Genomic DNA, 72,089 nt, shown 5'->3' on the forward strand with positions numbered 1-72,089 from the left:
GTATGCACAGTTTGGTGGCCCTTTACGTTCCAAATCACTCTCCAGAATGGCTGGATCAGTTCACAACTCCACCAGCAGGGTATTAGCATCCCAAATTTCCCACATTCTCTCCAATATTTATCATTTTCCTTTTTTTGTTATATTAGCCAATCTGATAGATATGAAGTGGTAAATCAACGTTCTTTTAATTTGCATCTCTCTAATCAAAAGTGATTTTGAGCACTGCTTCATATGCCTATAAATAGCTTTGATTTCTTCATCTGAAAACTACCTGTTCATACCCTTTGACCATTCATCAATTGGGGAATAGCTTGTATTCTCATAAATTTGACTCAATTCTCCAGTTATTTGATAAATGAGGCCTTTATCACAGACATTTACTGTAAAGCTTGTTTCCCATCTTTTTGATTTCCTTCTAATCTTGGTTGAATTGGTTTTGTTTGTGCAAAAGCTTTTTAATTTGATATAATCAAAATTATTTTACATTTTGTAATGCTTGTAATCTATCTCTTGTTTGTTCATGAACCTGTAACTCTTTATGTTCTGGAAGAATTTGCAAGCTATGCCACTTAGTGCATATATATTTAGCATTGCTATTACTTCATTGTCTCTGGTACCTTTAGCAAGATGTAGGTTCCTTCCTTATCTCTTTTAATTAGGTCTACTTTTGCTTTTGCTTTGTATGAGATCAGAATTGCTACCCTTAATTTTATTTATTTTGTTTTGTTTTTCCACTTAATGATATTTTATTTTTTCCAATTATGTGTAAAGATAGTTTTTAACATTCACTTTTATAACATTTTAAGTTTCAATTTTTTATCCCTCCTTCCCCTCTCCCCTCCCCAAGACAGCAAGCAATCTGATATAGGCTAGACATGTATAATCATATTAAACATGTTTCTACATTATTCATGTTGTGAAAGAATAATCAGAACAAAAGAGGAAAAACCACAAGTAAGAAAAAAAGAGAAAATAGTATGAATCAACTAGCATTCAGATTCCATAGTTCTTTTTCTGTATGTGGATAGCATTTTCCACCATGAGTCTTTTGGAATTGTCTTAGATCATTGTATTGCTGAGAAGAGTTAAGTCTATCAAAGTTGGTTATTGCGCAATGTTGCTGTTACTATGTACAATGTTTTCCTGATTCTGTTCACTTCACCCAGAATCAGTTCATGTAAGTCTTTTCAGGTTTTTATGAAATCTGCCTGCTCATCATTTCTTTTAGCACAATAGTACTCCATTAAATTCATATACCACAACCTGTTCAACAATTTCCCAATTGATGGGCATCCCTTCAATTTCCACTTCTTTGCCACAACAAAAAGAGCTGCTATAGACATTTGGGTCCTTCCCCCTTTTTTATGATCTCTTTGGGATAGAGATCTCATAGTGCTATTGCTGGATCAAAGGGTATGCACAGTTTTATAGCCCTTTGGGCATGGTTCCAATTTGCTCTCCAGAATGGTTGAATCAGTTCACAACTACACAAACAATGCATTCATGTAACAATTTTCCCACATCTTCTTCAACATTTATTATTGTCCTTCTTTTGTGATATTAGCCAATCTGATAGTGTTGAAGTGGCACCTCAGAGTTGTTTTAATTTGCATTTATCTAATCAATAGTGGTTTAGAGCATTTTTTCATGTGACTATAGATCGCTTTAATTTCTTCCTCTGAAAACTTCCTGTTCATATCATTTGACCATTTATCAATTGAGGAATGACTTGTTTTTTATACATTTGACTATTATACATTTGTTTTATAAATGAGGGCTTCATCAGAGACACTAGCAGTAAATATTATTTCCCAGCTTTCTGATTTCCTTCTAATCTTGGTTGCATTGGTTTTGTTTATGCAAAAACTTTTTTTTAATTTAATGTAATTAAAATTATCCATTTTGTATTTCATAATGTTCTCTATCTCTTGTTTTGGTCATAAATTCTTCCCTTCTCCATAGATCTGACAGATAAACTATTCCTTGCTCTCCTAATTTGCTTATGCTATCACCCTTTATTTCTAAATCATGTACCCATTTTGACCTCATATTTGTATACAATGTAAGTTCTGCTCTTCCAGGATTTGTTTTGGGGCTCTATTTTATGGTTATTTGGAGATAGACATGGTAAGAGTTGATTGTTTTTAATCCAAGTGTAAGATTTCATATTTCTTGCTACTGAATTCCATTTTAGCATTTTGAGATTTTTGTGTCCTAACTCTACAAATCAGGGTGTTAGCTATACTTTATCAATTGCTTTGCTAAAACCTAGGGGAAAATGTTTCTACAGTATTAGTCTGACTCCTACTATTTCAAAATAATACTGTTAACTTACTTTAAATCAGTCCTTCTATATGGTCACAAAACCCACTCTAATGCTTTTCAGTCAATTACCCACAACCAGCTTAACTCAATTTACCATTAATTCTATCCTGATAATTCTATTCAACATAACTGGGTCACTTTATTCCCTAGTATCATCTCAAGTAATGGTGAAAGTAAATGAATAAGAAAACAAAAGAATACAAATCTATATAGGTTTATATAGATGAATAGATTTAAGTTTTATGGGCTATATTCTGACTGCCTCTGAATGAAGCATTCATTTATAATAATTTTTTTTATGAAGTTAACTGCCTTTTCCTAATAGTTTTCCCCAAAATTGTTTTCATTGAACCCAAGACTGACATTGGCTTGGTTGGGGTAGTATTCTACTAATGTTACATCATGCTATATTATGGGGCATACCCATACCCAGCAGCACTATGGGTAACTTCCTTTTAGGCACTAACAATTGAGATAGACATTCAAAAGGCTCTGATGCATACACACACACACACACACACACACACACACACACACACACACAGCTTTTCTTCTTTTTAAATATTTATTTATTTATTTTTAGTTTTCAACATTCATTTTTATAAGATTTTGAGTTTTAAATTTTCTCCCCCTCCTTCCTCTCTCCCCTCCCCAAGATGGTGTGCAACCTGATATAGGTCATACATGTACAATGATATTAAACATATTTCCACTTTAATCATGTTGTAAAGAAGAATTAGAACCAAAGGGAAAATCTATGAGAAAGAAAAAAAAAGGAAAAATCCTATTGTTTGATCTTCATTTCAACTCCATAGTTATTTCTCTGGATGTGGATAGCATTTTACATTGTGAGTATTTTGGAATTGTCTTATATCATTGCATTGCTGAGAAGAGCTAAATCTATCAAAGTTGGTAATCACACAATGTTGCTGTTACTGTGTACAATGTTTTCATGGTTCTGTTCACTTCACTCAGCATCAATTCATGCAAATCTTTCCAGGTTTTTCTGAAGTCCACCTGCTCATCATTTCTTATGGAACAATAGTATTCCATTGCATTCATACACTACAACTTGTTCAGCCATTCTTCAATTGTTAGGCATCCCCTAAATTTCCAATTTGTTGCCACCATAAAAAGAGCTGCTAAAATATTTTTGTACATGATGCACTTTTTTTTTAAACCATAGGTATTGATGGAGTTGGATTTGGAGTTAGGAAAATCTTGGCTCTACTCCAACTTCTGATATTTGCTAGTTTTGTGAGCATGGATCAGTTATTGAATTTCTCTGAGCATCAGTTCCTCCATCTGTAAAATGTTCACAATAATCTCAAAAGTACTTACCTCAAAAGCTTATGTATGTATATAAAATATGTACCAAAAACAAATTAAAATTTTTAAGCCTTATATGAATACCATATGAATAATTGGGAGAAGTAATTGGTCCCTATAATGCATACTATACTTAATTATTATTTTAAAATGTAAGAAGATTTTTTAAGAGGAGGATAGGTTATTCACTATGTCCACAAGAAAATGAATTCTGTAGATATTTGTGCTAGGTATAATAAGTAGCAGCAATTTGTTTCTTATTCATAAACATCACTGTAGAATCTCATACAGCAATTTACTTTATATACCTCCATTACACTGATTTTGCATCAAGGTGAATTATAATGATGAGCATATGTGTCTTATACCTGAATGGGCTGTGAATTCCATGATGACAATGATCATGTTATATATGTTTTATATATATATTCTTATATTCTTGTATACCCGGTCACTGCTACAATGCTTTGCATACTTAGAGGTTTGATAAATATCTGTTGAATTCAACTTCTTGATGAGCAAGGCCAAAAAACAATCAAACAAAAAACAAACAAAAAAAAAAAACCTACTGAAATGGACAACAGAGTGTGATAGAATCCCCACACCCAGAGATTTTCAAGGAGGGAATAGACTATTGATCCTGATTATTTAACTTGTTTTTTGTCTTATAGCACAGAATTCAATGAGTTAATCCTTCCTGGTCTCTTCACTCCTATATTCTATTACCTATACATTTCTGTAACTTACAAAAACTTCAAAAGAAATCAACAAGAGGCCATTGATTTTGTATACGTATGAATGAACAAACTGTAGGAATTGAAAGGCAGAAGGTAGCATTTCTAAAAGATTTAAATATTATTATGAATTTCTTGGATATTAACACTTGTTTTGCATAACATAGATCCTTTGTATTGAATTTACTCATTTCATATTTTATGAAAGTGGGTTTTATAATGTTATAAATTGTACATTATTGCTCCAACAGATTTGAAAGGGAAAAAATCCTTAGAAATATCTACTTGATATTGGTTAAGTATACACTTGGTAATTTTCTGTTTATACCTACAAGATATTATTCCCAGTTTCATATGCATATTTGTATAAACTAACGGTACATGTTTATTATGTAGGTTTTAAAATGTAAAAAGGCCATTAAAGTCCGTGGAGTAAATATATAGTTGCTTTGCATATTATTTATATAGGAAATTTGAAGAGCTTTTTGCTGCTGTCGAGTCTGTCAGGTAAATTTATTTTCAAATGCTATAAGTAATAGTTACAAGAGATTATGCTATATAGTGGTCATGAAAACATGTACAATTTCCTGGTAAGATCAATCAAGTAAATAAGCCATGGGGGTGTGTTCCTGCCCTGATCTGTCCCTAGAACTCTGCAGTGATAATGATACTTGGAGACATTCATCTACCTGAAGACCTACTTCATCATTTTATATAAATATATTTGTATGTATACAAAAAGTATGTAATATAGAAACATTATATTACCCTTTTCCTCTCAGAAAATGGAATTATGTATCATATTTTAAAATCATGAACAGTCATTAAAATATAAAAATGCTTGACAAAGAATAATGTCATAGTTTCGTATACTCAAAACAATTTAGCACTGATATAACATGGAATTTGTGTGGATAAGTAACATCACCAGATTTATTTTTGGCAGTACATCAACTAAGATATATTAAAATTATCCCCTCAAATGAAGTTGAATCAGACAACTATATTTTGCAATGATAGTATTTCAGAACCATCTTCACTTTATTACCTACTACTTCCTGGAATGTCCAAATTCCTCTTAGATCATCCTGAAAGAATGGAAATACTGGAATAATATCAGTAACATTCTATAATATGGCACTCTTGGTATTCTTGTATAGATTGTTCCTGGCCATAGGTCTATTTTGTGTTCAGTAACAGTGCTTCCCTAACAGTGCCTCCTTTCAAAATTATGGGATCCTGATGTTGACTGCCTACCTGGGACCTTTCAATGTGGTAGCTCATTGGGCAGCTTTTCGTCTGCCACTGCTCGTTGCTCAAGGGATTTGCTTTGGTTTCTAATTCCCATTAACAGTTCCGCATCTCATCACACCTTCTCTCAGTATCCAGCTTGGCTGATAAACTGACCTAAACTATTGTGATTATAGCCACAGATAGCTTCTTACACTAAATCTAACAGTTTGTTTTTGAAGGAACTTTCTGAATACACAAAAGAATAATTGTAATGATGAAATTTCAGGCATGGTGACAATATCAGAGAGAGAAATATAGAAACTAGGCAAAGTTTTTTGACTCCTTCATTAAGCTACAGTAGTCAATCAATCAAATATTTATCAAACGTTTACTGTGTGCCAAGCACAGTGATAATAGCATAGATGATTGTCTAATTTGGGCCCAGTGAAAAGGTTAAATCCTAACCCAAACTCCCAGTAAATCATAGACTCACAGAATTTTCAACTTGAAATGAAACTTATAAACATTCATTCAAACTTCCTAAGTTTACTGATTATATGGATAGAAATATGTATTTCCCACTCATTTCAAATTAGCTTGTGAATTCATTGACAATTAGAATTTGCGTTTTCAACATTCATGTGAATACCCAAAGACTGTACAATGGGTTATAAGTATCAAAAAAAAAAACCTATTCCATGATACAATGGAAATATTAGCATAGCAGTGAGTAAATAAGAGTTATTTCCCAGTGTTGCCTTAAAATTACATATGCTTAACACATAAACCCTAAAGATATATTAAAATTAAAGAATATATGATTTCATCATTTTGGGTCCAACTTCATTGATGCAGAATGAATTACTTCTATACCATAGTAGTATGGTAGGTGGTTTATAAATAAGTACAGTAAAAAAAAAAATTACCTGCTTGCCAACCTTTTTCACAATGAGCCAGTCTTAGCTTATTTGGCCTTGTCCTCAGGCAAATGTTCAAAGCTGGGTACATACGTGAAGTCTTTCCAGCTTTGTAGGACCTGTCAGATCTCCTGGGACCATGTTCTACTGACATTTTATTTTTTTAAATTTTTAAACTTTTAAATGATACTATGAAACATCAAGACTACTGTCATTTTATTAAAGAAAATAGTCATATCAAAGAGATGTATCACAATAGGACTTTTATAGGAGAAAAAGGTTTAAGCAAGAACCAAACCAAATGTCATAAAGAAATTTAATTTTTTGAATCCCCAAGCAATTACTTTCCTATAAACCTAAAACTAGTAACTTTAAAGTATAAAAATACCATAATGTTTTTTTAATTTCATTATTACTTCCCTGCCTGAATTTAACCATTTGTGTCACTAAACTATTTAAGAAATAAGTCTTGCCCATTTTAAAATATTGCTATAAACTCTAGAATTCCAAAGGAACCATACTGCATAGTCAGACCTTAATAATTATTTCTTCAATTGAATTAAATGTTTGTTGCAAAATCATAGCCAGGATTATAGCAGCCTTATATATATATACATGTATATACATATATACTTATATACATATATATATACACACACACACATATATGTGTATATGTATATATATATATATATGTTATAGGGTAGTGGATGGAGTGGATGGCTTTGGAATTAGGAAGATGTGAGTTCAAATCCATTCTCTGTCATATACTGACTATGACATGACACGTTTTCATTGAGATCTCCATTTCAACAGACAACTTTCTGAGACTATAATTTGAAAAAAAAAATGACTGATTTGGGTTGGTAGGAGTTTTCTCAGTGAGGAGTGCCCAACATAGGAGGGAAAAGGAGTACATAATAGAAGAAGAGAGGAGAAGAGACAGGAGGAGGGGAGAAGAAAGGAGAGGAGAGAAGATAAGAGGAAAAGAGAGGGGTAGTCCCTGTATAAATCTAAGTCAGTCACTTCAACTCTCTGGATTTCAGTTTCCTCATCTATATGATTAGGAAATTTGACTTCAAGTGAATCTCAATATCAATTTCACCTCTGAAATTATGTATCTATAAGCTGCATCAACTCTTATAACCACTATGGCAAATATAAAAGAAAACTGTAAATTTCAATGTATATTCATCATTTTATTGTACCCTTAAATATGAGTACAATAATTTCAGCTTCATTGTCAAAAAAGGAATGTTTCTAGATTTTTATTTTGTGATGTAGGTGGTACTATTTTGAGATGTATTTGTATTCTAAAATGAAACAAGAAAACTATTTTAAGTGAAATTCTAGATAACCTGTGTTTAAAAGTATCACTTTAACCTCTGTTTTCCACTTAAATTGGGACTACAATCATGCCGTAGATGCACAAAGTTCAGTAAAATACAGTTTTTAAAGTACCAAATTTTTGTGGTTGAAATTTTATTTGGATATTTTGCATGAGTTATATATTATTTAAAATTTGATATCATAAAAGTTAAAGTTTAATATCATAATATATATAGCATATCATAAAATAATATCATAAAAGTTAAACCCATATTCTCCAAATTCTATTTTCTCTCTTTTCTAAAAAAAAAAGTTTCAATTCCATTCATATTTTTTCATGGATTCTAAATAAGAAGAATCACATTTTATCTCCTTTGTCTTTTGCAATCTGTGTTTTCAACTTAAGCAAGGAGAAAGCATTGAGCAGAAAGCCCTAATTTTTTTTTAATAGTAAATGTTGGAAAAGGACAACTGGACATCTAGCTGTTTTCTTTTTAAATAAAATCTTAATAGAGCACAGTCAATTCTCAGTTACCTTCAAGTTGATTAATTATCTTAAAAAATATTTCATTCAATTTTGACAGCATCTACTCAGTTTAAGCACTTGCTTTGTTGATGTCTCAAACACTCACTGTTGGGAACAGCTAATCTGCTTATATGTTGACAGGTCAACTTCCTCCTCTTACTTTAAGTGCTATGAAGCCCTTTGAAATTCAAACACTTAACTGTGTTGCCTGTGCCAGGGAAAGCTTCTAAAAAGGCAACTTTTTTTTAACAACTAAGAGTATTCCTACTATAAGAGATGATAAATATTTAACAACCAGCTCTCTGAAAAAAATGTACTTGTGACATACATGTAAGTTTAATCTGCATTTTTAATGTTTTCTACATTAATTTCTTAAGTCTAGACAATGAAATCAAACAATAAATCAATCCCTTACTTGTAAGATTTGTTAGTTTACAAAGGTATAAAAGCTCACATTGGAAATTTAGCAATGGCCTCCAGGGTTCCCATATGTTCTGAGCACCCCCTCAACTTCTAGGATATTGTAAGTTAATAGGATCATACAATTATACAGGGATTTAGAATTGAAAAACATCTTGGTGATCATCCTTTATTTTGCAGATGAGCAAATTGAGGTCCAGAAAGGTTAGGTTATTTGCCTAATTTGATGCAGGTAGTAGTTGATGGAGGATTCCTTTAATTGTACCACACTGCTAGAAGGGTCAGGATAGGATAAACTAATAGCTTCTTAGAAACTCCTTAACCAGGTTTGCCTAATATGGCTTCACAGGAAGTGAATTTCCAGAATATCAAAAACAAAACCGTTTCTGAGTTAAATATCAATGACTTTTGGTTAATAAGTCATTTTGTTTTTGTCACTCCTCACTATGCATTATTATTACTAATAAGTGATATGCTATCTTATATATAGCACATAGGTAAGTGTGTATGTATAAGTGTACACACACACATATGTGGAGGCATATAAATGTATAATATAGCTATCTGCATCTGTTTTAAATTAAAGTAGGAAATAAAGAGCAATAAGGGAGAAGTAGATTGAGAGCTGAACTCAGAGCCAGAAAGACCTGGGTTTAAAGCCTACCTTTGAAACATGCTGGCAGGAGTCAAAATGGCAGAGAAAAGACAGGAAGTTGTCTGAGCTCTCCCCAGTTTCCTTCAAAAACAATGTTAAATCAAGCTTCTAAATGGATTCTGTAGTGATGGAACCCACAAAAAAGATGCAGTGAAACAATTTTCCAGCCCAAGATAACTTAGAAGGACTTCAGGAAAGGTCTTTACCCTTGGGTAAAAGGGTAGTGCAGTCTAATGCAGATGGTGTCCAGAGAAGCCAGCAGAAGGCTCTTAGCCATAGCACAGATCAGTAACCGAGGCCCTGAGGTCCTGGCTCAGCAGGCCACTGGCACAGCAAGCCAGCTGTGAGGCCTCTAGCCCCAGCACTGAAGGCAAACTGCCAGCCCAGGGACCCCAGGCAAAACAGGTGTAACTAGGAAGGGCCACCCCAGTTCAGTGGGCAAGCAGCCAGACCAGAGGCCCAGTGCAGAAAGTCAGTGACCAGGCCCCTGGCCTCCAGTGAAAGAAGTTTGGGAAAGTGCCGGCAGTACCCCAGGAGCAGAGCTCAACTTTAAACATCCCAAAATAGACTAGAAAATGACTGAAAAAAAAAAACAGAAAAAAGCCTTGACTAAGAAAACTACTATGGCAACAAGGAAGATTAAAAAAAAAAAACTCACAAGAGAACAACAATGTCAAAATGCCTACATGCAAAGGCTCAAAGGGGAATATGAATTGGTCTCAAGGCCAAAAAGTCCTCTTGGAAGAGCTCAAAAAGGATTTTAAAACTCAAATAAGAGAAGTAAAAGAAAAATTGGGAAAATAAATAAGAGTTATGCAAGAGAGAGTCAACAGCTTAGAAAAGGAAGGACAAAAATTAACTAAAGAAAACAATTCCTTAAAAAAATAGAATTGACCAAATGAAAAAAAAATCCACTGAAGAAAACAACTCCATGAAAAGTAGAATTGGGGACAGCTAGGTGGCACAGTGGATAGAGCACTGGCCCTGGAGTCAGGAGGACCTGAGTTCAAATTCGGCTTCCACACTTAACACTTACTAGCTGTGTGACCTTGGGCAAGTCACTTAACCCCATTGCCTAGCCCCCCCCCCAAAAAAAGTAGAATTGACTAAATGGAAAAGGAGGTACAAAAACTAAGAAAAAAAAATAATTCCTTAAAAATTAGAATTGGGCAAGTGGAAGCTAATGACTTTGCGTGACACCAAGAATTAATCAAACAAAATCAAAAGAATGAAAAAAATGGAAGAAAATGTAAAATATCTCATTAGAAAAACAATTGACCTAGAATATAGATGCAGGAGAGATAATTTAAGAATTATTGGACTACTTGAAAGCCAGTTTTTAAAAAAAAGAGCCAGAAAATATACTGGCTATGTGACCCCCAAAAAAGTTATTTAAACTCTCTAACTGACCCCAAACAACTCTCTAAGACTATTTTCAAAGTAGTTTCAAGTATGTACTGAGAGAAGAAGTTTCTTTGCCTAGGAATCACCCATATTTACGAAAGCACAGATATGCAGTGGGGAGAGGAAACAACAACAACATGCATCTCATCATTATAAAGTGTGGCATAATGGAAAGAAGTCTGGATTTAGAATCAGAATACCTGAGTTTGAAATCCAACTTCTGTACTTACGACCTGTGTGACTTAGATAAATCATTTAACCATTTGGACTTATATTTTCTTGTCTAGATTTATCCAGTTTCCTTGCTTAAATTGACTCTCTCACAGATATATTACTATGGATAGTTGGTGATTTGAAAGTGTTTAAATTCATTACCCAGAAAATACCAAGCTTTTCAATAGCTTTTTTTTTTTAATTTTGAAATGGAGATGCCAGAAGGAGGAAATGTGTCCTTACCTGTGTTCATGTTTTTTTGGTCAAACCCAGCTGGGAATTTGGGACAGCATGCTTGTCTTTTTGCTGTTAAAATTATGAAATAGTGAAAGCAAAACAAACAGTGAAAGAAAAGTTCTAATCACACCAAAGAAAGAATAGAAGGTAACCAACTAGAAAAGCTGAGAATTGACCAGGAAGCTGGAGGTACAGTAATTATTGGGTATAAAGTTTAGCCAACAAGTAATTTCTCTCCAACTCCCCATTTTCTGAAGTGCTACCTGCAAAAGTTCTTATCTAATTTTAGCTCTCCTGTGAGCTAAGACTAGTGGTTAGCTAGGAATGCTCTTCACTTTTCATTTGTCTAAAAATTTCCAAACTGATTGCAACAAAGGATTTTCTTATTTCTAAATGTGATGCAGTGGATAGAGCATCGACCCTAAAGTCAGGAGGACCTGAGTTCAAATCTGGCTTCAGACCAAACACTTGACACTTACTAGCTGTGTGACCCTGGGCAAATCACTTAACCCCTATTGCCTAAAAAACAAACAAACAAAAAAAAAAACTCAAAAAAATGTGACTCAATGAAATTATAGTAGAGCTAAATACTCAAGAAATAAAAAACTGTTCACATTGGCCCTGTGGAAATGCCATATCTTGGAAATGTTGCCTGGAATGTCATCTTTTTAATCCTGCACCTCATAGAATCCTTCTCTTCCTTCAAAACATAACGCAAGCCTCACCTGCTACATGGAACCTTTGCTGATCCATTCAGCCTCCAGTGAGTGCCCTTGCTTCTTACCTTAATGGACCTATCTTGTTGTCAAATACTTTGAATTTTTTTGTTTACAAATTTGACTTTTCTGTTTACTCTTATTGATTCACTAGTCTTCACCACCCCACCACACTCCACATCTGAGTGTAAGCCCCTCGGGAGTGGGTTTTGCATTCATCATATTTGTGTTTCTAGTGTGCAGCATATTGTCTGGAACATACAGGTAATAAATATTGATGGATAGATTGAATGGTCTCACATTGTTGAAATTTTGAAGGGAATGCCTTTTCTCCCAACTTATTCCATTCACAAGACAAATCCCAAGAGATAATATATATGAAAACACTTTGTAGACTCTGAAGCACTATATCAATGTAAAAAGTATCACTATAATTATTGTGACAAATTGGATGATAGTTTCAAAGCACCTTCCTTCAGTCTATACAAGAAATTTGCACTCACCTTATTAACATGTTAAAGATCTGTGTTTATGTATGCAGATTGAGGCCATTAGGCAGGCAATAACTCAATTTGTGAATGTAAATTATTATTTGAATATTCAGATCCAGGTGTTGAACCAGCACTATACTATCTGAATAGCTGTTAGCCCAGAACTCAGTTTTAGTTTAGAAGGGAAGAGAATTAGAGAATTGATGTTAAGTGGAATTGATGTTTGTTTGGTTCTATGAATATTTTGGTGAAATACATTGAGCACATGCCATGTTCACCATACTAAAAAAAAAAAGGGATCCCTAAAAAAAAATCATTTTGCATTCTGAGTCTTTTACCTCTCTATCATATTTTATCATTAGTCTTCTAGAATCCTGGTTGGTCATTATGCTGATATTGAATATGTTAATAATGAATACACACATACATACATATACATATATTCATATATACATATATACATATACATACATATGTTTGTGGGTGTATGTATTTGTACCATAACCTACTCATCTTTTACCCAATATGGTAATATTATTGCCCCAGACTCCCATTCTGTCATCTTAAAAATAAATATTTTTTGTACATCATGAGAGTTTGTTTTGCTAATGACTAACCATTACCTGAATCTACCCTCCTTCTATTTCTCCTTTCCTTCCTATTTCCCTGTTGAGTAAAATTTATTTCTACATCCAACTCTGTGTGTATATTAATCTTTCTTTTTACCTGTTCAGATGATAGTCTAGTTCAAGTGTCAACTGCTCCCCCACATCTCTTCTGCTTATTTATATGGTTGTTTATGTGTGCATCCAGATTATATAAGATAATTTTCCCTAAACTTCCTTTCCCTCCCCTTTTGTCCCCGCCTCCAGCATTCCTCTTCTCTTCTCCTTTCATTCTGTTTTTAAGATCAACAAGACATTACAGAACCATTCCCATGCATTATCTAATTAGACTCCCTTTATGAATCCTGATTCAGGGCTTAGAGTAGACTCATGTAACTTCTCCCCAAATTTTAAAAGTAAGCACTATACCCTTATTTATTCCTTTATGAAGTAATAAATGCACGCATGTTTTTCTTTTTATGTTTCTCTTCTCTCCTGTGTTTCAACTTGAAAGTTTTCCCACAGTCTGATCTTTTCATTAGGAATGTCCTCTGTTTCATTAAAGGTCCATTCCCCCATCCCCTGCCCCATATCCTATTCAGTTATGCTGTGTAAGTTATTCTTGGTTGTAAGCCTATATCTTTTGTTTTGTGGAATATTAATATACTAAGTTCTTCACTCCTGAGTGGTGGCTGCTAAATCATGTGTCATCCTGATTGTGGCTCCTTGGTACTTAAATTCTTTCTGGCTGCTTGCTGTATTTTTTTCTTTAATCTGGAATGTCTAGATTTTGGCTATGATGCTCCTGGGAATTTTCATTTGGGTGTTCATTTCAGGAGGTAACTAGTAGATTCTTTTTACTTCTAATTTGTCCTCTTGTCCTAAGAGATCTGCCCAGTTTTGTTTTTAAGATTTTTTGAAATATGATGTCATATTGGTCATGACATTAAGATAGCTCATTAATCCATAATTTATTTTTCCTTGGTCTGTTTTCCAAGGAGTTTTGGGTTTTTTATTTTTATGACAAACTACATTTTCTTCTTTTTTTTCTAGCCCTTTGACTTTAATATCTCTTGTCTCATGGAGTCATTGGCTTCTATTTGGTCCATGCAAATTTTCAGGGAGTTTGTTGTTTAGCCAAGCTTTGTACCTCTGCTACCAAGATATTAATTCCCTTCCAATTCTTTTTTCCATATTTTTCATTTCTTTTATATTTTCCCCTCAAGCATAAACTCTTATTTCATCTCTTCCAGGAATTCAAGTAGTTTGTACTCAAGCAATATTTTTTCTCTGAGGCTTTGCTTTTAAATGTTTTGAGTCATTGACATCTTCTGAGTTTGGGTCTTGAGTGTCCCTGCCACTGTGATACTCTTTATGGTATGGTTCTTTTTTTCGCATTTGTCCTCCTTACTCATTGATTTTGGACTTGATATTAGGGCTAGGCTCTGTGACATTTCTGAAAGGATGTTTTGGGCTAGCTCTGTTCATGCTTCTTGGGAGTTTTGAATGTTATGTTATTCTAGGATCTCAAGGGCATGTCAGGGACATGCAATATTTCAGCGCTTCCAACGTGGTCTAAAGCAAGGCAAATTTTTCCCTTCCTTCAGTCTGATCACTGCATGTTCTGAGTCTACTTTTGGGTCTATGCTAGAGTAGACTGATACTGCACTCAGTCTCTATTAGCTAGCTTGAAAGTTATGTTGGTTTAGAATGGTAGACTTGTAGCTTTCCCTTTGGTCTGGCATCCCTGCCCTATTAATTCTTCTCCAGGCTGGGCAAGATGTTTTAAGTAACATTATGTTCTATCTTGGGGTCTGAACCAAATGGCTGATGCTTCCAGCTTATGAATTTCCTTCTTTTTCCAGACACTGCTCAATGCCTCACTACCAAGGAATGTTACCCCCCCGTGCAGATCCCGTTCTCAGTCTGCCCTGGATTTGGATAGTGGACAGCAAAGGTGTCAATTCACACCTGTCCCCATCACAATATCCCAATGTGGATCTGGGATCTCTTGTTCCCTCATATAGATCATCTCTCTCAGCCCTGGAGTGCTCCCCACACAAAGCTGAATCCTATGCCCAGTGTCCACAGATCTCTGTATCTTTCTATGCTGAGCTAAGCTGGAAAAATGATTCATTGTAACTTTTTGTGGATTTTCCCCCATCAGAGTTCAGTCTAGTGAATTTTCTAAATCTGTTTAGAGGAGTTTTTATAGGGAAGTTCACCATATTGTTTCCTATCAATCCACTTTCTTTCTTTTTTGTGGCATGTTGGAACTCTTAGGTTTTTAACCTTAGTTTTTTTACTCAAATTCTTTTAAAATAAAAATTGAGCTAAATTCCACAGAAGAACCAAGTGTTTAGTGCATTGCCTTAAATATAGCAAACTTTTTATAAATTACCTTCCACACTATGCTACTTATTCTCCAGAATTTGTTACCATGACTCAGCTAAATGATCATACTTAAATTTCCCTCTACCATCTATACCCTCTTTTTCTATTGTGAGTTCCTTCTGGATCCTCATTTTGGGGACAAGTCCTGGTTGACTATCATTCAATCTCTTCTAGGCTCTGCTTCTTAATCTTGTGACTTCAGCACCATGACTCAGAGTAGGTTCTACCTCTACACTTACCCCAATTAGAATGTAAGTTCCCTGCTTGTATTTACAATTCTTAGCACATAATATTTTTCCTAACAAATGGTTGTTATATGTATGCCTGAATATGAGTAATCCAGTATTTTAGTAACTAACAAGGGTCAGAAAAGGCAGGTGGGGAAATTCTCCTTGAACATGTTTTAAAAGTATTTAGCTTTCCAATTTAATGCTAATGCTCTAATGATTACATTTATTCTCAACAGAATTTGACTCAGACTTTTGAATTTAGAAAAATTTGGAAGGAGACCTGCGAAGTCTCAAGTTTAGAGCTCAATGTTAGAATCATTTCCCAAAATGAAACTGTTTAAAAACGTCTAGTGTTGTAATTTTTAATCTCCATTATATCATTGGATTTCTATTTGCTCTACAAAGTGGATTATAGCAACCATGGGGTCTATAAATTGGAGCATATTAATGTTCCACTTTAAAAAGGGGTACACTTACAGATATAGGTCAAACTAATTCTGATCAAAAGTTCCATACCATTCAAAGTGAGGGTGTATTTATGGAAAGTATATTTATGGAGGAAGCCTGGCACTCAAGTGCCACCTGCCACCACAAAGGGACCATAAAGCTTATAGTTTGACTTGGAGGAAAAAAAGGACTAACAGAGCCAGGATTGCAGGGAGTGAGACAGGGCCAAAATCTTGTAGGAGTTTATGTTCTGGGAACCCCTCTCTAGACAGGAAAAGTCTTAGAGGACCTGCCAAGCAGGAACTGTCCAAATAGAACCAGATGTAGTGTCCTGAATCTGAATTGAGCTTATATTTGCTTCAGGACATATAGAGTCAGAACGATGCAGCACAGAAATTGTGCAACACCATTTGGTGTGGTGTTTAGTTGTCCCTTAGGGCACAAAATATGAGAGTCTATTTAAAATACTGAAATAGAGGGAATGTCAGAATTAAATGCCAGAGTTAGATGCCAGTGAATGTCAGAGTTAAAGGATTGATACAAAAAGAATGGACCAGGGGTTCTTAAACCGGGATTTGTGAACTACAGAAAGCTAGATAACACATATATAGAGAGACAGATATAGAGAGATAACTGAATTTTAATCTAATTGGTTTCCTTTATTATCCTCCATGTTTCATCTTGTGCATTTAAAAATATTATTTTGAGAAAGGGCACATAAGCTTCACCAAATAGCCAAAAGAGTCGATGATTTCAAAAAATAATAATAATAATTAAAAATCTCTTTTCCAGACCCAAACTGTAGAAACTCTTTCACCCCTACAAGTAGTCCCAGTAATTAAAATCAAAGCTATTTTTATGCAAGCAAGTATAGCAAATATAGCAAAATGTGGCACTAAAATTCTCATGTGGAGTTTTTCAGTGATAGTGAATGATTGACTACACTGACAGGTCACTTTATTTTCTCTGAATTTGTCACAAGTTTTTGTCAATTTCCACAGAAAAGGTTGTAAGCTGTCTTCATAATCATATCTGGCATCCTGGGTTAGGAATATGCAATCTTTCCTTTCAGGGTCCATAAAATTCTGGGAGCACAGACATTCTCATGTCCTGAAAGTCACATGTAAATTAGCAAGTCATTGAAGTTCAGATCACACTGGATTTATAGTAGTCAAGCCATAAGAAAACAAAGGTGACCTGATTTAAGAAAATCCTGCATATAATCATCCATATTGAAAAAAAAACTTCATGAATCTGGGGTGCTAGTGTATTATGAAATGGTTCTTTTCTATTTGCATTACAAAGTGAAACAGATGGATGGTACTGGAACTGAATTCACAAGATCTGAGTTTGATTCTTGCCTTAAAAACTTACTACTTGTAGCACTGAGTCTGGAAAAGTCACTTACACTCTCTTTGCCTCAGTTTCTTCCTTTAAAATGTGGACAATAAGCACCTGCCTCCCAGAGTTTTTTTGTGAGGATCAACTAAGATAATATATGTAAGGTGTTTAAACCTTAAAGTGCTATAGAAATCCTAGTTATTATTATTCTAGCTATTAGTCTTTAATTAAAAGGAAAAAAGGGGGGCTTCCTTTTTAGGTAATATCTAAAATCTCTTATAGTTCTCAAACCTATGTGAGTGGGAGGGAGCTTGGGGTAGGATGGAGACTGGACTTCTGATTTAATTAGCATAGCAAATTATTGATGAAGAAAATCCTTTTGTGAATTCAGATTCATTTTCTGACTTCCCACTATCTTTGTGAAGTTGGCTGGTGCATGGACAGATTAAATGTCTAGCCCAGGTACACCAAGTTAGTATTAGTCAAAGTCCAGAATAGTACTCAGGTTATCCTAATTCTGATGCCAGCTCTCTGCTTCCTTGCTCCTCAACTACTCAGTCTGCATCTCTATTGATATGAAATAGAGACTCCATAGAGGATATGACAGGTCTAGAATGGAGAAGGATGAATTCAGTCTGTTTCACATTTGGGAAACTATACAGTTTTCAGTATTCTCATTCTACTTGCTGTCTGAAAAGCTAATTTCTTCAATTCCAGAGTCTCCTGATGATACTATGTAAGGGTTAACCATAAGATACCAAAAACTAAGAAGAATCAAAGTCATTCCAGTACATAATGTAAAGATAACTATGAGTATTTAGAGCCATCTGAGTATCTCAGTGTCTAAAAAAGTAATTAATCTTTATTGAATTATTTTCTTTTTATTTCCTACAACCCAGGGTTGATCAGAATCAGACAGATGAAATCTCCTGAAGGTGGAGCACAGTGGTACAATTTACCTCACCTTTCCCTCCACCCTCAGCTTATGCCTGGAAGCCATGCTTATTTCATGCAATTCAAGGTCCAATTAGCTTACTGGGTTGACATATTACACTGCTGACCCATGCAGAACTTGCCAACCACCAACCTAGAGCTTGTTCATACAAACTGCTATTTAGTCTAAAACTTCCATAGTTTAATTTTTGAACCCAAGCATATGAAACTTTATATTTATTCCTATTGCATTTATCTTATTCAATTTAGTACAAGGTTCTAGAGTCTGTCAAGATTATTTTGGGGCCAGTCTGTCTCACACACCATGTTCCTATGTGTCAGTTAGCTCACCCTTTCACTTTTGAAAAACATGAGTCATAAAGGCTTGGCCTCTCCACAGGAAAAGTGAGTCTCTGAAGCTTGAGAGAAAAGAAAAAAAATGCCATGGGAAGATCTTATTTTTGTCCCACACAAGGAAAAAAAGATGGATGAAGATGTTAAAAGGCATTTATTCTTTTTTCTGCCTCTCAGAAGAGAGAAAAGGGAAGACTCCAGTGTGTTTATATGTTGATGCTTTTCTTTAAAACACAACCTAGAACAGGCCTGCACAACTTGCAACCCACAGGATACTTGCAGCATGCCAAAGGCTTTCCTCTACATGTAAAGGTTGTTTTCCTCTACATTTTTCATAGGCGGCCCTTTGGCATGCCTGCAAGGGCCCCAGGACGGCAAGCTGTTCAGGCCTGACCTAGGGTGTTAATCTTTGCCCATCAGCCCCTAAGGGCTGTGAGATATAGGGATCATTGGGCCTTAGGATTCTAGAGTGCAACAACAGTACTAAAAAGAGCTCATGGAGTGATTGCTTTTTGCCTTCCTTGGCTTCGAGTTTCCTTTTCTCCCTTTACAAATTCTTCCTACCACCCCTACAAAGGATACATAATTTCCAGGAAGCCCCCACCCCAATCCATAGGAGGATCTTCTTCTTCTGTACTTCTGAAGGGTTTGCTTATCTGCAGCCCTCATCATTCTGAAGGAGATCCCTAGGGAGAGATTCTAGGATCACAACATCTTAGATTTAGAGATGAAAAATCCTTAGAAGCTCTGTGGTCCAACATTTCCATCCTCTCCATGAATGAGGAAACCAAGTCCCAGAGAGGCCAAGTGACTTTCCTTGCATCACACAGAAAGCATCAGAAGCAGAATTGAACCTAGAGCCTCCATACTCTAAAGTCAGCAGTTATAAAGAAGTTTAAAGTTTACAAATTGCTTTCCATATAATATCTCATTTGATCCTCACAATAACCTGGAGAGATAGGTGCTATTATATTGCCCTTTTTTAAAAATGAGGACAATAAATCTGAGGGAGGTTAAATGACTTCTCTAGGGTCAAATAGCTAAGTGTCTGAGATTGTATTTGATGGAGAACAATTTGGAAGCAGGTCCAAAACTATGCATACCATTTGACCCACCAATACCACTATTAAGTTCATTTCTTAAAAGATCAAATAAAAGGGGAAAGGACCTATTCCTCTTTCCAAAGAACTTTAACATCAATTGAGAGACATGAGAGACACTGGCATAGGATTGCCCAGCATGGTGTGCCTGTATCAAAGAAGGAATTGTACTTTCAAAGAGTTAAAAAAAAGGAAAGGACTTTTATATACAAAAATATCTATAGTAGCTCTTTTTGTAGTGGCAAAGAATTAGAAATTGAGGGGATGCCCATCAATAGAGGAATGGCTAAACAAGTTGTATATGATTGTGAGATTGTGATGGAATACTATTGTGCTATAAGAAATGATGAGCAGGGGGGCAGCTAGGGGGAACAGTGGATAGAGCATCAGCCCTAGAATCAGGGTGTGAGTTCAAATCCAGCCTCAAACACATAACACTCACTAGCTATGTGACCCTGGGCAAGTCATTTAACCCCAATTACCCTCACAAAAAAAGAAAAAGATAGAACTTAACAAAAAAAGGAAATGATGAGCAGGATGGTTTCAGAAAAATCTGGGAAGACTTAAATGAATTAAAGTGAAATGAAGTGAGCAGATGCAGGAGAATAGTAACATCGATATTATAATGATTATTAGCTGTGAAAAACTCAGATACTCTTATCAAGACAATGATCCAAGATAATTGCAAAGGACCCACGATGAAAAATGTTATCCACTTCCAGAAAGAGAACTGATGAACTGAGTGCAAATTGAAACATATTTTTTTTCACTTTATTTTTCTTGCTTTTTTTGTAACATGGCTAATATGGAAATGTTTTACATGACTTCATATGTATAATTGATTTTTAGGATTCTTAATGGATTTTGAAAGGGAGGGAGGGACAGAATTTGGAACTCAAAAGTGTTTTTTTTTAATTAATGTTAAAATTAAAAAAATAATGAAAGAGACTGGATTTGAATTCAGGTTTTCATGACTCCAATATCAAAAATCTATTTATTCAACCATCTTTGTGGCCCATACCATACTTCCTCTAAAAAATGAGTGAAATGTGGGCAGAGGAAGTGAAAGAGCACTAGTCATATCAATCCATCCAAGCCAATAAAGAGTGTATTGTTATCCTCATTTTATAGATGAAAATGAGAAGAACAATGGTGAACTGGAAAGAGTATGGATTTGGAGGATCTAGGCCTCAGTCTTCTCTGCTGTAAGGCAAATGGAAAATGACCTAGAGTAGATTGGCTACATATTGTCAAATTTGTTATATCAAAACTACTTACCCCTTGCTAGTTAATTTTTATTCAATATTTAAGTTTGTTTCTATTTCTTCCAATTGTATTTTATATTTGAATTCACGTTGTTCCTGGTTATATCATGGCATAGATACTCTGACATATTTTATATATTTTCTAATTGTTTCAAACAGAATTTATCTTTCCATAACTTCCTCTTACATTTTGTTGGTAACATATAAGGATATTTATGATCAACATAAATTTCTATTATGTCTTATAAATTTGCTATATTTGTTATTTTAATTATTTTTAATTGCCGGCTGCTTCTCATTACACTTTAGCTCCCACCTATTCTGCCATGTTTTCATTTAAGGCTTCTGTAGTATTTTGTTAGGTTTTTATGTATTCTTGAATTAGAAGCATTTATAGCTAATTCTTTTTATTTGATTTTTTCTTTAATTTGGCCTATTTTAGTTCCTAATACATTGCCATTTTGCCCTACTCCTTATTTCAGTGAAGAATGAACTACCTTTCTTCCCAAACAATTAAAGGAAGTTAATGGATGCCTTGACCCCAAAGTCCTGCATATCACTTAAATGAGAGGAGTTGATCCCATAGGAAATTCTGAAACCTCAGAATCCCAATGATGACAATAGAGACTGGAGAAAGATTCAGTCTTCAACTCTGTCCATGTAACTTTCTATTATAAGGGACTTTGCATACATAAATTCCAGATTCTTCTCTGGAGGTTTTAATCCATTCTTAGAGATGCTGTAGAGTTCAGTTAGGTTCAAACTCCCTAAAGCTTCTCAAAGAGAGGTCAATCAATCAACAAGCATTTATTACCATCTATGTGTTAAGCGCTTTGCAAAGCGTTGGGGTTCCAAAGACAAAAATGAAACAGTCTCTGACTTTTACAAAAGACCACACGCATGTGTGTGTGTGTGTGTGTGTGTGTTGAGGAGAGAGGACCCTAGTGACTGGAGAGGGTTGAAGGAAGTTTTCTTATAAGAGGGGGTGTTGAACATAGTTTTGAAGGAAATGAGATTCCAAGAGGCAAATATGAGAAAGAAATACATGCTAAACATGATGGATAACCAGTGAAAAAGCAAGGAGAAAGGATAGGACTCGTCACATTTGAGGACTAGAAAGAAAGCCAGTTTGTCCAGAGTATAGTGTTCATGAAGGAGAATAATATACAATAAAGTTGGAAATACATGGAGAAACTAGGTCAGGAAAAATTTAAAAAGTCAAACAGAAGAGCATATATATGATCCTAGAAGTAATAGGGTGTCATTAGCACTTGTTTTATAGGTGATATGATCAAATCCATGTCTTAAGAATCACTTTGTTAGATAAGAAGAAGATGGATTGGAGTGCCTGCCACTTGCTACAGGGAGACCAGTTAGTATATCAGCAAAGGTCCAGACAAGAAGTGAGTGAAGGAAAAGGAGAGCCAAGATGGTAGATTAATCGCAGGGTTTTGTTGAGTTTTCCCAAATTCCCCTCTAGACAACTTTTGTAAATACCTCAAAATGAATTCTAAAGCAGCAGAACCAACAAAAGGACAGGGTGAAACAATTTTCCAGTCTAAGACAACTTAGAAGGTCAGCAAAAAAAGTGCGCAATATGCCCAGGCAAGCCAGCAGCATGCCTTGGAGCATAGTGAATCAACAGCACAGATGAATAAGTAGCATCAACTTCTGGAGTTCTCAACCCACAGAGTGTAAGGGAGTCAAACAAGTAGTCAGAAGAAAATTACAGGGGACCTTGTGCTATCACTGGGAGCAGGAGTCTGTTGCATTGCCCAAATGCATTTCCAGGCTGCAGTCCCAGAGGAAGGAGAAGCACTGGCACTTTAGAGCATGCAATTGCATGGAAGAGGAGATCCTGGTGGAAAAGAGTGCTTGCGATCATTAACAGACCATAGCACAGGACAGGAAAGCAGTGACCACCCTGCTCCTTAGATCATACTACCTTAGAAGAACTGAAAACTTACAGACACCCAGAACTAACTCTGAAAAGGGCAGCACAAAACAACCTGAAGCTTGGAACAGTGTACCAACCACCCCAGGATTAAAGCCCAACTTTAACATGAAGTTAAAAGTCAAAAAATAGACTGGAAGAAGAAATAAACAACAACAAATAACCTCACCATAAAAAGTTAATATGATGACAAGGAAGATCAAAATAAAAGCTCAGAAAAAGTTGACAAAGTTTAAACAGCTACATGTAACACCTAAAAGAAAAACATGCATTGATCTCAAGCCCCAAAAGAATTCCTAGAAAAATCTTTAAAAAAAAATTTAAAGAATCAAATAAGAGACAGAGGAAAATTGGCAAAAAAAAAAAAAAAGAGAATGATACAAGAAAATAATGAAAAAAGAATCAACAGTTTGACAAAGGAAGCACAAAAAATGCTGAAGAAAATAACACCTTAAGAAACAGACTAATCCAAATGATGAAAAGGCACAAAAATTCACTGAAGAGAAAATCTCTTTAGAAAGCAGAATTGAAACTACTTGAAACAATAAACAATTTTAGCAAAGTTGAAAGCTATAAAGTAATAGAAAGAGAAATTCCATTTAAAGTTGCTATAGAGACATTATAAAATATTTAGGAGTCCACCTACCAAAACAAGCCCAGGAACTATATGAACACAACTACAAAACACTTTTCACATAAATAAAGTTAGATCTAAATAATTGCAAAAACAGTTGCTCATGGGTAGGCTGAGTTAATATAATAAAAATGATAATTCTACCTAAGCTAATTTACTTATTCAGTGCCAAAACTACCAAAAGTTATTTTGTAGAACTAGAAAATATAATAACAAGATTAATTTGGAATAACAAAAGGTCCAGAATATCAAGGGAACTAATGTAAAGAAATGCAGGGGAAGGTGGCCTAGCCGTCCCAGATCTTAAAATGTATTATAAAGCTGCAATCATCAAAACTACTTGGTACTGGCTAAGAAACAGAGTAGTGTATCAGTGGAATAGGTTAAGAATGCAAGACACAGAAGTCAATGACTGTACTAATCTGCTGTTTGATAAACCTAAAGACCCAACTTCTGAGATAAGAACTCACCATTTGACAAAAACTGCTGGGAAAAGGGTAAAAGAGTATGGAAGAAACTAGGCATAGACCAAAATCTCACACCATATACCAAAATAAAGGCAAAATGGGTTCATAATTTAGATATAAAGGCTGATACTATAAGCAAACTGGGAGAGCACAGAGTAGTTTACCTGTCAGATTTATGGAAAACAGAATGTATGACCACACAGGAGATAGATAATATTATGAAATGTAAAATGGATAATTTTGATTACATTGAATTGAAAAGTTTTGGCACAAACAAAGCCAATGCAACTAAGATTAGGAAGAAAGCAGAAAACCGGGAAAGAATTTTTCACAAAGTGTCTCTGATAAGTCATTCATTTCTAAAACATATAGAGAACTAAGTCAAATTTATAAGAATACAATTGATAAATGGTCAAAGGATATGGATAGGTAGTTCTCAGATGAAGAAATTAAAGCCATCAACAGTCATATGAATTAGAGAATTATAATCATATGATTAGAGAAATGCAAATCAAAACAACACTGAGGTACCACATCACACCCATCAGATTGGCTAACATGGCAAAACAGGTAAATGATAAATGTTGGAGAAAACGTGGGAAAATTGGAACACTAATGCATTGTTAATGGAGTTGTGAAATGATCCAACCATTTTGGAGAGCAATTTGAAACTATGCCCAAAGGGCTATAAAATTGTGCATACCATTTGACCCAGTAATAGTAGCACTTCTAAGGCTATATCCCAAACAGATCATACAAATGGAAAAGGACCCACATGTACAAAAATACTTATTTAAAAATAAATATTTAAATATTAAAATAATTAATAATTAAACAATTATAATTATTATTTATTTATAATTTTATTATATATACATATTATTTAATTATAATAATAATTAAATAAAAATAATATAATCAATTGTGGAATGGCTGAACAAGTTGTGGTATATGAATGTGATGGCATACTATTGTGCTATAAGAAATGATGAGCAGGTAGACTTCAGAAAAACCTGGAAAGACTTGAATGGACTGATGCTGAGTAAAGTGAGCAGAACCAGGAGAATGTTGCACACTGAAATAGCCATGATATGCTATGACTAACTTTGATAGACTCAGCCCTTTTCAGCAATGCAAGGATCAAAGATATCTCCAAAAGTTTAATGGTGGAAAATGCTATCCACATCCAAAGAAAGAACTATGGAGTTTGAATGCAGATTGAAGCATACTATTTGCTATTTTTTTCTTCTGTTTTGTTTTGTTTCCTTTTTCTTGTGGTTTTTCCTATTTGTACTAATTCATCTTTACAACATGACTAATGTGAAAATATGCTTAATAGGAATGTATATGTAAAGCCTATATCAGGTTGGGCACAGGCTTGGGGAGGAAGGTAAAGAGAGGGGGAGAAAAATTTTAAACTTAAAAGCTTATGGAAGTGATTGTTGATAAATCAAAATAAATTAATAAAAAAATTAAAAATAAACACAAAAAAAACAGAATTGGCTGATTTAAAAAAGAGGTAGAAAAATTTACTGAAGAAAAGAGCTCCTCCAAAAATAGAATTGGCCAAATAGAAAAGGAAATTTGAGAGCTCACTAAAGAAAATAATTCCTTAAAAAATTAGAATTGGGGAGGCAGCTAGGTGGTGCAGTGGATAGAGCACTGGCCCTGGATTCAGGAGAACCTGAGTTCAAATCTGGCCTCAGACACATAACACTTACTAGTTGTGTGACCCTGGGCAAGTCACTTAACCCCTCCGCCTAGCAAAAAAAAAATAGAATTGGGCAAGTAGAAGCAAATGACTCCATAAGATATCAAGAAATAATTAAACAAAATCAAAAGAATGAAAATATAGAAGAAAATATGAAATGTCTCATAGAAAAAACAACAGACCTGGAAAAGATTGCAAAGAGATTATTTAAGAATTATTGGACTACCTGAAGGCCGTTATTTAAAAAAAGGAGCCTAGACATAACCTTTCAGGAAATTATCAAAGAAATCTTCCCTGATGCTCCCACACCAGAGGGTAAAATAGAAACTGAAAGAACCCACTGATCACCTCCTAAAAGAGATCCCAAAATTAAAACCTCCAAAAATATTATAGCCAAATTCCAGAGCCCCCATGTGAAGGAGAAAATATTGCAAGCAGCCAGAAGGAAACAAGTCAAATATCATGCCTTCTGGATAACACAAGATTTAGCAGCTTCTACATTAAAGGATCAGAGGGCTTGGAATGTAATATCCCAGAAGGCAAAGGACCTAGGTTTACAACCAAGAATCACCTACCCAGAAAAAATGAGTATAATCCTTCAGGATGGGAAAAGTATATTTAATTAGGTTGAGGACTGTCAAGCATTCCTGATGAAAAGACAAGGGTTGAATAGAAAAATTGACATTCAAACATGAGACTTAAGAGAAGCATAAAAAAGGTCAACAGGAAAGAAAATTTTTAATGGATTCAGTAAGGATAAACTGTTTACATTCCTACATGGGAAGACATTTATAACTCCTAAGAACTTTGTAATTATAAGGGTGATTAGAAGGAGTTTGCATAGACAGAAGGCATGGATTGACTATGATGAATGTTATCTAAAAATAAAATTAAGGGGTGAGAAAGAAGAATACACTGGGAGAAAAAGGAAAGGGAGAGTAGAATGGGATAAATTATCTCACATAAAAGATGTTTAAAAGAGCTTTTACAATGGAGTGGAAGATGGGGGGGATAGTGACTGACAATGCTTGAACCTTACTATCATCAAAATTGGCTCAAATAGTGAATAACTAACACAATAAATTGGGTATAAAAATCTAACATATCCTACAGAAAAATAGGAGAGTTAGGTGATAAGAGAAGCAGGGGGTGATAGAAGGCAAGGCAAATTTTGGGACACAGTAGTCAGAAGCAAAATACTTTTGAGGAAGGACGAGTATAAAGAAGAGAGAAGGATAAACAGGACAAAAATATGATGGCGGGAAACACAGCATTTATAAATTTGAAAGAAAATTTTTAAAACAAGTTCCTTTGATAAAGGCCTCATTTCTCACATATTTAGAGAACTAAGTTAAATTTATAAGAATATGTCATTCCCCAATTGATAAATAGTCAAAATATATGAACAAGCAATGTTTAGATGAAAAAAAATCAAAGCTATATATAGACATGAAAAAAATGCTCTAAATCACTATTACAAAAACACAAATTAAAACCACTTGGAGGTACCACCTCACCCCTATCAGATTGGCTAATATGAAAGAAAAGGAAAACTACAAATCATGGAGGAGATGTGGGGAAATTGGGACATTAAAACATTGTTGGTGGAATTGAAAGCTGATCCAACCCTTCTGGAGTCAACTTGGAATTATGCCCAAAGGACTATAAAACTGTGAATACCTTTTCATTCAACAATACCACAAGTATAGAGAGATTGACTATAACCTGAGGCATATAGGCAATGGCTTCAGCATTGGTTGATGGTTTGTTGAGAATACTCTGGAAGTGTTCATTCCACCTCTCCAGGATCATGTCCTTGTCACTGATCAGTGTAGCTCCATCAGTGCTGAGGAGTTGAGATGTACCAAAGGTCTTTGGCCCATAAATAGTCTTTATGGCATCATAGAAGCACTTTGGATTGTAGTTCTCAGCATAAAATTGAATCTTACCACCTTCTAACTGAGCTAAGAAGCCTGCATCTCTCTAAGATTCACTTGCACTTTACTTTGGATGGAGTTAAATGCTGCCGTCTTGGAGATGGTTGAGTTTGTCCCGCTGGAAAAAAACTTTGTTGAGTTCTCATTTCTTGTTTAAGCAACTTCTGAATTCCCTGATCATTTTTGTCAAATCAGTCCTGATGTTTATGAGTGTTCTGGCTGAGATGAACAAATGTCATGTTGTACACCAAATGTCTGAAACCTGCCCACTTCTTTGCTGCTCCATTTTTGCTAACTGTTTGCTGACTCAGCTTTCTCTCTAGGTCAGCAGTGAAATGTACACACATGGAGAAATGCTCTAAACTGTTGACATTAAGTTTCCTGACCATCTTCTTGCCTTGGGGCCACTGCTTTTGCTGAATGTGAATGTTTAGCTTGGAGATGATGAGTCTATGATCAGCCCAGCACCCTGCATCAACATCACTTTTGTCATGTTCACATCCTTCCTGTCTCTTTATAATAATATAGCCTATTAAATGCCAGTGCTTGTTATGAGGGTGCATCCACAATGTTTTGTTGCAGTTAGGTAATCAGAAGAGAATTTTGGTGATGTTGTGGATAAGTCCACTTACCTTAGCAGTATACTTCCCAGAGATGTCCACGTAGATGATGAGATTAATGCACTCATTGTCAGACTTACCTCAGCATTTGGGAGGCTCTAAAAGAAAGTGTGAGAGAAGAAAGGAGTTAGGCTGCATACCAGATTAAAAGTTTACAGAGTCATTGTGCAGACTTCACTGCTGTATGCCTCTGAAATGTGCACAGTCTATCAGTGCCATGCCAGAAAATTGAACCACGTCCTCTTGAATTGTCTTAGGAAGGTTCTAAAGATTACATGGCATGATAAGGTACCAGAAGCTGAGGTCCTCTCCTGAATGAACCTCCAAGCATTCAGAGAACACAACTCTGATGAGCTGGCCACATAGCCTGAATGTCAAATGCCTGCTTACCTAAAAGACTGTTTTACAGAGAATTTGAACAAGGTGAGTGTGCATAGTGGTCAGAAGAAGCAGCACAAGGAAACTCAAGTTCTCTGAGAAGAACTTTAGTATTGAGTGAGAGACGTAGGAGATGCTGGCACAGGAGCATCCAGCATGGCATGCCCCTATCAAAGAAGGCTCTGTACTCCATAAGCAAAGCAGAATCACAGTAGCACAAAGGAAATGTGAGCTGTACAGTTCCCAAAACTTCTCCCTTCCCAATGTTCATATGGACCATCTGTGCCTTACCTGTTGTAGAGCTTTCCAAACTCATATTAGACTGACTAGCCAGAGCTTAACACACTGTACCCTGACCCCAACATTATGTTATCACTGGTCGTCTTCAAAAAGGAAGGATACAAAACAATGACCACTACCAGGTCTTTATCTCAATCAGATTTTTTTTTAAAAAAGGAAAAGAAACTATATGTACAAAAATATCTATAGCAGCTCTTTTTCTGGTGGCAAAGAATTGGAAATCGAGAGGATGTCCATCAATTGGGAAATGACTGAACAAGTTGTGGTATATGATTGTGATAGAATACTGTGGTACTGTAAGAAATGATGAGCAGGATGCCTTCCAAATTAGCTGTGCCACTCTGAACAAGTTATTTAACTTTTCTCAGATTCAGCTTCGTCATCTGTAAAATCAGAATAATAATAGTATTTAATGAGATAAAATATGTAAAGCACCATGCAACCTTAAAGCATTCTATAAATGATAACAATTGCCTTTGTTGTCGTTTTTATTAAAGGTCAAGTTAGCCCAAACCTACAACTTCTCAGCTATGCCATACATATAACCCAGGTTTCCATGTGTTCACATGGGAACTGAATCAAACCTTTGAGACTCCCTACTACAAATCTCAACTCTGAGAACAGCTGTACCATGTCGGAGCTTCTTTAAGGGCAGTAAAGCAAACAAGAAGAATCTAGGAATAAAGGCTATGCTCTACATCTAGGCAAGGCACATTGATTATCCATAGTTGGCACCCCATGAACATAATGGTAGCTACCCTAGGGAGTTTAATGTGCCCTGAGAAGCAGATGAGTTGTTCCTACCCTTTCTTGGGAATATGTGATTGTTCCATTTCTTTCTACTCATTCCTAGAGTAGTTCTAAAAGAGTCTGAAAACAACTAAGGGTTAAAGGAAAGCCCTGAATGTCAAATTGAGAAGTGACAAGAATTTCCATTTTCTTGACATGCTCCTTGGAGAACAGTGAGTGCTATTAGGTTGGGTTTGACAGCATTGATAGCTTGTCAATTTGATTAATAGAGCACAGTGGTTCCCAATTTTTTTTCACTGCCAGGGACCCCTTTGACATCTGACTGAATTTTGCACCCGGCTTCCATTTCACCCACCCCCACAATTTACCCTCCCCATTCCACAGCTTTGGAAAGGGGATAGTTTAATCATTGCCAGTTTGGGCAGATGCCAATTTTTATTTCCCTTCTACAGTGCTTTACATACAGCCAGCATTTCTTTTTGTGAAATCTCCTTTCCTTTTCTTTTCTGACAAGTGACTGCCAGTCCCTGTTTCTTTTGATGTAAAATATTCCTTCCAAACCCTTTGCCTTGCTCTAGACTCTAGTGCTTTTTCCTGACCTGATTCCAATTTGGATTTGGGCCCTGGGGAGTCCCAGGAGGATGAAAGAACATTAGAACTGGGATGACTGGGTGACTCTTCAGTTTCAATCTCAACCAACCTCCTAAAGGCAAGAAGGAAGAAAGGGACTAGCCTTGTCAGACAGTTTCCTGTTCTTCAACATTTCAAGAGAAAAAGCTTCAAAAGCCTTCCTGAGTGCACTTCTGAAATAACATGTTTGTACACATAGGTTGTATCTCTGCATGGCACCAGAACAGTTAGTTAAAAAGGGAAAGAATTCATTCAAACTGGCAATTTGGTATCATATAGAACAAAGGGAAAGAATCTTTGATGGAATTTAGACATCTTTTTTTTAAATGAATATGTAGCACAACCATTGCATTTATTAACAATAGGCAATTCGCTAACACCTAACAATGGTATAAGCATAACCATGCACAAATTAGTGAATTGATTTAGCGTAAGTAGTCGCAAATATATGATATGCAGAGAGAAAAGTTACAGTAAGAGTAGAGAATAATTTTCTTAAGCTGTTATAGTATAATAGTTGAAATTTCTATGGATTCATGGTTTATATAGTTTCGCTTCTAAACCTCAAGGTTTACATAGCACTTTATGTGCTTCATTTTATTTAATCCTTACAACATCCTTGTGAAGTAGGGATTTCAGGGATTCAGAATTTCTATTTGATAGATGAGGAAACAGACCAAAAGATATTAAATGACTTGTCAATATTCACAGTCATTCTCTTTTGGTGGGTGGGAGGAAGATGGGATTTGAATTCAGGTCTCTCCTGTGACTCCAAGTCAAGAGTACCTTCCACTACAATATGTTGCCTCTTAACATGATTAGTACATCAGCTTAAGGGATCTTTCTCAATCCCTGTAAAGTATTTTGTGGCTGAGCATTATGGGATTTCATTGACTAACTTTATAAGACCAGAGATCCATTATGACTTCCCTTTAAGCACAATAAAATTGGAATAACTGACTAAGAACCATCTGTATGGTGATGTTGTGTTTTAACAAAATTCATTACTACATGGATTTAAGTATTGCCTTGTCAAATTATGTCCCCAGAGAAGAAAAACAATAGATCATATGGGATAAAATGATAGTTCTTAACTTATAAAGTAGATGACAGTCATTCTTCTTTTCTTTGCTGATTGACTTCCCACACCATCATTCAGCTGAAATAGTTGTTCAAAATTGTCAACGATCTTTTAATTGCTGCATCCCTTTTTTAATGCACACACTCCTTTTCCTCTCTGCAATATTTTGTTTAAATTGATCACCCTCTCCTCCAAGACACTCTATCCTCACTTACTTCTGTGACAAAATTGACTGCTAGTTTGACTCCGACATATCAAACTCACATTCCTCAGACTTCTTTGCTGATTCATCATCCATCACCTGCTTCCTTAGTGTGGAAGATCTTCTCAGGTTTGTCTTGAACCCTCTTCTCTTTTCTTCTCCTTATATACTCTCATTCAGAGAATTCATCAACTTTCATAAATTCAAATATCATTTCTAAGTTAATGAATCTCATATCCAAAAATCCAACCCTAATTACTCCCCTAAACTCTACTTAATCTATCTTAAGAATATCTCATTTTAGATATTCTGTAAGCATCTCAAACTCAGCATATTCAAAACATTATCTTCCTTGCTAACTGTTCCCTTCCTCCAAAAACTCTTCTTTTTTTCTATTGAAGACACCAGCTTGCTTCCAATAACACAGGTTTATAATCCTCAAGATATCATTCTTGATTCTTTCCTCTCATGATTCCTGATATATTAAGTGCCAAGTTATGTCCATTTTACTTTCATATTTTTTTCCACATCTGTTTTCTTCTCTTGACTCATACAACTACTACCCCAGTTTAGGTCCTCATTCACTTGAACTATTATATTAGCTTCTAAAATGTTCTTTTTGCCTTTGATAAATTTTCCGCACAGTCAAAATGTCTAAAGAACAGGTCTGATTATGTCAACGCCTTGGTCAAAAACATTTGTTTTCAACCAATTGTATAGGATAAGCCACAAATAACTTCATTTACATTGACATTTAGGTATCTCTGCTATCTGTCTCTGAACTTCTTTTTGGTCATCTATTTATAAACTTCATATCCTAGCCTAAGTGGAATGACTGCTATTCCTCTTACTATTCCATTTCCTGCTTCCATGCTTTGATATAAGTCATTGTACATTCATAAAATACTATGTTTCTAGTATTCCCATTTTTCAGAATTGGTGCCTTTATGTCACCATGAAGCCTTCACTGGTTCCAGAAGTTGTCAGTACTCTCCCTCTCCTCAATTTCATTTGTAAAATATTCATTAAAGGACCTCAATGGCAATATCTCTGACAGGTGGCTAACCAGACCTCTGGTGATGATTAACTTGTCTCCATTGTTATCTCATTTCACTTTGGGATGGTTCTAATTGTTAGAAATTTTTTTCTTTATATCTAGTTGAAATATACGTCCTTGAAAATTCCACCTGTTACCTCTAAATCTTCCTCTGGCTAAAAGGAAAACAAATATAATCACCTTTCCATGAGATGACCTTAAACAATTTAAGAGAGAGAGAGAGGGAGAGAGAGGGAGAGAGCCTATACTCCCTATATGCAATTTTGCACCTTGATGGCCAACTGGATATTCCATTTCTTCAAGATTGGGTCTCTAATTTGTTCTAGTTAGTATTTTCATATCCATGGGTCCTATTGCTTATCCCCAGTTGTTATTATAGTCTTTGCTAATTACTGCCAAATCTCACTGATGTAGAACATTTGCCTATATAGATTTTTATTTTTTCATTTGCCTGTCTGTCACCAAATTCCTTGGATATTACATCTCCCCAGAACTTCTCATAGGGTTATGGTGACAGATAATAACAAACCAACAAACCAACAAAAAGAAAACACACACACACACACACACACACACACACACACACACACACACACACACACACACACACACTGGACTTGGATTCCAGAAAATCTAAGTTATAGTCTTGGATATCTCTAACTAGGCATATGCCCTTCAACATGTCATTTTATTCTCTCATTTAATTTTCACAATCAATAAAATAAAAGACTTGGATGATACCTGAGGCTTCTTCCAATCCTACCTCCTATGAATCTATGTTTTTGTTATCTTAATCTGGAACTTCACCAGATCATCTGCCTTAGCTTTCCCATCCTGAACTCCCTGGGATATATCTTCTCTCTATTTTAAGGTTTCTCCATTTGGATGTGTCCACTACTGATCCCTGGTACTAATAAAAAATGTCTTATGTGAAGATCAGAAAATGATTAGGGCCTTAATTCTTTTCAGAGATGAGGTTGGCCTTTTCCCTCAAGTCCTCAGGATTTTCCACCCTACTATTTCCTTGTATTCCCATTATTTCTCAGACATATTTAAATGGAGAGATCATTAGAGTTATGCTTCCTTTTTGCCTATTTCTTTTTTTGAAAAATAAGGACAAGGACAGCTTCTTCTCAGAGCTAATTGACTTTCTTGCTAGGCAGCATAGAATTCAAATATTCAGCAAGAAATAAAGTGAAGGAGCTTTATAACTTCATAAAAGACATATGCTTTTAAAAGATGTTGTTACTTAATCAGATGTAGCTACAGGACAGGTAGTAAGTTCTCAGTGTACCAACAGGTATTATTCCAAAATTCATTTGAAAATAGGTTATTTAGAAGTTGGAAAGCATTTTCCTTGGGAAACAGTGATACATGAGTTATGTTCCCAACACAAAAGCCTAATTAGCCCTTAATGCACCTGAACTAGCATAATAACAGTGCTAATTGGAATTCTTAGTAATAAGTGCAGAACACCAAAACATGTGATGGGTCAAGGGAGAGAACATTTCCTCCTCAAATTCTGGGTCCAGAGCTTACTTTAGGCAATATTTTGGAAAATGTCAAGTTGTGAGCTTGTAATTTTGTTTTGTTTTTTGTTTTGTTTTGTTTTTTTGGGGGGAGGAGGGAAGGAATCTTCTCAGTTCCTTTACAGCACTCTTACAGTTCCTGAAACCCTCTCCTGCTTTATCCCTCTCTCATCTGCCCTAATTTCCATGTGGTCAACAGTCAAATTACCTTTATCTTTGATGTTAAAAATGTCATTAACTGCATGTGTCTCTTAGCATCTAGGTGAGAAATAAATCCTACTGTTTAGATGAATTTTCACTAATAAGTGAACTTGTTAATCTTTCCAGAAGTACTTGAACTTTTAGAGGTGGACCATTGTTTATTATTTGTGGACCTGTAGGTAGGGTAACCAAGCGAAGTACTATGAAATAATTTAAACAATGCCAGGGAAAATATTTAAGGTGGAAAACTGTCAGTAAGGTGATTCTAATTTTCATAATCTATACATATTCAAAACTTTAATAGTATGTAATTATTTTTTCCTCTTAATGATTTTTTGACTTTATATTGTTTGCTTGTATACTAGTCTCAATTCCTCTACAATAATTTATATTCCTAAGAACAGAAAGTCAGGAATGTCAAGGAAACTAGGGGAGAAAAAGATACATAAAAAAGGAGATTTATCAGTATCAGATCTTAAACTATATTATAAGAGAGAATTATTGAAGTGTAAAATGGATAATTTTGATTATTTTAAATTAAAATGTTCTTTTATAAATAAAACCAAAGTAGCCAAGAATAGAAGGAATGAAGAAAATTGTTGGTGGGGGGGACTTTCATAGACAATTTCTCAGGATGTAATTGGGTTGGAATATTGCTATGGAGTAGGAAATGATGAGCTGATTGATTAAAAAAAAACATTGATAGACTTAGACCTATGAAAGATGTTATCCACTTTCAGAGAAAGAGATCACAAGTGGATATATGCAAAATACAGTCTTACATATATGTGTATGAGTGTATATGTGTATATATATTTATGTTTATAGATTTTGTATATAGATAGATAGCATGCATATATGTGTATATATATATGTGTGTGTGTTTGATTATAGCCTTCTTTAGGGCAGGGTGGGAAGGTGAGGAGTGGAAGGGTGAGGACTAAGAAGTGCACAGTAGAGAACAAAAGAAAACCAACAAGAAAGCAATGAAAAGATGGGTAGCTTGAAAAATAATGTGCAGCATTTATTATATAGGTTTTCTTGAAATGCAAATTTATTGTTTTATATTGAATCCTCATGTTATACTATGTACATGACAATGTTATTTTTTTCTTGTTTTGTATTTCAGTTTAAAATGAATAAAAATTTACAAACAATAAATGAATGGTAATCTTAAAAATGTACATTCCTTAAAATCAGGGATCACATCTTCTTCATGGCTGCATAACTTTAGGCATCTAGCAGAAGACTTGCATAAAGTTGAAAATTAATAAATGTTCTTGCTTTCACATTTCTCCCATTCCAAAGATTTTCTAAAACTTCTAAATGTCTTTTTACACACACTTGGAAGAGTAGTATGATCAGGAACTCTGGTAATTGGGGAAATAAGGAAAGGATGGCTTGATGAGCAGAGGCAATGGAACCATTTCCATATTAGTATATAAATATTATTTGCTGTACATTATATAACGAAAACTGGGGTGACAAGTACTGTGTTATGAACTCCAATCTTTAAGTTATCTAAAACTATTTTCATTATTGGCATTCATAATGTATAATCATTTTCTATTCACCAATGAGTTGACACAGTACTAGAAAAACAAAACCACATCTACATGTATGTTCTTGCTATAAATGAAACTCAAAGATAAAAAGAAATTTGTGTTAAATGGAAGCACAATTTGAAGGTTCTCCTTGGAGAGACAAAGAAAATATATGACTGCATTGGGCTTATAGGAGACTGAAAGCCATTGGGAAGGATCAGTTCATTATATACATGGCTGTTTTATCTTGTATTGCCCACAATGGATACATGCGAACAAATTATTATGAAGACAAATGTGACATATACTAAGGTCTATTGTGGAGGAAAAAATAGATCCTAGGAAGAAATTTCAGAATACTCTAAAATCAGTCAATATGTCCTGATATTTGATAATTTCAATACAAATGTGGCCACGAGGCAGAATGGTTAATGTTATATTTGATTTGGAATCAAGAAACAAAAGAGGTCAAATAAGTTGCCTAATTTTCAAGATTCTCACATATCATGAATACTTTATTCATGAAGAGACGCTTAATGTGATGGACATTGCAAGAACTAACTAGTATTATTAAAATAAATTGGCTATAATTTAAGACAGGAAAACTTACATAATGGGAATCTTCAAGTCAACTACTTTTAAAAAGTCAGATCATCAACTGATTGGGGCAAAAATCAATGTAAATACAAAAGTAGAGGAAAGGATGGATATAAGGAAATACTGCATGTGATCAGATCAGTTTCAAATTGACCTATTTAAACTCTTAACTATGAAAATACTAATCCCTGCAACTGGTAATAATAGCATTTGGATAGCCCTTGAAAGCTGATAAAATACTTTACATATATTATCTTATTTAATCTTAATAATTACCCTGTAAAATAGGAGGTACTATTATTATCCCAATGTCACAAAAAAAAAAGATTGAAAAATGTTATATGACTTGCCCAAGATCACAGTTGAAATGTATCTGAGCCATGATTCAAACTCAGATCTTCAGTCTCCAACTGCAACTCTCTACTCACTGTAGTATGTATGAATGGCTTCTTCTCAGATTCTCTCTCTCTTTCCATCCTCCCTCCCTCCCTCAGATGCTTCCTTCCCCCCACCTCTGGTTCAAAAGTTCAAAATGAGATACACTTTATCAGACACGACCAATGTGTCAAATTGTTGTGTTTGACTGTATTTTGTGCACTTGTGGTGAGGGGGGTGAGCTACTGGGTAAAGAAAGAGATACAAATAGCTAAAAAATTAAATGATTAATTTATATATTGTGATATTTTAGTCACAGAATTTTATGCTATGAAAGACCTTTAAAGGAGTTAATAATCAGAGGAACTTACAGATCATCTAATTGAAATTCATCATATTCCAGATGAAGAACTTGAGGTATAAGGATGTTAAATCCCTTGTTTACAGACATAAAACTAGTTAGTGGCAGAGCATAAATTATAGTTCAGTTCTATTGACTTCCCATCTATACTCCATTATGCCAGACTGAGTCATCTTAAAACACTGTTCAACTTTTGAAATTATATTATTGTATTCTTTATTACTTGCTCCTCTCACTAGAACTTCTTTCTAGAGATCACTATCATATTTAGGCAGTTGATGGTTTGTTGTCCATCTTCTTGACCAGAAAGATTTAGCAGAGAATATGGGAGAGAGGAGTTCCAAATAGGCTTAATTTTCCTTGTCCTAAAGGCAATACATATAAGCCCCATGTATAGGTAGAAATGTTCACTAAAGATTGAAGGTAGCTGATTAGAGGACACACACACACACACACACACACACACACACACACACACACACACATTTAACTCTCTTGTCTTTTGCACTAATGCTGGAATGTTGTTTTTGTCCCAGTTACTACTGCAATAATTATGAATGAAATTTAGTACAAAGTGGGCATGGAATTTCTGATTTAGTGGATTTTAAAACTATGTCACAGTGGTGAATAGGAAAGACATTAATTCTATGATGAATAGAATTGCCATTTAGTTGCTTTGTTTCTCTTTAACATGCAACACAAATTGGAGTAATTATCACTGGAAGTCAGTAACTTAAAGTGGTCTGAATTATATCCCTTATTCTGTTCAGTGATTGTAGTTACATAAATAACTGTATTTGTCTATTGAGCTTCAGACATTTCAGTTTGTTAGGAATTGTTTAAGCCAAACCAAATATTATTAATGCATACACCAAAACAAAAGTGGGGCGGGAGGGAGGTTTCAAAAAAGAAAATTAGAGAAAGAAAAAGAAAATCTTTCCAAAATCTAGAAAGCAAGAAAGTTTATACGGCTTCTATCTTTTGATGATAAGACCTGGGTTTGCTATGGTTTATAGTTTCACTTTTAACGCCATCACGGCTATATCTTCAATTAAAATAGACCTATGTGAATTTGTTAACAGCCAAGGGGGCACTTAATTTCAGATATGACTTCTTTCAACCCCTTATAGTGGATTTTTCTCCCTCTCTGCTAATGTGTGAGTTGTCATTGATGGTAGCTTCTTGTTTCATTCAAAGATTGGTGAATGGGAACACCTTGCTTCTGAAAAGAGGACTCATTCTGGGCTAGGAAACATATTGCATCACCATTTTATTGCTTAACTGATCATACAAATTTCAAGGTGTGTGTTTACAAACATTTTGTTGTATTTCTTCTGCTATTAGCATTCTAAGGCTCTCTCTTTCCAGGTTTCCATGGCAACTCTTGCATAGCCCCTTTCATTAGAAAGAAGTTCTGTTTAATTGATCCACTAATGTATAGCTTCATAGTAACTGTTAAGCAGGCTTTTGTTTCCAGGTCATATTTCGGGTTCACCTATTTGCATAAAAACATTTCATTAACTGAAACCAATCATTAATAGTAATTTCCTTTCTTTAGTTTTAAATAACTAAACCCTCATCGAGGTTTCCCAAATAGCAAATATTTATGTCTTCTAGAATATGCTTTCTCAATGAGCCTGCCTTGCTTTGTTTCCATGAGCAGCAAGAAAATTATAGAGCTAGAATATTCTGATCAGGGGGAAAAAAAAGCTATCTCTTTCCACTGTTGAAAGTTAAATATTCAGGAAATCTAGCTAGAGGTCATCTCAAATATTTGGTAACATGACTGTAAAGTATTACTTTCAGGAATAAAATTCAGAGTTTATGGAATTAAATTTCACATTAGGTGAAGTTGAATCTTTGTCATAAAATAATTTTTAAAGTTGTGTGCTAGAACTAATGTCAATAAATGAAAATTGGAGGAAACAAGTAAAATTATATTCACTTGAGGTCACCTTTTCTAGATGAACAATTCTGCACTGGAAAAAATACTACATCTTAAATTTATCAGAAAAACTATATCAAATCATGCATGTGCACATATATGTACTTACGTTATACATATGAATTACTCTGTGTGAAGTTGTGCCTAATTTATCTGACAAATCTGAAACACACAAATGTGTGTTATGTCTGTATATCTCATACCAATTACCCGGACTAATTGACCTCATTTTGAATTTTCAATACCCACCATTGTGAAAAGCAATGAGTTTGAATTTTAAAGAAAGAAAACATGTTTGGTTGTCACAGGATGATAATATTCATTTTGTCCTCCAATCTTTCCAAAATATGTACCTGGTTTCTTTCAGTTTATAATTTGCCCATTCCTCTTCAATTGCTCATAAAATAGATTAGTTCTTGGATTTTGAGTGACTTCCTTAGTTTTATCATTGGCTTGTTTTTTTTAAACCCCACATTCTTTGCAATTAATTACAATGAAGGAGTTGTTTTAAAATCAGATAAATCACACCATAAGCAAAATGTATTAATGTAGCTTACTAGGGGTAGTCATACCATGCTTCTAAGCTGAAGAAAATGTAATTAGCACATGTAAGCTTTTCTTTTCCCCATTTTCTACCCTTCCCTTGCATCCTTGACCTCTGTGTGTCTTTGCAGAAACACTAATAGCATTAACATTATGCTACGATTAAAAAGCTAGACAGCACAACAATGCTGCTTGACAAGATATTTTTACAATACTTTTTGATGTCATTCAGTTAAGATTGAATGTCCTTTGAACTCTTGTAAATTAAGTGGATGTTCAGTGCCTGTATTCTCATATAGTAGCCCTCTGTGCTATCTGTTAGGTCTCTTCTACTTTATAGGGTGAAGCATTGGTTTCAATTTATACTAGCAGCACCTATAATTTTGCTAAATAGTAATTATTCCTACATTACACAGATTTCCAAATGAGAATCAAAAATGAAATGAAAATCTTTATGAAATGCAAGAAAAGTTACATTCTCAGTGATTTACAAGTATATTGTCAAAAAATGTGAAATCCCCCTGCCCATGCAATCCCAAATTTGAAATGTGTTCATGCATAATCATTAGAAGGTAACTAGGAAAATGACATAAAAAACCCAGTCGCCCTCAATTAGTAGCAACAAAATAAAGATTATTTGGTGGTGGTTGTTTGTGCTTTGTATTTGTAGAGGACCAATGACATCATGATATTAGAGTCAAGGTATAGTGTGGTTGACAGTGGCTGGTCAGTCCAGTATGAGCTCAGAAGGCTCCACTACAGGTCGGTACAAATAGTCCATTTGAACATTTGGAAAGGAGCTGTCTTTAGATTTGAACATCTCACTTTTACTTTGTGTTGCTGCAATTTTGAGTTGGTAAAATAGTGAATGATGGGTGATGTCTTTACTTTCATGTAAATTGGATTCAAGTGAGTCAGAGTTGGACAAAGTTGTCAGTGCCTCACTCTCCCTTCCAGAGTCATTAAAGTCCGGTGGCAAGACAAAAGTCAAAATGATTGGTGATGGCCTGGGATGCAGTGGATGACCTTAGCATCTTCAATGTCTGGCCAAGCTCTAAGCACTTAATAGTGCCTGATTCTGCCACCATTGTGACCTGTTGGAGCAAATCACTCTTCTCCACCCATACTGCAAGGGGAAGTCTTCACTTGCTTGAAGTTAGATAGCACAGGGCAACTGGGTGGCATAGTGGATAGAGTGCCAGAAATAGAGTCAAGAAGACTCATCTTGATAAATTCAAATATAACCTCAAATACTTAACTAGCTGTATGACCCTGGACAAGTCACTTAACCATGTTTGCCTCAGATTACTTAGCAGGGTTTGGCTGAGGAGACATTATTAGTAAGTATAACTAACTTCCCTTAAAATAACTCAAAAGCTCAATGGGATGAGATAAGAACCCACTATCTATTTTACTTTGGAATTTCCTTGGTTTTACCAGGTTAATGAGATCTTTGACATGATTTAAACATCTGGATTTGGGGTTCATGATTTTTGGGTTTTTTTCTTCTTAATATTAAAAAATGTTGTTTTTAATTATTTTAATGAAATAATGGTGATTCATTGTGTTAAGACTATGAACTATTAATAACCTAGGTTTTGGGGGGAAAATGTGAACATTTAAAAACCAATCTCTTTCTATATGTAGGCATTTCCTGTAAGGATAATATAAGGTTAAAACCCTTATGTCATTAATTTCATTCAAGAGAACACATTCCGTATTATGAAATTAATGATACACATTCAAATTTAATATTTAATACTGCATACAAATAAATATTAAGCATTTTTTTATTTTTGGCTGACTTAACCAGATTCTCTGTTAAACACATAATTTGTTTAATTTCTATAATTAATGCGTCTCCTAAATATAACTATTATGAGTCTTTGACTTAATCCATCAGTGTGACAACTAAATTAGACTAGATCAAATTCAGGTTCTACTTATTCCATTCATCATAACTTTTCTCTACAGCAAAGCAATAAAACAAGCAAGCTTGATCCTCCACACAACTAGTAGACATAGAAACCAAAGTTGATTTGATTTCATGGGTGTTTAGACCTTTCTATCCTTTCACCAAATGCATCCCTATCTGCTCACTGATGCCTGAATTTCCACAATTAGAATCATAGGATCATAGAATGTTCAAATTGGAAGGGAATTTAGAGCCCATCTAGTTCAATCCCCACATGTGTACAGATAAGGAAATGGAGTTCCTCGATAGGTAAAGTGACTTGACCAAAATGACAAAACTAGAAATGTGGTTTAAGGTTTTGTTCCTTTTAAAAAATATTCAATTAATCTTTTTAAAAGGTTTTTCTTAAAAAACTTGGGACATTCTAATTATCCAAAATATTTCCTAATTTCTAAGAAAGAAATGATACTTTACTTAATTGTCAATATTTTTGATGTTAGTTTAGGATGGATAACTCTGCAATATTTCAGTCCCAATGGGCTAAGACTTATACAAGTGATGAGAGGTGGACTTATAATATAATAAGTCTTAAGTAGGAGACATGATGAAATGGAGAGGCTAAAACCTCAACAAATTAGTATCACAATTCAAATGGGGGTGGGGCATTGTTAGGTAGGTAGGGATTAAAACAGCTCAGAATGAGTGGATTCTGCCTTGAGTACAAGCCTAACCAACCAGGTGCACAGAATTACACACACATATGCACACATAAGTTTTTATATGCATAATGTATGCGTGTGCATACACATGTGTATATATGCATCTGCAAATGTATATATACATAAATAAACATGCATTTATATGCATGTATGTTTCTCTTATAGAAGGCCTAGGCTGAAGTGCTACGTTTGAAACAAACTGTCTATGTGACTCCCAAGCAAGTTATTTAACTTCTAAGCAATTTAAGAAACTTTCTGAGACTGCAAGTAGCAGAGGACTTTCTAATCTTCATTGGCAGAGGGAATTCCCAGAGGGAAGAGGGAGTGCCCTATATCAATTAAATCAAAGATCCATTCCCTATCTCCCAACCTAAAATCTCTCTCTCTCTCTATCTCTTTCTCTGTCTGTCTCTCTGTCTCTGTCTCTTTCTCTGTGTCTCTCTAACTCTGTCTCTCTCACTGTCTCTTTCTGTCTGTCTCTGTCTCTGTCTCTCTCTCTCTATATGTATGTATATACACACACATGCATACACATAAGCATATGTGTATATATGTATGCGTGTATTCATACACACACATCCACACATATGATTTCTTTGGTGCAGTGTGGTAAGGAAATCCCTCTACCAAAAGATAAGGAAAATAATTTTCTTATAGAGTTGCCTGGGGCATTAACTTATTTGGGTTCACATAGCCAATGTGTATCAAAGTCAGCACCTAAAATCATACCTTAACAAGTCCAAAATCAGCCTGTCCTATTTCCACTAACTTGTATCTTCTTCTATACCCCCTATATATGTATATATATATATATATATATATATATATATATATATATATACACACACATACATACATACATTACCAAGAAATTCTTCATTAGCAAGAAATCTCCTTCAGATCTGTCAATGATTTGGACTTTCAACAAGAGATGTCCAACTTCATTTTGTGGCTGAAACCTGAACCTGTCCAGACTGAAAACTATGAACTAGCCTCTTGAGTACAGACCTGTCATTTATTTTGAAATTCTTGTCTTTATCCGAGATATATGTAGCTTTATCTTTGACAATGATCACAATTATAATTGAACACTATCTACTAGTCTAGGCCTCTGTCCCCCACCCCATATACCCACCCTACCCAAGTCATAGTCTATGAATTCAGGCCAAGAAAGAGCAGTAAAAGCAAATGACAATTTGTATTTCAAAAAGATTTTCATTTTACAGAAGGATTTGCAGTTGGGATATTCTGGAGGGGGAAAGGTATTGCCCTAGTGCATTTAAACCATTATTGAATTTGTAACGATTCAAGCTATGCACAAATTTTCAGAAGTACACATTACATGAAATAAAGTATTCCTTCACTTTCAGATTTCTGTTATTACATGTTCATTTAGATTTATTATAGTAGTCTGAGTAACTAGATCCTTTAGCACTCAGTTTTGCACTTACATCATATATATCCCCTAACTTGGACTTGGGATGACGTTTTTTCTTTATACCTTTGCTCAGAAAAGAGCCAAGGCATTTTTGATTACCATGCATCAGACTGGTTATTGGCTATTATTGTTTCCTAGAAGTCTCTAGAATATACATGAGTTCAAGTACTGACTATGGAAATCCAATAATTTATTTGTTCTAAAAGCTTCCAGTGCCCTCTCTCTTCCCAAATGTCTATCATTGCAAAGAGGGAACACAAAAAGAGAGTTCTGCCTCTTTTATCTTCTTGTCTCTAGCTCTTTACATCCCCACCCAAGAGGCCTAATGAAAATTACTTAAAACTTGGGTTTTGATGCCTGACTAGGGTCTCCTAAAAGGGGGAGAATAGAAAGGTACTCAATATACATTGTAGATCACACATAGGACAGCTATTTATTTCCTCTAAAAAGGAATGTTAAAAGTGACTCTAAATAGGGACAAAAGAAATAGTAAACAGAAGAGGTTTACAAGCACATATTAGCAAGACAATTCATACTCTAGTTTTAAAACTACTATGGCTATATTTAGGGTGAATGAGACTTAAAGATAAGAACATGAACAAATTTATTGGGTTGCTGAATAGGAATTTTACACATCACCTTTGCTCTACATTGTCCAAACAATTTCCTCAAGGTTTATGTCTTCTGAAAAACTAGGTCACAAGCTGAGCTCATCCTCCAGCTGGTGATTTTCTTTTCTCTCAAGTGCTGTAGTGGATATAGAAAGAGTATGTCTCACAGCAACTGAGGACCAGGTATTCTTCATATCTCAAATTCATGAGATTGCTTCCAAGCCCAAACACATCCATTTAAGATCCTAGAGTTTAGAACTTATATGATTAGAGAATGAACACAAGAGGGAACAAGGAATCTGAGATTCAGGCTCAGACTTGGCTAGGCTGGATATGTGTCTTAGCTACATGTTCACAGGCAACATGTGACCAGGACAGGGAAGAGATACCAGTCCCCTTTCACCACTCTTTCAATGAAAGGTTGGAACCACCCTTACATTAGATGGGAAGAGAAGCAGACAAGGTACTTCTTATTAAAGACCCATTGAGTTGGCTCCTTTTCCTGCTCAGAAGCCAATAAGGGCGGGGGGAGATCCTCTGAAAGCACAAGTCTTTCACTTCTAATGTTCTCTGTCCCCCCACCCTCCTGCCCCAGTTCCCAAGATGTCAGAAATTCTTTGTCACATTCTCCCCTTTTGGTCTAGGTCCTATAGACCCATCCCATGAATGGAGCTTCTTTATATTTGCATGTATGTAAATATTTGCATGTTATTCCTATTTTTACTTGATACTACACCCAAAAGCATGTAAGTCACTTGAGAGCGGGGTCAATTTCATTTCTGTCTTTGTCTCCCCCACTTCAGACAATGCCTGGCACATAATAGGGGTTTAATAAATGCATGTAGATTAATTTTTAAAGTCTCTCTTATATACACAGTTTACCAGAGTTCTAAATTTCTGATGCCACAGTCCACAACTAAGGTGTCTGATGCAAAATAGTCATTCTCTGAACCTGTTATTCAGATTATGTTAGGTTTCTAGGATATCTCCAAAACCAACAATTCCTCAATTCATCTCATTTTACCTTTACAGTATTCTAAAATTAAACATGCAAAAGATATTTAATAAAATTTCAATATGCATTATGTTAAAATTTTCAATCTGGACACCATAGAATAGAGCAAATAAACAAATGCAGGGACTTTTGAAGGGAAACCAGCCACTTGTTATGAAATTCCAAGGAAAAAATAAGAGAAAAAGTGACTATAGAAAATCCCTGTGTTCACTCAGCCATTATTTCCAAATACACCAAGAGTGGGTATTACAATTTCAACTTTGTCTATACACATTTACTAACACTTGAGAAGTAGTCCACCCCTACTTTCAGTATAATTGATCAGAGGGGGCAGTATGATTCTGCAGTTAGGTGGTACAGTGGCTAGAGTGCTGGGCCTGGAGTCAAGAAGACTCCTCTTTCTGAGTTCAAATCCAGCCTCAGACACTTACTGGCTGTGTGTCCCAGAACTTATCCCTGTTTGCCTCAGTTTCCTCACTTGTAAAATGAGCTACAGAAGCAAATGGGAAACCACTGCAGTATCCTTGCCAAGAAAACCCTAAATGGGTTCAGGAAGAATCTGACATGACTGAGAAACAACTCAACAACATATTTGCTGACTGAACCAATGTGTAGCAAAACTGATCTTGATGGGATTGTCTTCAAAGTAGAGTCAGAATATTTCTCAACTCTGTTCTGTTTCAGCTGGCCTGGCCTAGCCCCACTGCTTGCCGGCTCCATGGACATGGCCCTATGAGGCTCCCAGCACCCCAGCAGGGCCTGGAAACCCACCAGCAGCAGCTGTGGATGCCCTTGTCCCACGCTGGGAGGCATCACCACCCAAAATGGAACAGCATCACCATGGGGCCCTGGAGGGACCACCTCTGGCCTCTCTTTCCACTCCTCCTCTCCTGGGCGGCAGGGAGCCCCAGGAACCAGCTGGTCACCCAGGCTGCACAGGGCTTTGTACACCAAGGGAAACAACTTGAAACAGCTGCAACCTGACCTATTCAATGGACACAGCTGATGCTGAAATGCAAAATGTATGCCCTGCAGAGTTTCACGAAGATAGCTTCAGTCTACCTTCTTCTACCTATAGGATTCTCAGGCCAACTCATTGTCCATCTGCAATATCTGTTCAAGGTATATGAATTGATATACAGATTCAATTGCCTGGCCATCCAACTGCATATCATATTCTGGACATTAGGCATTTTTCATCCTTTTTTCCTCCTGTGTGGAAGCTCCATAATATTCTGGGATTTGATGTGATCAACACAATATTATCCACAAACAGAAACATCAGAATACCTCAGTATCTATAGGTTTTTAATCCTACTTTTACTCTCTAGAAGACATCTTTCATGACACTGACATCTACCTTTGGTGAGCATCCCTCTTATGTCTTAGGCTTTTTTATGGTGGTCAGTGCTTTTTATGGTAGAAATAATTTTGTATTATCTTAACATACTTATGAGAGATTCCTCTTTGGAACAGAGCCCTTAAGTAGTGGTATTCTAATCTGTGAAGTCAAAAGCTTTTTTTTATTGTCCAACAAAAAAAATACAGTGGAATCTTGTCTTCTTTGTGCCATTCAAGCAAATGAGTGACTGTAAAGATATGGTATGCTGGAGGAAATATTTTATAAATGCTGACTGATTCATAGTTTTAAGGTTCCCTTGATACAGGTACAGATAATTTCTGCAAAGACCTTATAGCAGTAGAGTGTGCTTCTTCCACTTTTGGTGCATTTCATTATCCTTCCTCATAATTTGAATTGGGTTTTTATTTGGCATTGAGGGGGCCAAGGGTCCAGGCAGATATTGGGAGTGATGGTATTCATCATGGAGTGGAAACAGTAAAGAAGTAAGGAAAGGGGCACCTGGACTCCAAGGTCAAAGTCCACTTCAAAGTGACACAGTTTATCATGGAAGCAGGTGTCAAGCTAGAGATAGAATCAATTCCAATTGCCACAGCCAGCACCATTTACCATCAATCTTTCTGTGGCAGCAAATTAGATGCATATGACCCCTACCCCATAGCCATGTCAACCATTTACTTGGAAGGTAAAGTGGAGGAGCAACACCTCAGGACAAGAGACATCATCAATGTCTCTCAAAGGTATTTAAATCCCAAGAGTGAACCTTTGGAGTTAGACTTCTGGCTCTGGGAACTGAGGGACAACATTTTTCAATGTGAATTACTCATGTTGAGAGTTTTGTATTTCCAATTCTTCTTCCAGCATCCTCACAAATATCTGCTCCACTATTTTATTTCTTTGAAGAATTGGATGAACTGTCATATTTGGGTGAGGACACTCATCTCTCTGGCAGCCTGGGCACTGCTCTAAGACAGCTATCATGGAGTATTGTGCCTTCAATATCCAGCCCAGGACATAGCTGTAATAGTGCTCTATCTTGCCTTGCAGTGCTATAGAATAAAGGTGCTTTCCAATTCTGAGGCAGAAAAACCATGGTGGCGGATTTTAGTGAAGACCTTACTAAGCCAGTTATTGATAATATTGTGTCTGGTCTGATTCACATTTACACAATGGACACAAAAATCCCTTTAATTGTTCTAGAGCCATCCAAGGAGAAGCAAACAAACAAACAAAATTGTTATCAGAATCGGTCACAGGAAGCAGCTTTGCATTAACAAAGGGGGAAGAACTGAACTTGGGTTATTTTCTTATTGTTCTTTAGCATTTATGTGGTGGCACAGTAGAAAAGTGATGACAAATATTCTTCTTGAGTAGGTTTGCAGTTCATTGTGTTTGGATATGAATAGGTACATACTAAAAAAGGAATGTACTATGTAAGGTGCCTTTTTTATTTTGAAGATGAACCTTTTGAATTTGGTACACACTGTATTTAGGCATCTATTCATTAAAATAAAAGCCACAATAGAATACTCGATTGCATCCTTTGAGATATCTTTTTAAGCCATAGATAAGCTTAACTTTCAAACATAAGTGAACAATATTTTATGTCATGATAAAAGAAACAATTTTTATAAAAATGTGAAAATGGCATATATTTTAAGAGTTTTCAATGTTCTGTTAACCACATTAGGGATAGGAGGGTGATATTAGCAATATTTTTTTTCCATTTTGTGTTATCTTTCCCTCCCTGAAATATATTATAAAATACGATCAACTTTTCAACACAAATGTTCTTCCAGGAATCCTATATGTTCCAAATCCTAGAACACCTTGATCTCTGAAGAATCAAAGTTTTTCAGTAAATCTTTGGGTAAATGAGAGCTAAGTAGTGGGCAAAAGTATGCCTTTTTCCACTGATAATGATTTTGCACTGATGTGCAAGAAATGGGATAAAAGAGAAAAGTATGATGGATCATTCATGTAGTAAGCATCAGGGAATAACAGAAAGACAGTGTAGGTGATGGATTGGTACCCACAGAGAGATAGGCCTCTAGCATACTAGGTAACTATGCAGAGAATATGAGAGAGCAGGGAAAAGAATCATATAGGAAGATGGTAGAGATGGGTTACTATCAGCACCAGTAGAGGGAGTGCCCTCATGGATGAGATCATGGATTGATTAAGTGTTGGGAGAATAGCAAAACACTTTTATACTTAAGGAACCAGGGCCATATTGCAAACAGTTGTCCAAAAGAAACAATTTATCTTAAGATTTTCATTTATGTCACTTCCAAAACAAATTTACTCTTTACATATTAAACCTATTTGTTGGTTTCCTAATAAAATAATTTTTTCATGTAAAAAAAAAATCCACTGTTCTGTTTCCATCCATATATACAAAGCTTTAGAAAGCAACTAAAGGTATCTGTTAAGGAAAAGCTCTCTAGAATACTGATTCAGGAGGTAGCAAGGCCATATTGAAACATGAAACATTTAAACAAACTCACGGATGCTTTTAAAAATCTGGGAGGGTCATGGGAGACAACGTTTTAAAATGGAGACTGATATTCAAGGCTGCCAATATGCCTCTGTGATTACAATTTCTGTTAGATCTCCCTCCCACATCAAAAAACAGGATTTTTATCTGCTAAAGAAAGTGTCATTTTCATTTTATTCTCCTTTCTCACCAATTTTCTCCCTTTGACAATTAGTTTTTAAGGAAGTGCAAACTGCATGGGTAATTTGAATATAGGCCCTTATCTTCTCTTCCTTTCCCTTTTTCAAATAGAGAAACTGACAAGTGACACCTCAGTTTATCTAATATCAACAAACCTCTTTTGCCTGTTAAATAATATCACTTGACACCTTTCACAAACCCCTTTATATTAGCATGCAAATTGTTTTTTTTTCCAAACAGTTTGCATGGAAGATGTAGAAATTATTAGGTATAGGATTAGAAATTCTAATTAAGATGGAACCGAGCATTGGCAGCTGCTCAGCATTCACAATTTCTATAATCCAAAGGAATTGAAGTTTTAGAACTCTAGAGAACTATACTGAAGTAGATACCATTTTAACTGTCGTTGTTTTCATAGCATAGAGCCTGGCACATAAGAAGCATTTGGCAAATGCTTTTTGAGTGACTGTGACTATTATTTCTTGACAAAAATAATGATGCTATATCATTCCTACACATGGTCTTCTTATTAGACACCCTAATGCTTTGAAAAATGAACTTTTTTAATCTCTCCTTAATAAATGTACAACATTATCCACAATTTTACACATTAGGAAAATGAGGCCTCAAGAATTTTTGGCTGTGTCTATGCTGGTGTGAGTAGTGTATTCACTATCAGCAAAGAAAGCACCACGTATTTGAAGTACACACTCATCCATCAATTCTATTCAAATTAGATTTGTATGTATTACTACCACAATTGCACTAGGTTTTGATTATAGGTTCTCTTTCTGGAAGAAACAATGAGGAGAAGTTGAATTTTGAATTCAGTCATGTCCAAAAGAAATTGTTAGTTTATAGAGCCAATCACTGTCTTTAAAAGGAAAAAAAAATTTGTCAAAAAAGATGCTTGTAATAGACATAGCCTAAGTAATTTACCCAACATCAAATCATTTCATGAAAAGGAAAGTGCATTCAGAGATCCTGATTATCTTTTGTGGGCTTAAATCATTTTTGCCACCTTGCCTTTCTGAAAGTGACTGCAGCTGAAGTAAACTATATCTTCAATGATGGAGTGCAATGCTGTAACTTACTAAGCCTTAGGAATAAGCCTTAGCCACTATAACTTTAGTTCTTTTCTATGGTTAAATTACAGAACTAGAAACCAAAATGATTGATCTATGATCCTGGCTTTCTCATTGACTTGCTGTGTGACTTTGGAGAGCCTATTTATCTTTTCGTGTTTATTATTTTCAATGGAAGCTGTAATTTCTGCTGTCTGTTTGGGTCGCAAGGATGCTATGAAAGTTAGAAATAGCAGAAGAAAAAAGTTTTTGCCTTCTTGGCAAAAATAGGGTGCTATTATACATTTTTCTATTGCATTTGCCACCATCGTTGTCACAATTACTATTGTCAGATATGGGCAAGATCCAAATATCATGTTAATGCTGCTTTTTAATACTGTCACCAGAAGGGAGAAAGGAATTTGTAGAGCAAATGAGGGGGATGATGTGAGATAGGGGAAAGACCAAAGAATGTGATCCAAGAGAGATGAATAGTGTTCTTTATCAATCAACAAATATTTATTAAATACATACTATGTGCCAGGTGTTATGCTAGATGCTCAGAGACAAATAACTAGCTGCCATCCATCTGGCCTTAGGCAAATCACTGTACTTCTCTCCAATTCTTTATTTACAAAGTTAAAGAAGTTGCACTAAATAGTTGGTAAGTTTTTGAGGGCATTATCATCATTACTAGTATTTATGTAACACTATAAGGTTTGTAGATCACTTTAGCGACTCTAGGTGTCTGAGGCCAGATTTGAACTCAGAAAAATGAGTCTTCCTGACTCCAAATTTGGCACTCTATCTCCTACACCCCACCTAGCTGCTGTAGGTGCCATAGTGGAAGTTAATCAATAGTAAAGGGTCCAGTAGCCACCAGCAATATAAATTTTCATTTCTCTAGTTCTATACCCCAAGACTTTATTTAATCCATTAAGAAGCTGAAGTTTAATACTGCATTAATCATGTTGTAGAACCACAGAGTCTTTAGTAGCTTTTGAATGGTTTTTATTGAGAGTACCAAAAATAAAGTAGGAAAGCTTCTCTTTCCTCCTTCTGCTCCACCTTGTTGAAAACACATTAGTCCATCTTAGACAATCCTTATGGCTAACACAGGACCATTCTAAATACATTTTCTTCCTTAAAAAAAAAAGATCTAGTGACTTTTCACATGTCTTCTACTCAGGGAACAGTTTGCTTACCAAAAGAATTTATCAATCATAGGAATTATTTTCTATTTAAACAGTAAAGAAGTATACTTAAGTAATCCTTTTTCACACACACATACATGCATGCACATTGACAAGAAATCCTTTAAAATAATAATTTAACAAAAATGTTAAGTCTTATACCAGTTTGCCTTTGGGAGCACAGCTGGTTATACCACTTGTCTTTATCCAAAAAGAAAATGTGGGACAATGGTGTAAACAGAAAGCTGATGAAGACAGAAGAAATGTATTGGGGAGAAAGGTATTAAAGGCATGAGGCTATCTGCTATAATAATGCATTTAAACAATAAATTATATCCATTTTTAAAGGGTCTTATTTCAATTCAGACCACCAAACATTTCTTAACTGTGTACAAAACACAGCTTGTCCTTTACAAAGGCCTTTATAGTTAGTTGTAAAGGGGATTTTTGGGCAATCTGTCCACAGTAAAGATCATCTTCTAAATGCAATAGGTAAACAAGTAATCAACATTTTACAAGGGGGTTATATTCCAAACATTCATTTATAATTTGGTTGCTTGAAATCCAGCATGTATTTCTCCATAAATATAATGCTGAATATGTGGTTAGATTTCTAGGAGGCCAGCCCACAAAAGCCCATTTGACTCATTGTGTAGCTGAGTTTATGTTATACTAATAGTACTACATAATCTAAACAAAAACCTTTTGAATTTTCTATGGGTTTTCACTGATAATAATAAACAGCATGTAAAAAAGCTCCCTCATAAGCCTCCCCCTCATTTTCTCCCTTCCTCCCCTCATTCAATGACCCCACCCCCTCCTTTCTCTTTCCAATTAGCCCCTAGAGGATTATTGCACATGGCAGAACTTCTTAACTGAAATTCATAATTGTTCAAAAGAGTTTGAACTAAATATCTACCCTGGAGAGGAGGGTGGGAATGACGGAAAATAAGTGACTGAAAAATGTTTATTATACAGACTGAGACTGATAGTTGGATGGAAAACCCACAGAGTTTGCCCATCAGTATACATAACTTGAGCAGACGTGGTGCCAAGAATATGAACTAGGCACAGAAGTGGACAAATGGAGGAGAGTATACTAGATTGCCTTTGTGAAACAGTGCTTTTGATGATGCCAAATTTCTCTTTGAAATTGAGACCTAATAGTCTTCCAATAAATCCATCAGCAAGTATTTGTTAAATAGTTACTACTAAATGTTGTATGGGGTACTGGATATATAAAGACAAAATAATGAAATAATCCCTGCTCTCAAGGAGCTTACATTGTAATGGGAGAGACACCAGGTATATTAAGAGGCTTGTCTCCTCACCATCCCTCCAGGATTGAGTTTTAAAGTCTAATACCATTTTTGCTAACTTTAGGGGTAGGGTAAGATGATACCACAAAATTGTTTGAATTTGTATGTTTCTGATTAGAAGTGATTTTGAACATGTTTTATTCATTTATTTTGGTGCAGATAACTATATTGAGTTTGTATTACCTGAGGAAACACATTTTTAAAAATAACATTCATTAAAAATATCTCATATTCAACTTACCATTTCCCTCAATCCCTCAATCAAGGAAGAAAAACAGATTTACTGAAAATTTAGCACTTTGAACTACCTGACTTTTATATGTAAGAACCTGCTGTTTGGGGATTATATTAATTTCTTTTTACACCATGATACAGTCTCTCAGCTTCTGAGGTTTTCTTTTCAACACTAACATAACAAAAAATCATATTTATGCTCCTATTTAAGATTTACAGATCACTTGCCTCACAGAAATCTAGAGAGATCAGCATCACAAATGTTATTTTTCCCATCTTTTATGAAACATTTTCTAGGTTTCAGGAAACTTAAACATAGAAGGGTTAAATTATTTGCCTGTGGTTGAACAGCTAATATGTATTGGAAGTGAGATCTGAACCCAGATTTCATGACTTCAAACCAGAATTCTTCCAACTAAATCACACTGCCTTTCCCTCCAATGATCTCACCTAAAGGATAAAGCAGAGGACTAATGCACAAGCAAAGAAATGCCCGTGTAAAAAAGCTTATTAGAGAACGTTCTTATTTTTTTTTTCCTTATGAGAGTGAGTCATGGAATCAACAAAGCTGGGAAGGACATCAAGAGATTATCCTGCCTAGCTGCAGGGTCCTTTATTTTTATCTAGCCTCACTCTTTTCCTAGATGTTTTAGTATTTAATTATTTTTCTTCATATGCCTTACAGGAACAAATTGTCTCTTCTTTCTAGTTAAAAAATATTTCTATCTCAATATCAATGCTTTTATGGAAATGCTCAAATAAAAAAAACTATTTTAAGTTATATTTATCTTAGACTTCAAAATGTGTTATTGTTGTTTTTGTTTGTTTTGTTGTTATGAGGCAATTGGGGTTAAGTGCCTTGCCCAGGGTCACACAGCTAGTAAGTGTCCAGTGTCTGGTCTGAGACTGAATTTGAACTCAGGTCCTCCTGACTCCAGGGCCAGGGCTGTATCCACTGTACCACCTAGTTGCCCCCAAAATGTGTTTTTAAATTAAATTTTTTATTAGAATACTGCCAAGTATAACTAATTGAAGGCCATACTATATATGAAAACTGAATTGATCCAAGGTAACACCTGTTTTTTTTAACATCAGTAAACAATATCACAGGATATATATGTGAGTGTGTGTGTATACACATACATATATGTATGTATATATTTCTATATACACACATATATATGTATAATGTGTATATACATACATGTATATGCGTGTATACCTGCATACATGCACACACCTAAGTAGGTAGTAAACAATGGAAAATTAGATTACAAAGAACTTCACCTGGGGCAAAGATATTTACTAAAGTAAAAGAGAAACCAAGAGAAACTGCTAAATGCATTATTTAAGTTGAGTTTTAAAGGACACAGGGAAACCTGGGGATGAACCTGAGAAGGTAGGGTGTTCAGGACATGGAGATCAGCTCATGAAAAGGCATCAAATCCAAATGAAGTGTCATGCACAACGAAGAGCAATAAAGTCATTGTTTCTGGATCACAAAGAATGGAAAAGGGAATAAAGTGTAAGAAGATTGGAAAGTTAGGAAGGTGGTAATTGTGAAAGGCTTTCAATGCCAAACAAATGATTTTATACTTGATCCTGGAGGTAAAAGAGAGCTACTGAAGTTTATTGAGCGGGAGGGAGGGTGATATGGTCAAACCCACACTTTTGGAAAATCACTTCAACAACTAGGTAGAGGATGAATTGGAGTGGACGAAGATGAGACAAGGAGACTAATCAGAAGGTTATTGTAGTAGTCTAAGTATGAAGTGATGAGGACCTGAAAAAGGAGTGGCTATGGGAGAAGCAAGAAGGGCATGTATGTTAGAGCTGTTGTGAGGATAAAAATGATAACTGAGGATTTGGAGGATTAAGTTTAGATATCTAACAGCCAATTGGGATATGAGACTGGTACTCAGGAGATAGGTTAGGGTAAGATAGATAGATGTAGAAATGATGTGAATAGAGAACATAATTATCTTCCTCCTCAAAATGTGCCTTCTACCTAACTTTCCTCTTACTGTTAAGAGCACCACTATTGGAGCAGCTAGGTGGCACAGTGGATAGAGTACCAGCCCTGAAGTCAGGAGGACTTGAGTTCAAATCTGACCTCAGACCAAATACTTGACACTTACTAGGTGTGTGACACGGGGCAAGTCACTTAACCCCAATTGCCTCAAAAAAAAAAAGCACCACTATCCTCTTAGTCACCTAGGCTGGCAACCTAGGTGTCATCCTGGAATCCTCAACCCTTATCAGCTGCCTATACCAATATGGGGCCATGATAAGTAGTTTCTATCTTCAAAACATCTCCCTATGAGCCCTTTTCTCTCCTCTGACACTTCCATCATCCAGGAGCAGACACTCATTGACTCATACCTGGATCATTGCAATAATTTTCTGGTTTTCAAGTCTTTCTCCACTCCAGTCCATCCTCCATTCCATTATCAAAGTGCTCTTCCTAAATTACAGGTATGATCATGTCACTCCCCTTTTTAATAAACTCATTACTATTACAATATTACTATTACAAACTCATAAACTATTACTTCCAAGATCAAATATAAAATCCTATGTTTGGCTTTTAAAGCCCTTCATATTCTTCCCTCTTTCTTCAATTACAATCTTCTTATAGTTTATCTGCTTCCCCACCACCCACATGCATAGTCATCCATTGACACATGCCCTTATACTTCTTTGAATACAATATTCTATCTCCCAACTTTATTTATTTTATGTATTTATTTTCACTCTTGTGCGTGTCCACCATACCTAGAATTTTCTTTCTTTGCACTTCAGTCTCTTTGCTTCCCTAGCTTCTTTCAAATCTCAGACAGTTCCATCTTGTCAAGAAGACTGCTCCAGTCCTCCTTAATACTAGTGCCTTTCCTCTGTGATTATCTTTGATTTACCCTGTATATAGCTTGCTTGTGCATAATTGTTTATATGCTGTATCTTCCCATTAGATTATGAGCTCCTTGAAGGCAGGAATTATTTTTTACCATTTTTTGTTTCTCCAGTGCCTAGAATGGTGCCTAGAACATAGTAGGCATTTAATTAATGCTTGTTGACTTGAACCCATGGGAGCTGATAAGACCACCAAATGAGTTATTACAGAGTAAGAAAAAAGAAAAAAAAAGAAAATCTAGGACAGAATCTTGGGGACACCCACTAATTGGGGTATGACAAGAAAATTCAGTAAAGGAGACTAAGAAGGTGTGATCCAGGAAAGAGCAATATCATAAAATGCTAAAGGAGATAGTATGTAGGAGAAGAGAGGTTTTTTTTTTTTAATTCACCCACACATACACACACATATGTATGTGTGCATGGCACACCGTCATAATATTCTGTCTTGACTTACTTTTTGCTTTTTGACTGGCTGGCATTCACCATTCTAGTTCAGGCATTCATTGCATATATGGTCAGTCTTGGTTAATTTATTGTTTAATTTGTGATGCACTAATTTTTTTCTCCTTCATTTTTTTCCTTTATTGTAAGAGATGACTTCATAGGAGAAAGAACAGGGATATTTTGGATAATGAAGTTGATAAAAAACAAATAAACAACGTATATATACACATTCATTTCATACATTTTATGTGTGCAGTGTGTGTATTTATGTATGTATGTGTGTGTATATTCAAAGGCTGCAGAAAGGTAAAAAAAATGAATATTGGGGGGAAAAGTCATTAATTTGGCTATTAAGAGCTCATTGGTGACTTTGAAAAGAATTTTAGTTAAATGATGAGGTCAGAAGAATCAAGCCAAAGGGGAGCAAATACATAGGTATTGAGTAAAAATATGAAATTCCATCTCTATTTCTATTCCTTCATACTGGGCCTCCTCCTTACCTGGAACACTTTTCCTTCTCACCCTAGATTCTAGTTTCCCTAGCTTTACTCAAGACTCATTTCCAAGCTTATTTTCTGCTTTTCCCAGCTCTCCCAGCAACTATTGCCATCTACTCTAAGATTACTTCTTACCTAACACTTATATAAGGGCAGCTAGGTGGCACAGTGAATAAAGCTCCAGGCCTGAAATCAGGAAGGCCTGAGTTCAAACCTGGCCTCAGACACTAGTTTTGTGACCCTGGGCAAATCACTTAGCCCTGTTTATCTCAGTTCCTCATCTGTAAAATAATTGGAAGAAGGACATAGCAGACCATCCCAGTATCTCTGTCAGGAAAACACCAAATGGGGTCATGAAGAGTTGAACACGACTGACAATAATGAAACAACATTATTTATATATCTCATATTTATCTGTTTTTCAAAATGTCATCCCCCCCACTGGAATGTGAGCTTCTTGAGTTCAGGGAACAAGATTTTGCCTTTTTTTAAAATTCCCAGATGGTAGCACAGTCCATGGCACACCATCATAATATTCTGTCTTGACTTACTTTTTGCTTTTTGACTGGCTGGCATTCACCATTCTAGTTCAGGTTTTCATTGCATATATCATCAGTTTTGGTTAATTTACTGTTTAATTTGTGATGAACTAATTTTATTCTCCTTCATTTTTATCTTTTATTGTAAGAGATGACTTTGTAGGAGAAAGAGCAGGGATACTTTGGATAATGAAGTTGATGAAAAACAAATAAACAAATATATATATGTATATATATATATATAAACCAATGCAGAGATATGGTAAATTGGTTGCCACAGTGGAATACAAAATATTTTTCTTATTTCAAGTCATACTTCATCTGCATTCCTTAACTAGGTTACGTTAATGAGATAGGTGTCAAGAATAAGTGTTTTCTCCAGTTGCTATACTCACCTCCACCCTTTGCAGGAAAATAAAATCCCTTTAGACTGGATTTGAAAAATGTTTTGTTCAAATAGGAAATATAATACTCTGCATGAGCACAAATTTTACTTTTATCAGCCTGTTTAAAGTAATTCATTCAAGTTCCACCATGTGTTGTCTTATAAGAAGAAACTGAGAAGATGGTCATAATGCCAACATCTATTCCCAGTGGGTTCAAAGTTACATTACCTTGGGTAGAATTGATAGTAGTAGAGCTTTTCTGCCATATGTTTTGTATGACATGACCACCTGTTGGGAGTACTGGAATAGGAACCCAAGCCTGACACTCTCACTAGATGCTTTTACGCTGTTTCTTAGTCATTTGCTTCCTCTAGGAAGATATGGTGTCTATGAACATGTTTATTAGACTCTTTTCAAACAATAATAGTTTGGGGACTATCTGAAAGTTCCTCATTTACACAGAAGGATTTTATTCTGTATCAGCACTAAAAACTCTGCCCTTCATATGCGTCCTTCACTTAATCATGAAAAATGGGATCTTAAAAGTACAAGAGAGGCATATAGAGAATTTATGAGCACTCTGGTGGCCACTGAGACAGGTTTATTGTACTTAGTACATTGACTATGAACAAAGACCACATGTGAGGAATAAAATGCAGGCACAATGGATGTGCCACAATGAAGGATGGGGACAGTTCTCTGGCTCTAGGGTCTTGCCAAAGCATCTTGAACTATTTTTGAAACATTTTGGGATTGGCAAAACCTGGAAGACATTTTTAGCAGGTATTAGTCCACATATTTATTTCAATGGGAATGTAATCCATGTGATTCTAATTCATTTAAATTTAACTCATTGAGATTTTCCCCAGGAGTTTTTGTATATCCAAAAGCTTAAGAACTTTTTTTTCATGTCCTTCTTTAAGGTTCTAGAAATTGTGTCTCACTAAAAGTTTAAAAAAATAAATTTAAAGCTCTTAGTTTCATCCAAAAAAAAATCAGAATGCCCACATTTTAAGAGAAAGTTCTTCCTGTGTTCATTTTTTGGGGTGAGGAGGAGGGAAGGGGAAGGAAGGGAGAGATCTATAATTTCATCATTACAGGGTGCTTCTGGTGAGAAACTTTCTCTTCCAATGGTGCCCTGCACCTTCTCCCCAATTTAGTTTTAGAGAATTGCCTGGACCCTAAGTTGTTAAGTTACTTGACTGGAGTAATTGCAGAAACCGAACTTGAACCTGAATCTCCCTAGCTAACACTTCTGCTTTTTATCCACTATAGTGAGTACATATCACTGCTTCTAATGAGAAAAACTCATTTTTACAAAATTATCATAATTTAATGGATTTTTTTAATTGCCAATCAATTCAATGCTGTTTGTCATTTTCCAGAATAGTAAATATAAGAGAAAGCGTCATGCATGATTCCTGTCTTCAAGGTATTTATAATCAGGGAAAGAAAACTAAAACTCCTGGAACATTTAAGAGAGCAAAAAACAGTAGTACAATAGTACACAATAAGTAAAGTAATATAGATGACAAGGACAGGGAGAGTTCCAATGATAGAGGAAGCATTAGCAAAAGCTTCAGGTAGCCCTGAATGTTAAGGTGAGGTTTAAGTAGCCAGAGGAGAAGGCTGCCAGAATTGTAGCCTGGGAAACAGTCTAAGCCACAGGGGTGGGGAATCTGCATCTCCACAAGTATGATCCTTTGCCTGAATCCAAACTTCACAGAATTCTGTGAAGTTTGGATTCAGGCAAAGGGCCACACTTGAGGACCTAGAGGGCCACATGTGGCCTCGAGGTCATAGGTCTGGAGATGAAATATCTTATTCAAGGTACAACAAGGCCAGTATTACTAGATTGCAGAATGCACAGTGGTGGGAGGAGGGGTGGGGCAAGGGTAAGATACAAGAAAACTGGAAAGGTAGGGGAGTACCAGGTTATGAAGGACTTTGAATACTAAACAGAGGGTTTTACGTTTGATCCTGGAGGTGATAGGAAAACAAAGGAGTTTATTGAGTAGGGGCGTGACATGGTCTGACCTGAACTTTAAAGTCACTTTAACAACTGTGATCTCTTAACTCTCCAACCTCTCAATGAATCAAAAATCAGCAAGGATTTATTAAGCACTTACCATGTGCCAGGGTCTGTTCTTAAGCACTATCGATACAAAGAAAGGCAAAAATCCAAGCTCTATGTTTCAAGAGTTCACAACCTAATAGAGAAGAAAACATGTAAATAATGAAGTACATTCAGGATATACACAGAGTCGATGGATGGTAATCAGAATGGGGAGGCATTATTATCTAGGGGGAGCAGACAAGCCCTTTTACAAAAGGTGTGATTTAAGCTCAATTTCAAAGGGAATCAAAAGTGGTGGTATAGAAGTAGGGCATTCTAGGCCAGGGGTACAGTCAGTAAAAAGGTACAGAAATTGGAGATACAGCTTTCTATTCAAGAAAACACAAGTAGGCCAGTGTTGCTGGAAGACAGAGTCTATGAAAGAGAGAAAAGTGTGAGGAGATTGGAAAGGTGGGAAGGAGCCAAGTTAGTAGGAGCTTTGAATATCAAACAGATGATTTTATGTTTGCTCCTGTAAGAACAGGTATCCACTGGAGCTCAATGAGCAGGAAAGTGACATGGACAGATCTACACCTTAGAAAAACAAACTTTGCAGCTAAGTGGAGAATGGATTATTCTAGGTTTGAACTTGAATGCAAGTACTAGAAGTATTAAAAGATTAGTTAGAACTACTATTAGTAGTTGCAGTAGTATAGGTAAGAAGTCATGAAAGCCTGTATTATGATGATGGTCATGTGAGAAGGGGACATATAGAGGAAATGCTGTGAGAGTAGACAATATTCGACAATGGATTAGATATATGGAGTGAATGAAAATCAAGAACTGGAGATGACACCAAGGTTGTGAGATTGATAATTGGGATGATGGTGGTGATCTTGACAATAATTGGGGAATTTAGAACAGGAGGTTTAGGGGAAAAGATATGATGTGGGAAGAATAGCAAAGAGGCCAATGTCACTGGATATCAGAGTACATAGAGATAGTAGATTAAGGTGTAAGAAGACTTTTTCTGAAGGGCTTTAAAGGTCAAACAGAGGATTTGGTATTCATCCTGGAATCAATAGAGTCATTAGAGACTCCCTATTTATTAAAAGGGAGTGGTGACATGGTCAAATTTCTATTTTAGGAAGGAAGTTTTAAAGCAAAGTGCAAGATGAACTGGAAGTGCAAAGACTTGAAGTTGGGAGACCTACCAGCAGTCTATTACAAAGATGATGATGGATTGACAATCCATTGCCAAAGAATCATTTTAGATATGTTGAGTTTGAGGTGTGTGTGACATATCCAATTAAAGATGTCCAAAAGGCAGTTAGTAATGAAGGACTCAGAAGAAAGGTTAGAACTCTACTTATCTCAGAATCACCAGCATAAAAAATTATAATCAAACCCATGGGAATTGATAAGATTGCCAAGTGAAAGAGTTGATTGAATGATTGAATGATTGAATGTGCAGAGGGCCAAGAACAGAGCCATGGAGGTTATCCACAGTTAATGGGCCTGACTTGGATGAAGAACCAGCAAAGGAAACTGAAAAATAGCTGTTGAACAGTTAAGAGTAGAACCAGGAAAGAGCAATGTCACTGAAAATCTAGAGAGGAAAAAAGTGTTCAAAAAGCTGTGCTCAACAGTGTCAAATGCTGCAAAGGGGTCAAGAAGGATCAAGTTTGAGAAAAAAAGATCATTTAACTTGGCAATTAAAAGATCATGGATAACTTTGAAGAGTATAGTTTAAGTTAAATGATTGGGTTAAAAGCCAAATAGATTGTAAAGCCCTTAGAAGAGATTTAGAGAAATGAAAATGGAAGCATCTAGTGTGGACAGCTTTCTCAAGGAATTTAGCTCTGGAAGTAAGAGATATTTAAGAAAATGATAGTGAGTAGAGATAATAGGACACAATGAGGACTCTTTAAGCATCAAGGAAAGACATTTGTGTGTTTGTAAATAATAGGAAAGGAGCTAGAAAAAGGCAGGCATTAGAGATTAGAGAGAAAATGGAAATGATAGTGGAAGCAATCTGATGGTGAAGATGTTAGAGAATGGAATGAAGGATAATCAGAGGGGTTCACTTTGTATAGGAGAAGAACTACCTCTTCACATGAGTCTAGACTGAAGGAGTGGCGGGGGTAGGTGTCTGAACGATGTGAAATGAGAATGGGAAAAGGGAGAGCTCTTGGAAAATTGCTTTTTTTTTTTTTTAGTAAAGTGTGAAGTGAGGTTTTCAATGAAGATATGGGGGGAGGAAATGCAACATGAGGATTGAGGAGAGATGAGAAGGACTGGAACAACTTCAGTGGATAGGGTAGTAATTCAGAAGGAATAGAATGCTTTCCTTGCTATAGTGAGAACCTGTTGAAATTAGATAACAAATTCATAGTGGACCCAACTAGTATATATCTATATTCTCATCTAGTTACATTTAATACCATGTATATAGAAATGAAGGTGGCAGATAGTGGGAGCAATTTAGGGTTGAGGTTTAAAAAGGTGTCATTGGTGATAGAACAAGAGAACAAGGATTTCTAGGGTAGAAGTTAGTAGAGAGTTAGAGAGGTTGATATGGGGAAGTAAGGAAACTAGAAAATGCTTCTGCTATCCTGACCTGTTTGAACTCCAGATGTCTCTCCCAGGATAAGCTCATCACTTCTAAACTCATCACTATGCTGCTAACTCAGGCCTTGATTAATATCATCTCCTTCAACATCCTGTCTCCTCTGACTGGAGGGCTAAAGGCCAGAATAATAAACTCCTCCTAATACCATCCTCTATAGAGGGCAGAAACTAGACTCTTGCCACATTCCACTTTGCTTCTTCTGTGATGTCTTGCCTAGTTTCAACTCCATGACACAAAATGACCCTATGCCAGGTACCCTCGGGTGTCCCATCTGCCCCATTTCCTTACTCCTTCCTTGCCTCCACGTTTGCATTGTAAACTCCTTGTGGACAGGACTGTCTTTGTTTTTATTAATTTGTATTCCCAGTGCTTAGCATAGTGCCTGGCACATAGTAAGCACTTAATAAATGTTTATGGGATTAGATTGAATGGGAGTAATCTGGGAAAAAACAAGGGTGGAAGTAACTGAGGTCATGGTGAGGATGAAGAACATCATTAAAGGTCAATATGTAAGCAAAGATGAAATACTAAAATTATTAGATAAAGGAACTTTGGAGTTTGTGAATGTGTGTCAATTGCCAATTCCTATCTTTCTAACACCTTTTTTGTATCTCCCTTTCTTTGTTAGGACACTGTCACCACCCTGGGACAGTCCCTCATCACCTTATACATGGGTTATTGAAATAGCCTGCTAGCAGGTCTCCCTACTTTTCAAGTCACTTGACCCTCCAGTCCATTCTCCACCCTACTTTCTAATTGATTTTCCTAAAGTGAAAATCTGACTGTCACCTCCTCTTCAATAAATAAAGAGGCTCTAAGAGGATAAAATATAAATCATCTGTTTGGCTTGAAATGTCCTTCAGAACCAATTTGCTCATACCATACCACACAGCCTCCACAGTACCCACTGATATCCAGTGACACTAGCCTCCTTGCTGTTCCTCCTACACAACACTCCATTTTTCAGATCTAAGTATTATACTTTTCTGTATCCGAATGACTAGAATTTTCTCTCTACTCATCTCTGCCTCCTGGCATCCTTGGCCTTCTTCAAGTCCCAACTAAAATCTAACTTTATAAAAGAAGCCTTTCCTGGTTCTCCTTAATCTTACTGCCTTTCCCTATGATAATCTCCATTTACCCTGTATATATCTTATTTATATATAGTTGCTTAAATGTTGTCTCCCCTATTAAGCTGTGAGGTCCTTGAGAGTAAGGACTGTTTTTGTTTATTTGCCTTCATTTGTATTCCCAGTGCTTAGCACAGAGTTCTTCACATAGAAGGCATTTAATGAATGCCTTTAGCCTTGAATTTATGACAAGATCAAGGGTATCAAATCTAAATCTACCTTGTAGACAAATCATAACTATAACCCCTTCTAGACAATTCTGGATTTTCTAGGCTTCCTAGGAAGATAGTATATGACTGACCCTCACACCATATATTTTTTTTAAAAAAGAATTATTTTTTCCCTTTCCTGACATAATAGCTAACAGTCCTCTCCTACTGAGCCCAATTCTCAGTACTAGTTATTACTAGAGAGTCTGGTGCTTTTTATGTCTGTCATCACATAACCCTAACTTTATCATTTATTCACACAATTCTGATTTATCATAGCCATTCTATTCTGGGATTATATTTGTGAGTTGGTGGATAGCATGTATTTGTTTGTATTCCATGCAATTACAGGTAGAGTTTGACAACCTGGGTGATTTAGAACCATAATGAGTCAACAGTACATTTTGTTAGAGATGCTGATTTCTGTCATTTTAATTGCCTTGACTCAATCAAACCAAACTGCTTTTGTTCCACATAAATATATCTAATATCAAAAAAAGATGTCTTTCCTTGTCATTTTACACAGAACACAAAAATTCCATAGCACCAACTCTAGCCATCTTAACAGATGTGTGTCATTGATTCAAGAGTACTTGCCCTGTTCCTCTTTATGGAAATGATTCTTAGTCCCAAATTATTTACTATATTGAGTTATTGTAACTGTAGATATAAGATTTCCCCAGCATGTTCTGAATGGCTCTAGAAATATGAATTTCACATAATAGCAAGAGCAATGTTGGAACATCAAACACATGCTTAGTGATTAAGTAACTTGTCATGGAGGTTTCAGGGAGGTTTTTAAGTCAAAATTTCTAAAATTCAACTTTGGTGACAGCTTAGTCCCTATATTTTTTGTCAGGCTAAAGACAATATAAAACCTTAGTTCAAAATGACAAGTTGTTACTTACAATTATCTTTTCTCACTTGTAATTAAGACTTCAAATCTAAGGGAAAGAGTCAAGGTGATCATAGAGCAGCAGTTTTTAAAGTCTAAATAGAGTCCTGAAAAGCAATGCTATGTTGTCTAGGGGAAGGGGAAAGGAAGAAAGAAGTGGTCCTGCAGTGCCAGATTTTAAAGCTAGCGTGTTTGATGTGTCCAAGGGAAAAAAAAAACAGAGGACTAAGATGGCATATTGATACCATATTTGGAGAACATGACATCATTTTTAGCAGATTGTTAAAAGATTTGCTCTGGCTAGTTATAACATAAAAAAACAAAATACACATGAAAAGAATAAAATACCCCAATTTCTCAAGAAGTCAGCTATATTGCAGGCAAATTACATCTTCTGTATATAAAGTTAAATATCTCAGGATAGCATAGAAATCCTGTGATGCACTATAGTTTTTTTATTCTTCCAAACCAGGTATAGTGGAAAGTACATCAATTAATCCATAATCATTTATGAAGAGCCTACTATGTGCCTGGCACTGTGCTACACAGTGATGATACAAGGAGGCAAAAGATAGTCCCTGCCCTCAGAGCTTACAGTCTAATGGGGGAGATAACATGCAAACAATTGTGAACAAAGCAGGCTATTTACATGATAAATAAGAGATAATTAAGGGATAAAAGGCACTGGAATTCAGAAAGGTTGGAGGAGTCTTACTCTAGAAAGTGGGACTTGAAGAAGCTGGGGAGGTCAGTAGTTAGAGTGGAGGAAGGAGAGAATTCCAGGCAGGAGAAACAGCCAGAGAAATTGTTTGGAGTTGAGAGATGGAGTGTCTTATTCCTGGAACAGCCAGGAGGTCAGTTGTCACTGGATTGAGGAGTACACATCAAGGAGTAAAGTTTAAGGAGACTGGAAGGGTATGAGAGGGCTAAGTAAGGAAGAGCTTTGAATGCCAAATAAGGAATTGTGTATTTGATCCTAGAGGCAATAGGAAGCTATTGGAATTTATTGAGTGTGGAGGGATTATTAGACCTGTTCTTTAGGAAAATCACTTTAGGGGCTGAATGGAGGAAGGATTAGAGTTTGGAGAGATTTGAGGCAGGCAGATCCACTGCAATTGTCCAGAAATGAGGTGATGAGGACCTGCACCAGAGTGGTAGCAGTCTGAGGAGCGAAGGGAGCATATATGAGAGATGTTGTAAACATGAAATTGACAGGTCTTGGCAAGATTGGACCTGAGGAGTGAGAGACAGTGAGGAATCCAGGGTGACCCTTATGTTGTGAATTTGAGGAGCTGGGAGGATGGTGCTGCCCTACACACTAATAAGAAAGGTAGAAGATACAGCTGGTTTAATGGGAAAAATAATGAGTTCTGGTTTGGACATATTAAGTTTGCAACATCTACTGAACACATAGTTTGAGAAACTGAATGGTAGCTTGAGATGTGAGATTGAAGGTCAGCAAACAGGTTGGGTTGGGATAAGCTGATATAGACCAGTGCATATGTCTTCCACCTGAGCATGGAGTCCTCCTGCTGCCACTTCAGGGGAGAAGACTGCAGATTTGCACACTAGGGCCTTTCATCCCCTGCTGAGTGCAGTATCCTTGGAGGAAAGTCTGTAAGAGACTAGAGCCAGCAGTCTTCTTTCTATGCCAAAGCAACTATTTCAATCTATGCAAGCACAAGGCATCTTCCATTTGCTGCCAACATAATCTCCCAACTAAGATGTGGAAAATCTCCAGTGCAAAGAAGAACAGCCCTCCCTTTGACTTCAGGTCGCCTGTCTCCTTATGTGCTTGTCCTTTGAAGGTAGAAGAGTGACATTCTTCACTCAGTGATGAACATTCATATTCCAATGACTCTGAACTCCTTTAGATCATCATCCAAATCCCATTTCACAGCCCCTGCTACCTTATTCCTCATTACAACCCCAAAATTTCATCATAACTCCACCCAGAACTTCCACTGTACCCTCTGGAATCCCTGTTCCATAAGCAACAAACTCTTACTTTCATCTTAAATGTATTCCTCTCCCACTCTCTTCATCTACCAGCTCTTACTGAAACCTGGCTTACCTTGATGACACAGCTCCCTAACTGTCTCTGATTCTCTATCTCTTTCCTTCTCTCTCTGTCTCTGTCTCTATCTCTTTCTCTGTCTCTGTCTCTCTCTCATTTTGCCCTGTGCCTCCTCAAAATTCTTTTCCTTCTCACCATTACCTCCCCCAAATATGCCTTCTTTTCTATCCCTCTTCATTTTTGTCTTCCTCCCTTCCTATTTCCCTATCAGTTACTTGTTATATTTTGGGCTCTATAAAATATTTTTGGTAATTTTGTTAGTATAGCATGAATATGTAAATTAAGTTAGACTTTTCATTTTTATTATATTGGCTTGGCATACTCAGGAGCAATTAGTATTTAGTATTTCTCCACTTGCTTACATCTGACTTTATTTGTATAAAAAGTGTCTTGTAGATGTGTTCATATAGTTCCTGGGTTTGTCTTGGCAGGTAAAAATGTTACCTACAGTTTATGTTACCTACAGTTGTTTAAATTGAATTTCTGCTTCTTGCTGCTAGACCTTGTTGGGCAATATATAGAAAAGCTAATGATTTATGTGGATTTATTCTTTATCTCACAACTTTGCTGAAGTTGCTAATTATTTCAACTAGTTTTTAGTTGATTCTCTAAGTATATCACTATATCATCTGAAAACAGTGATGGTTGTATTTCCTCATTATGTATTCCTTTAATTTCCTTCAATTTCTTTCTTTTTCTTTTATTGCTATAGGTAGCATTTCTAGAACAATATTAAATAATAGTGATGATAAAGGGCATCCTTGCTTCACTCATGATCCTATTGGAAAGACTTCTGCATATTATACCCCTTAAAGATAATTCTTGCTGAGGTTTTAGATAGATACTACTTATCATTTTAAGAAAAAAGAGTACACTTAATAATATGCTTTTTAGAGATTTTTTTAATTGGAATGAATGTTGTATTTAGTCAAAAGTTTTTTATGTATCTATTGAGAAAATCAAATTATTTTTGTTGTTTTTGCAATTGATGTGGTCAATTATGTTGATAGGTTTCCTAATATTGATCTGGCCCTGCATTCCTGGCATAAATCCCACTTGGTCATATTGAATGATCTTTGTGATATATCCCTGTAATCTCCCTACTAGTATTTTATATATATATTTTTTGCATTGATTTTCATTAAAGAAATTGGTCAATAGTTTTCTTTCTTTGATTTTGTTCTCCCTGGTTTAGTTATCAGTACTATATGTGTGTTATGAAAGGAATTTGGTAGGACTCCTTTGCCTATTTGTCCAAATAGTTTATATAGTATTAAAATTAATTGTTCCTTAAATGTTTGCCAAAATTCATTTGTAAATTTATCTGGTCCTGGGTATTTTTTCTTAGGGTGCTCATTTGTGGCTTGTTCCATTTCTTTTTCTAAGATAGGGTTGTTTAAGTATTGTGTTTCCTTTTCTGTTAATCTGAGCAATTTATATTTTTGTAAATATTCATCCTTTCATTTATATTGTTAGATTTTTTTGGCATATAATTGGGCAAAATAGTTCCTAATAATGGTATTAATTTCCTCTTCATTCATGGTGCATTAACTCTTTTCATTTTTGATACTGGTAATTTGGTTTTCTTCTTCCTTTTTTTAAAACCAAATTAATTCATGTTTTATCTATTTTTATTGTTTTTTTTTAACAAAATCAGCTCCTAGTTTTATTAAGTCAACAGGTTTTTTATTTTCTATTTTATTGATCTCTACTTTGATTTTCAGGAATTTTCCTTTGTTGTTTAATTGGGGATTTTTAATTTGTTCTTTTTCTAGTTTATTTTCAGTTTCATACCCAATTCACTGATCTGCTCTTTATCTATTTTATTGATCCAACTATTTAGTAATATAAAATTTCCCCTAAGTACTGCTTTGAGTGCATCCCATGAATTTTGGTATGTTGTCTTATTGTTGTCATTCTCAAATATGTTATATTTAAATTTCAATAAATGATGGTAGTATCTACATGTGTTATACATATTCAAAACTAATGTCTTCAATAATATTTGATTTGGGCAAGATGGTGGAGTAAAAGGTGAGTCTGTCTTAACCTCCCTTATTAACCCCTGAAAGCCCAGAAAAATATCACCCTAGGAAAAAACCTGGAACAGCTGAATCAGAAGAAAGATGAGGTGCAGCAGTACAGTAGCCCAGGCAGCTTGAGGGATTAACTGGAAAAAACCCTCTTACACTGGGGAAAGGGGAGCAGTTCAGAAGGGGAGGCATCCCAGTAAGCTAGCAGAAAGCCCCATCTCAGCATGCCAGGAGGAGATCCTGAAGCCCAGGTGGTGAAGCAGGCAAACACCAACACTTGGACACCTGCGTGCCTCATTGAGGGCAGGGGAATTGATGGAAACCAGCTCAGAAAACCCCCAGGTGCCTCAGCATTCTACAGCAACCTACTCTCCCAGTGCTTCAGCAAAACTAAGGGGAGTAGCATTCCAAGGGGCCCCAGGCAGATAAACACCCTATAACATACATCTGAAAGGAGCTGAAGAAAGCAAAAGGAAGGAAAGGCTTGGGTGAGCAGGAAATCTCTAGGAGCCACACTACCCAATCCTACCCCTAGAGTTCCAGTGTTGCTGATTCCAGCACAACACCAGGTAAGCTGCCAGAATCTTACAGACTCCAACTGCCAACATTGGAGGCCCCAGCACACAAAACCATCGACCAGGCCCTAGGCTCCCAACACAAGAAACTTGGGTCAGTGCCCTATGCTCCCCAGCAGGAGAGCCCAATCTCTTTAAAGGCCAGGAAATAAGCAAACACCATGAGCAAAAAGAAGTGTATGATAGATTCTTATTATGGGAAGAGTGAAGATCAAGGCAGAAATTCTGAAGAGGACAACATTGTCAACAAACCCACATCTGGAACCTCAAAAGGGAATATGAACTGATCTGAAGCCTGAAAAGTCTTCTTAGAAGAGCTCAAGAAGGATTTTAAAAGTCAAATGAGAAAGGCAGAAGAAAAAAATGGGAAAAGAAATGAGAGGTATGCAAGATAAAGTCAGTGACTTGGAAAAGGAGGGACAAAGATTGACTGCAGAAAACAAGTCCCTAAAAAATACAATTGGCCAACTGGAAAAAAAAGTACACTGAAGAAAACAAGTCCCTAAAAAATAAAATTGGCCAAATGGGGAAGGAGGTACAAAATCTAATAGAAGAAAACAATTTGTTAAAAATTAGAATTTAGCAAATGGAAGCTAATGACTCTATGAGAGCAAGAATCAGTCAGACATAAACAAAAGAATGAAAAATAGATGAAAATGTAAAATGTCTCATTGGTAAAACAACTGACCTGGAAAACAATCCAGGAGAGACCTTTTAAAAATGATTGGTCTATCTGAAAATCACGATGAAAAAAAAGAACCTAGATAGTATCTTTCATGAAATCATAAAAGAGAACTGCCCTCAGGTCCTAGATCCAGAAGGTAAAATAGCCATAGAAAGAATCTGCCAATCACCTCCCGAAAGAGATCCCAAATTGAAAACGCCAAGGAATATAGCAGCCAAATTCCAAAATTACCAGGTCAAAGAGAAAATACTGCAAGCAGCCAGAAAGAAACAATTTATATATCATGGAACCACAGTCAGGATTACACAAGACCTTGCAGCTTCTAAATTAAAAGACCATAGGGCATGGAATATCATATTTCATAAGTAAGAGGAGCTTGAATTACAACCAAGGATCAACCACCCAGTGAAAATGAGCATGATCTTTCAGGGGAGGAGATGGATATTCAATGAAATAAGGGCTTCCAAGTCTTCCTGATAAAAAGACCAGAGCTCAACAGAAAATCTGATCTTCAAATACAAGACTCAAGAGAAACATAAAAAGGTAAATGGGATAGAAAGAAACAGCATGTTATTAATAAGGACAAACTGTTTACATACCTACAAGGGAAGATGACACTTGTAACTCTTGAGAACTGTATTGTTATTACACCATGTTAAAGAGGTATTCATAAAGGGAGTAGGTATAAATTGACTTTGATGTAATGATGAAAAAAATCTAATCAAGTGGGTTAAATGGATCCAAGTAAGTGAATTAATCTGATCTAACTAAGAAAATGTACTGAGAGAAAAGGAAAGGAGGAGGCAGACAAGGGTAAATTGCAAACAGGAAAACGCACAAAAACCTATTACAGCAGAGGGAAAGAAGGGAGGGAGATGAGCATCGTTTGAACCTTACTCTCATCAGATTTGGTTCAAGAAGGGAATAACATAATCAATTAGGTATAGAAATCTAACGTGCCCTATAGGCAGTAGGAGGGGAAAGGGGAAAGAAAATGGAGGGGGCTAATAGGAGGGAGGTAGGACTGAGTGAGGTGGTGGTCAAAAGCAAAACATCAATGAGGAAGGAAAAGGAAAAAGGAGAAAGAAAAGCATAAATGGTGGTGGGGTGGGAAGGATAGAGAGAAAGACACAGATAGTAATCATAATTGTGAATGTGATATATGAATGTAATGGAATACTATTGTGCTATAAGAAATGATGAACAGGCAGACTTCAGATAAACCTCGAAAGACTTGTATGGTTTGATGCTGAGTGAAGTGAGCAGAACCAGGAGAACACTGTACACGGTAACAGCCACAATGAGTGATGACTGACTTCGATAGACTTAACCTGTCTCAGCAATACAAGGATCTAAGACATCTCCAAAAGCCTCGTGATTGAAAATGCTATCCACATCCAAAGAAAGAACTATGGAGTTTGAATGCAGATCGAAGCATACTATTTGCTATTTTTTTTCC

General features: G+C 35.8%; 1 protein-coding gene across 1 annotated transcript; it reads left to right on the forward strand.

Moving 5' to 3' along the window:
- Positions 1-12,054: 12,054 nt before the first annotated feature.
- On the forward strand, positions 12,055-48,346 carry LOC114044089 (cyclin-Q-like). Its single transcript, XM_027863370.1, is given in 5 exon segments — positions 12,055-12,085; positions 12,193-12,302; positions 46,397-46,657; positions 47,586-48,173; positions 48,233-48,346. Coding segments are annotated over 5 exon segments (1,104 nt in total).
- Positions 48,347-72,089: the final 23,743 nt, after the last annotated feature.

The sequence above is a fragment of the Vombatus ursinus genome, unplaced genomic scaffold (assembly GCF_900497805.2).
Source record: "Vombatus ursinus unplaced genomic scaffold, bare-nosed wombat genome assembly UNPS02014772.1, whole genome shotgun sequence".
Taxonomy (NCBI): domain Eukaryota; kingdom Metazoa; phylum Chordata; class Mammalia; order Diprotodontia; family Vombatidae; genus Vombatus; species Vombatus ursinus.